Raw genomic sequence first — 70,195 nt, forward strand, 5'->3', positions numbered from 1 at the left:
AGTTTATTTTGAAATCTCACAGACCGGACGTATGTAGTGATTTTTTCCCGCTTGTATTCAGCTCTGCTCGGTCAGCAGCTTTGTTTCAAGCGCCACACATTCGCTCACTCTTGGCGAGGAAGTAAGAAAGCGGCACAAGTTTTGTGAATAGACACGGGGTTTGATTCAGATTACACCAGTCGCTGGTTTTCTTGTCTTATTTCCAGCCTCGTGTTGAGCTGGTTCAGTGACCGGCAGCATCACGGATCATTTTATACCGCCACAGTGTGAGCAGGGTCCGACGGAGCCGCTAAAGTGTCCTTTGGTGTTCGCCCCCCACCCCAAAACAGAAACTGGAATCATTTGGACTCTTCGGGGAAGTTTGCGCCACAGAAGCGGTAAGAAGTGTTTCACGGTGCTGTGTGTGCAGGTTTGAAAGTTTGCCGATCATGTGGAGCAGGTGCAGGTTGCCACAAACTGGTACCCCTGAACTGTCACCCTAAAAAAACCCGATGTGAACCCTCTGTGCGTTAACATGCGGTGCGATGTTTCACTGCATTTCCTTTATACGATTTTGTTTTAAGTGACAGTTTTTGTAACCGAACTAATCCCTTGAGCTAGATCGACAGCCTAATAATGGAGTCATGTTTGCACGAGAGCCATCTGTCTCATGTATTGCCACTGTTTCTAGTCCTTGCCTGTCGCTGCTGCTTTGGGGTGGGCACTTTTAATAAGATTAAGGTCAGATTTAGGTTGATTTAATCTTATCACAGTAAACCTGTATTCATTCATTAAAAGCAGCCGAAGGTCCCTCGGTCTTAACGAGCGGGCTGACAGATTACCACAACCTCAACTTTTGCCTTTAATGTCAAGTGACATGAGGTTATTATTATCATTTCTCAGTTTAGAGAGTTGGATCGTTGCCTCTGTGAATAAAACCTGGATATAAAGTTTTTTGGGAACAAATTGGCAGAAAATGTATCAAATTGAGCTTCAAAATCCAGTCAGAAAAAGGAGCACTCTGACAATACACCCAATTAGGGAAGAGCCCACCAGAGAAGTCACAGCAAGACAGTATTGTAAATTCAGTCCATAGTACACTAAACTCTTGCTCCATTTATATACTCTCTAGAGGCTTCTTGCATCCTATATACCATGTTTGAGTAGGCTGCTATACCAAGTTGTTCACACATAGTAAGTATCCCTTCACTGACTTCCAGTGAAGCTAGGAATCTGTCTTGTTATTAGCATATAAGGCTCCACATGGACAGGTCCCTGCTTATATAGCAGAGCCTTTTAAACTTTATCACTGCAGCCGGTGTCTCTGATCTTCTAACCAGAGTCTCCTAACTATTCCTCGCTCTACTTTTAAAATGAGAGGCGGTCATGCTTTGAGGTTGTGGCACCCAAACTGTGGAACAGCCTTTCTCAGCCTATCAGGTCAGCCGATTCCATTATTAGTTTTAAACAACAGCTGAAAACACATTTTTATTGGTTAGCTTTCTCTTAATCTTTTCCTCTTTATTTTGGGACGTCATTTACAGCTCTTTGTATGTATGGAAATATGCATGTTGGAATGCATGTCTGACCACATGGCTGATTACGTGTCTGTATGTCTGTGTTTGAACATGTATATTTTAAAGTGCGCATTTTATCCAAACTGTGAAGCGCTACGTAACTCTCTGTCTTGAAAAGTGCTATACAAACACACTTATTGTTATGAAGTGATAGTTTTCAGGCGCAACGTTTCTTTGTCGTTCCTAGGAAGCTAAATAAAGGTTCCACTTAGTTTGCCAACTAACAGCACATGATCTGTGGATGGTCTGCATACTGTCTCACTGCTCAGACACACAGCAGAACACACTGTTAACGCTGCGTCTGCCAAGGAAGTTCACACAGCGTTACTGACAGATTGACTCAGGTGTGTCTCTGGTTGTTTTTTTTCTCAAAGAGCTGTTAGTAGTAGGATATTAGCCAAGCCCCCCAATAAGCCAGAATGAGCCTCTTTCTTAAGGACTGCAAAATGTACATTGATTTATTTTGGATAAGAAATATTTCTCCAACTCATAATCAGTCAGCACCCAGACCTCCATGTTGATGTAACACTGGTTACAAATGCTCTGAAAAATCCAGAATAAGTCAAAGGTTGCTTTTATGAATGAGACTCTGAGTATTAAGGACCTTCAAACATCTCTTACTTCACTGGGATTGTACTTACATGAATATATGGTCTGGTGTTTGTTTTAAATTATAAATATTATAATATTATTAAAAAATAAATATAGTAACAGTTTTTCCAGATTTTAAATAAATAAACAAAAATGGGCACTTTTCTTCTTTGTCACTGTGATTTTTATCACTTGTTTGCCTTTGGCATTGCCATTTGTTTGCCTTAACACTGGCACTGTCACAAGAATAACTCTGGTGCCGAGTAAACTTTATTCCATTCTAAAAAATATATAAACTATAAAAACTATAAATATATAAAATAGAGGAGCCACATTAACCTTAAGTCTGTCCTCGAGACCTTCATTTTTGTCTTGCGTTGATTCTGTGAGATAAAACAGAAGAGCAGGAGAAAAGAAAAAAATGTTAAATCCAAATCATGTGTCACCCAGCAGGTTTAACTGAAGTGAACTTCAGCTTATCTGTATTGGCACAAATGAAGCTGATGTACTGAAAGCCTTCAGCTGGTGGGCTGTTTCATATCGTACAGTGTGCAACAATAACAAAAAAAAGAAGGACGAGCACATCCTGTAGGATCTGTGTTGCTGTTTAATACTGTTGTCTAAAAAACAAACAGTGATTCACATCAGTGTGCTGTGACGTCATGGGTGATATCTGACTACTTTACTTGATTGTGACATTTGCTGTTAAAAGCACACAAACTATGGATAAAAAAAAAGCCTATTTAATGTGAATTATTATGCTAATTTTCACCTCAGTATTTTTATTCTTTGAATGAACAGTTTAAAATAATCCTTAATCTTATTTAATTCATTTAGTGTCTGAAACATACAGCTTTAGCTCGCTACTATCTCTTTAGGTTAACTTTTTTTCTGATTGGCTAGCCCCGGCAAGCAAAAGTTATGCACAGCGATTGGGTGTGGCCGTGTTTTTCCTCAGAGCCCAAGCTCTCTATCTGAGATGGTTATAATGAGGATATCAGCCCACTTTGACACCATACAGAACCTAGAGTAGAAAAAAAGCCTGAGTATAAATATGATAGCAGAAAGCCTAAAGCATAATAGGGTACCCTTTAATGGCAAACAGGAAGAGAGTTATTTTTAGTGGGTTACAGTTCGCTGAGCTGTCTCTCCAAAGCATATGTGCTGGTGGTTATTGTGAATCGGGCTGAAGTGTGTATCAGACTCCAACCCAAAAAAACTAATAGTTTGTTTTTATTGGACAAAGAAGATAAAGGTTTGCTGGATTAGATACTCCCCACAGTGCTCTTTGCGCTAAGAAGTTCTTCTTGTTTTACAAATACTACAAAGTGTGCAAATACCAGGCCTTGTGTACTCTGCTCTGGTTTGCTGTCACAGTTTGCAGTATCACTTCAGACTGTCAGATTGGCCGTGGGAGGGATTTACAGTACAGTGCAATCAGTACAAAGTGTCGACATGGATGGTTTTCTTTTCTTTTTTGAAAGATCTGTTTTCCATTCCAACTGTGGGCTATCCCAATGTGAGTCACCTACTGTAAACATCTTAACTGTATGCATGACATTCTTGGCCATGGTTTTGTTGTCTTTCTCTCGTCTATAGAATAATAACAATTATAAATCACTTTAAGAGATGGAATAAGAACTAATCCTTCTTCCACCATGTTCTCCTTCTCATTCTTTCTCTGGATGTGGTCTCGTCTTTCCAGCCGATGGCTGGGATGGAAGAGCTTCTCTCCATTAATGCTTATTTTTAAATGTGGCTGTATCGTCATCTTTATGAGAATCTGTCAACTCCTTATTCTTGTTTGCTCTTGCAAAGCAGCATCCCTTCCCTTTCTGTCAGCACTACAACCGGGAGGTATTCAACTCTGATAAGTGAAGGGAAAGGTTTTTGAAAAAGCAGTCTTAACCCTCTTCAGCCAGTCATGTGACATTTTTCCTCAACTTCTCTCTTTGTCTTCCTCTTCCTCTTTCCTCCCTGTGAAGACGGTTGAATTGAGACTGTGTGTGTCCATATGAGTAATGGTATCTGATCTCTGTTATCTGACAACATGATTTGAGTCTGTAGGAACACAAAGGACTGGTTGCTATGTGTCACTGAAAGGCGCTCGCATTGTAGGAAGTACGTCAGAGAAGGATACAGTGAAGAGAGATGAAAGGCCAGAAGAGATTCTCTCCTTTATTCGTGTTCGTTTTATGCAAGTCCTGATTTGTTCATCGTCAAAAAATCGTGCCAGTGAAGAACGAGGACTTAAAAATGCTGTAGTGATACGACCACCTCTGTAGGACAGGGTTCTGTAAATTCAGTACTCATAATAATATAAAACTGAACCGAGCAGGCAGAATGCTAAATCAAAGTCCCTGCATCTACAAAGGTGATTTCATTTGTTAGTCAAATGAGATCCTGCTTGGAGCTGCTGTGTTTCAAAAAACACCAACTGTAACAGTGTGTGGGTACTAAAGATACTGCATTTAGAGCACAGAAAAGACAGTTTTGAGTACTCTCTGGCGGGCATTTGTCTGTCACACCATGGAGTGTGAGTGATTGCAACAGTGTAAGTTACAGCCATGAAACCTTACAGGTGTGTCCTTGAGATCAGGCAGGCAGTTTGAAGATGGGTGTGGTCTGAAAAGCCACTGGGGTGTAAGATTCTCTAGTTCTCCTTTTTCATACATTTGTACGATATAAGCAGTCATATTTTACCATCAAACTACTAAATCTCTACAAAAGCAGTGTGTTTACAGGGTTATGTCCTTTGAATTTCATTCCTCACCACTTTTTTGCAGGTGCAGTGTCAGACTCACAAAAAAGGTGCACAATACTACCTGAGACTAGAAAACTGTGGTGAGGTTACCTGGGTGTTATTCATGCTTTCCTCATTGGTTACTGCATAAATATTAAAAACTATCATTTAAATCTTGAAAGTTTAGTGAATCACTTTAAGTTGTTATTGAATAGTTGTTGTTTTTTTGTTTTTTTTAATCTAGTCTGTATGCAATCACACCTTTTGATTGCATTTCTAGTCAGGCCTAGGATATCAGGGTATTGATTGATCCCATGGTCAAACAGTGGCTGACAGGAAGTCCTGAATCCTGGACTGACCTTCATTTACAGCGCCACTCAAACATTTTGTTCATAGTGACATTTCCACTGAGACACACATACTCACACAAAAAACTGCTTTAATCCCAAAAAGCAGTTTTTGACTTATGAGGTAATGTTTTGGTTAGCTTACACTGGCACCATGTGCTTCACATGTAAATATAGCAACATACCCTTAAGGACATTTTTGTTTGCGCAGAAATATTTGACATTGCTGATATCTGAAACCTAGAGAAGATGATGCTGGGGAAAAATGAAAGGTTTCACATAATCTCATTTGCAGGAAAAAGAGTAAGGGGTAAGCAAGAGGGAATTAAAGACACATCTGAGACTTGACTGAACCTGTTAGGTAAGCTTCTGACCAGTTAAACACGGCTTAAGAATTAGCATTACCCTTTGTATTCAACAGTGCTTGATCCCTTTGTGCATTTGTTGTGTAATAACACGATTATGTGGGCGTTTTGGTTTTTAGTCAAAACCAATGGCTGCCTGATTTCTGTCACCTTCATGTCATTGTTATTTATTCAGGGATTTAACATGTCGGCCTGCAGTCCCGAGAGATGTTATGGTACCAGTTTTTACACATTTATGTCTGGTTCAGGACACCTCACCCATTTGCCACTGAGGCTCTTACATGTTTGTGAGCATAGCCAAAAAAGAGGTTTTGAAATATGTCTTAGAGCTGATTTAAGTTCAGCTCAATTGGTCCCTTGAGTCAAAAAACACTGATAGGAAGTAGTTTATGGTGGACACAGCGTTTCTTGCGTTTACGCTCTAATTCATGATCACAGCTTGTTTTGCACTCTCTCCTGCTACTAGACTGATGACCACCAAATGTCTGTCAGGATATCTTTGTATATTCCATTATCCAGAACACACACATGCTGCACATAGCAAAACACTGAAAACTGCACAGCTCCAAATCTAAGTGCTTTACGTGGTCTGCTGCTAAAAGTAAGGAAAACCCCTCTAGCTAGGACAAAAGTGAACACTCAGCTGCTAAAAAGTGCTGCAAAAAGCATGTATTGTGAATTGATGTATTGACTGTGGTGTGCTTAACAGCAGACATGCTAATGGTATGGCTAATAGGTTGTGTTGTGTATCCCAATTCTAACTCTCACAGTACTTGAAAACTGCAGTATTAAATCTCCGTCAGGTAGCTGATATTTAGCGAATAGCGCAGTTGGATGTCTTGTTTCGCCAACTTGGTTGTTCAGCGTAGCTTATTTTGATTCACAGTTGTCTCGATCAAAAGGTGGTAGGTTGTTAGAATTTTGTGTGTGTGTGTGTATTTGAATGTAGTAAGAATCAGTTGTTGTCAGTCGGCGTTGGATTAAAGCACTGCTATTCTTTTCCAAGTAGTCGAACATTAAAGGAGGCTCGTCCTCAGTTGGATGTCAGGAAAGAGCTTACTCACCTTGGAACACTGTGAGGTTACACCACATGTGCCAGAAAACTATAAACATATTGTGGTGTCTCCTGTGAGAGTTCCCATGCATTAAAAGTCACATGTGTGAAGTGTAATGCTATTGGGATTCACTCGAATCGACACATTTCTGTTGTTCTCTTGGAGAGTGGTATACGTGTTTTTTCTGTTGTTGCCTATTATCTAAGAGTTGTTAAGGTTAAGTTGGAACAAAGGAAGGGTTAGGCCACTGAGCTGGCCTTGACTCAGTCTTGAAGGAAGATGTTTTTAGCATTACTAAAAGGTTTGGGTGGTGCAGCTCTGGTTTCTTAAAGCAGCTGTTGAATATTTGTGGTCTGTGTTGTAATGTCCATGTTGTTGCATTTTCAAGCCCAGTCAATAGTAACTTATTAACAGACTGCACTGACAAATCAGCTGTTTGTCTTTTTCCAGACTGTCAGGGCTAAGATTGAATAGTTCTTATCTCTGCGTAAGTTGACAAAATCTTTTTGGGGTGTCACAAGTTTTATCTAAAGACTTGCTAACTCAAGTCCTAGGGATCCACACGTAAAGCCTTCCAGACAGCTGATGTAAATGATTTAAAATTTCTGTAATCTCATAGTAAACCCATCTTTACACTTACTGTTATTAACCAAATACAATCAGTGATGAAGATGTGTGTTTGGATGTATTTATCGCAGTCATCTTATATTTGATACAGTGGAACAATTCTTGTACTTTTGCCTCTTAAAAGCAATGAATACACTGACCAGCTCAGTCACACTAAAACACAATGGAAGAGAAGGATAGGAGGGGAAAACGTCAACACAGTGTGAAGTCATGCTGTTTTGCAATGTGATATTGCATCCATACTGGGACACCAAATATCAGTATTTTATTAAAGAAATTAAAATACCAGTAATAAAATGGCCTCTCTCATGCACTACCATCCCGAGATAATGTTAGTTGAGCAAACTTATTAAATGACCTCAACTGAAAAACAATCCAAAACTGGACACACTCAGCTTGACGAAGATACCTGCTAATTCGGAGTAAGCTAATGGTTTAGTCACACGAGTAAAGGTAGGACAGCAACCACCTTGGATATACTAAAATAAATAAATTAATTAATTAATAAAACAACCTGCCTGGTGATTGCACAGGTCACCTGATAGGAGGCTCCTTTCTGCAATCAGACTGACTAGGAGAGACTGCAATTACTCTAAGATTCTCAAAGGTTTGCAAATAATTTAATCTAATTTAAAACATTCCCATTTATAATGTTGCCATAAACATGTTTGCAGCAGTCTGAATCAGTCTCAACACTTTGAGTGGACTCGACTCAACTGACTGCCAGCTGGTTATTTTCATATGGAACAGGAATTGCTGAGCACAAACGTAAATATTAAATGTGAATTTCTGTCTATGTAGTCCTGACTATTTATCACAATTAATTGGTGTGTTATGAGAAACCGATTGCATGTAACTCCCAACGAGAGCAGGGCGATATGACCAAAAATATTTATCATGATATACATTTGAAAATTTGCGATAACGATATAACTGACGATATAACTGACACTAGACAAAATACTTTACAACTCCACAACTTTATTAGTGCAAAAAAACCCCAAACATCAATGTATTTTCACTTAAACAAGCAGGTGTTTTATGTGAATTAAAGTTATATAAAAATTTAACAGTGCAAATGCAAATTCCTTGCTGACAATTGTTGAGACAACGCCGGTCTCTGCGATTCTTTTGGTCCTGGTAGAGACGCTGAGATGTTTCCATGTTTTACACAATCCTTTTATTGCCCATTATTCTTACAGATGCATCTGGAGATCAGCACACTGCAGTCCTATGCAGTCCTATGCTAAAGGCTGATCTCTAGAACTCCACACAACAGTTACAGTTATAACCTCTGGTCTCCTCCCCCCTACAGTAAACACCCCCACAATGGAAATACACTAGTACAGTGGCCAAGGGTGCTGACACCCTGACCCCCATCTCCTTTTATGGTAGTGCCCGTTTGCCCTTTGTCTGCTCCTCACCCTCAGTAACTCTTGCTACTGTCCTGGGGGTAGGGTTTGATTGTCCTCCTGCCCTGTAGCTCAGTTCTTTGTTCCCATTCCAAGCCTATTTTCTATTTTGTATTCTTACACCCATTAACCGCAATATTATAATGTTGCAAGCAATCACAAACTATATTCTCTTTAACTCTGATGTATATTAAGGAATCTATTCTCAACACAGTTTAACCAAAAGGCATTTCCAGTGGAAATTGGCCGACATATCCTCAGCATACCCATGTATAATATCCACAAAACTTAAAAAGAGGTCATACACACACAATAAGGTAATATTATGTTGAAGCACAGTACGTATCACTCCGCCAGGCTCCTGACTACGATAGCAGTAATGCTCCAACAATCCATCAAGCAGTCCGGGTTTGTAGTTTAGCAAAGTCGTACTAAAACATTTGACAGATTTTTGAGCGCCATGTACCACATAAAATTGTTTTGAGGTCAGTAAACACAACCAGAATTCATACATAAGACCCACTGGATTATAAGGGGCACTGTCGATTTTCAGAAAAATCAAAGGATTGATTTTATGTGCGCCATATTTTCCAAAAAAACACGGTAATAACGACGGCCCGCTAGCATGCTCTACCAAAAATAGTGCTTTGTTGTGTATCTAACGGACGAAAGCTAAACCAGTTCCACACCACTGAAGTTGCGTTTCATTCAACGATTTGCTTTCGCCGCCATGCTTTTTCCGACGTGTGCGTATGAAAACAAAGGCACTGCGCGTTTTACCCATATTCTATCGCGATATTTCATTTTTCTATCGTTGCCCAAAATTATACCGGTATTACCGTGAAAGGTATGATATAGCCCAGCCCTACTCCCAACTTGATCCCATTCAATCGCAGACGATGGCAGACTGACTCCGACTTAGGACAGGTTTTAATGACAGCATTGTTATGGATATTACATTATTATATATAATATTATGCATTATGAATCGTGTCCAGGTATTTGTAGTTTTTTGGACCTCCTTAAACCACTGTCTACTACAACTAGAGAACATGCTTAAAACATTCTAACATGTCAACACCCTTGTTATCCACCCATATTTGTTTGTCCATTTACTTTTAAGCATCTGAAAATGGGGGACTACATATAAAAATGACTGTCACTCCGAAACAGTTAATGCAATCATTTCATAAATCCCTTGAATTAAAGCTGAAAGTCTGCCTTTTAATTTCATGTTTGTTTGATTGATTTAAGATCCTATGAGGGGATGTAAAGACACAAAAATACAAAAGCGATGTCGTCCAAAAACTTCTTGACCTTACTGTATTATTGTTGCAAAACCTGTGACATAATGAAAACAATGAAGTTGGTGGAAACTACACCTTGTCCTTGAGCCCTGGCTCCACAGCACGATGATATGTTGTTCCGACCTTGTGGAATTTTGTGGCCATAACATAGTTGATCCTTGTGTTGCTGACCTAGTTATTACTGAAACTTAACTTCAAAGTACAGTAGTGCTCAGTCAGCATTACACTTGTATAGCAATGACACATCCTTCATTCAGGTTGCTAAATGTGACACAGTTCAATTATCTCAAAAGGAAAACACTTGAATGAAACTATTTAATAACAGCGTTGCTTTGTTTTTCTGTTTTTGTTGACTGATATCGGCAAATAGAATGACAGGTGTTTATTTTTTTTGTGCCGCATCAGTGTTGATCTGGTTAGTGGTTCTAGGACAGTGTGACGAGGCATTAAAAGGGGGAAAAAAAACTAAAAATGTTTTGAGTGTTTAGTAAGAACAGAAAAGTGCCATTTAAGTATTGGTCCAGGACATAAAACCGAAAAAAAGAGGAATAAATGGCATCAAAAGCAAAACGAAGATAATAAAAATATCAATATTGGCATCACCTGGTATTAGAATCAGCTGCTAATAATAAAGATGCATGATGTAATCTGCAGTGTTTGCATTGATTTACAACAATTTTAATTTCTTTAGAAGTTGTGATAACTAAATTAAGACTTTTTTTTAAATTCAAACATTAATTAAAACATTTAGGTTTTGACTTGCAGTGCAAACTGTGGCTTGGTGTATGTTTTGCAGAGACTGTTGTCATTAGCAACAATATTTAGGCCTTTTATGATGTACATTTGCCCTTAAATAATGGAAACTCTGTGACCTAAATTCTGCTTCCCACAATGAGATCTTACTCAGTACTTCTGAGAGGAGGCCTTGGTGGAAAAAAAGACAGATGGTGAGAAAGAGAAGCAGGAGTGTGGGGAAATACAGGGGAGGGAAAGGGAGTTTTAAAACCACACCTCCATGTTTTTTTTTTGTTTTTAATTAATGACGATCAGGAGTGAGTGTGTTTTGAATGGCTTAAAGAGAAACGTAGATGAGTTCCTCTTGATTTGGCAGCCTGGAGAGTGATGTGACTTGTGTCCGCCTTTTAGCTTGTTTCCCAGGTTTCCTTTTTTATCATAGATGCTGTGGCTGAATTGTTGTAGTTTAATTAAACAGTGACTTAATGGTAGTTATCCACTGCGTCACATTAGCACATTGGTTTTCCTTATACTGGTATATGTGATTTAGAGGCATTTTTTTGAGGTGATGCTCTGGATGGCGTTGACAGTATATTGAGAAGGTTTTCTAGTATTTCATTTAATACATGTATTTATTTATCTACCCACGAGTCACAACCTGTTAAAGTAAAAATAAAAACCTAATTATAACCTCCTCGGGCATAATTTTAGTTACATGCCAATTTAACTGGTTTACATTAGGTCATAGCGGTATACCCGACCGGCTGATAACACAGGTTAAAGTCATGTCTATGACACTGTCTACACTCGAGCATGTGCACTGCTTCTTAGCCAATCATCCATCGTGCAGAGAAGTGTGATACCATGTCCATAAATACTACTGCTTGCCCTTGTGTGATTGAGAAAAAGAGAGAATCTAAATGTGTTTTCACACAGCAAACTAAATAATATTTAAAAACACACAGTTTTAACTTGAGCTGGTGAGATGTTGTGCTTTGTTTTACATGATTTTGCTTTTTAAACGCTGCAATTTTAACATAAGCGTTGCTAAATGTAATTCTTTGTCCTGTCTTTCAGACATTGTCTCTGCACGCTCACAGGAGTCTGGTTTGGCAGCTGCACCGTCTGTGCCTTGCTGGTGAGACAACCTGACCATTTCCGTCCTCCCCTGTCAAATAAATGCGCTCAGGACACTTCTAATTCAGTTTCTGCTTCGGCGGGTCCAAGTTTGGTCCATGGCCGGTCCTGTTTTTAATCGGTAATCACTCAGCGCCAAGCTGGACCCGAGGGCTCAGACTCCCCCCACCTGTTCCTGCTCCTCCGCCCCGCCCCCTAAACAGCCTTCCGAACACATACACGCATCCCAGCTCCGTAGCCAAGCGCGCCGATTGGCCCGTGAGGAGGAGGAAGAGGAGGAGTATGTCAGTGAGGCTGCACTTCAGAAGTTCACAGCCACCTACACAGATGCTGAGACCATTACTGGTAATTGCTGCATGCATATGTTATAACTGTTGGCAGACAAAACTTACTGGAACCCATTTGGCGCTGTTGTATCAGCACTGTGTGCAGACATGTGTATAATTCATCTGTCAAAAATGATCTCCTTTGGTCCTTTACAAGTCCATTTGGCTGCATTAATGTATTATAGAAGTTAGACAGTACAGCACAATTTAACCCAATTAAAAGTTTACAGTAATGCCAGCCCCCAGTCTCTAATGGTTTTGGAGTAAGGTGTTAGGAACGCTGCAGGCTGATTGAGGTGGTTTGGATGAGAGTGAGGCCTTTGGAGCTGTGAGAAACTGTCCCTTTTCTGTGACCCTTCTCTAATGTAACATCCTGTCAGTGAAGCAGCTCCAGGGGACTTCAGCTGTGTGTGAGCCAGCATGTGAAAGAGAGAAGAGCTCTCAGTGGACTGTTTCTGTCAGTTCTTTTACGTGTCGCCCCTCCTCTTTTTTTTTCCATCACCCTGTTAACCCCCCTCCTCAATAGAGCAGGATGACACTAGTGTCCAAAATGTAGCTGTGCACTGGCCCTTCTCCTTTCTCTTTACAGTCTGGGAAGAACACCCACCAGACACTTTTAATTGAGTTGGTATTACATACAAAATGAATGAGTATTGATTTTTTTTTTCTTTCCTTCTTTTTGCTATGCTAATCATGCAGAAGTCTAGATTAGAGGAGGTTGGGATTCTGCGGATCATTAAGGGAGGGAGAGGGAGCTAAGTAGAACCTGGCTAAAAAGCTACTTCAGCACTTCATAAATGTTGCCAAGCACTTATACAGCACCATACTGTGTAACGTTCATACTCACAGGAGCAACAGGAAAAGACCCTCCCAAAGACATCCTTTTTCCACCCTTGGGCATGATCTCAGTTCCTTGTATTATTTTGAACAGCGAGGTCTCGCTTATTTTTATGTTACCAAAAAGGTCATGTAGGAAAGTCATACTCATATTTAGATTTAGTTACACTTTTAGAGTCAAATCAACTGCCAGCTCACTAGACAGAGTAAGCCAGAGCACCTCTGCTCGTTCAGCATGACCAAATCAAAGGTTTGCGCTTATGGCTTATTGGTGACCAGGTGCACACATCTACTGTAGCTGGTGCAGTGTAGGGTTTCCCCATATATAGAGTTTACGTGGGCAGGCCACCAAAGTAAATTAACATCCACCCAATATAAGTGGCGATTCATATTATCCATCCTAGAGAACAGGGCCATTCTTGGTCTACAGCAGGGATGATAGTTTTTGTTCCTTTAGAGATCCACTACAAACTGAATGAACCGAATGGAAAGTTGTGAATTGTTATGAATTTGATGATATTGGTGTTTAGTGTATTCTGCCCAACAATCATGTTTTTAAGAGAGCTGAGCAAATCCCATGAAAAACATGCAATCATTTTGAAAGTGAAACATAAATGTTGCGAAATCTAAACTTTCATGGAAAACAGGCCTAAGTGCTTAAAGAAGAATTAATGGAAAGAACTGCATGTCTGAAAAGTGTTATATTTACTGTTAGAGCCCGACCGATATCAATGGGGGCCGGTATCAGCCATTTATTGATATATCAGTATCAGCATTTACAATCACCTATAAATTTAAAAAAAAAAAAAAGAGAGAGAGATGGAAGAAACGCCCTTTAACCATGTCATGAGTGTTATGTAGGGCTCTCTACCACTTCCCTGCTGGCAGCTCGTAAGCGTAAACGAGTAATCCCCGACTATATAATTATAATTATATAGTCGGTATATAATTATATAATCCCCGACTGTATAATTAAAGAAAGATTAATTTTAAACTGCACTGTAATGCGATCTTAGTGAGGACTAATAAATTACTTCAAATAATAAAAGTGAAGGATTATGTTTATGCTTTGTGTGTCTAAAGTAGAAAATATCTGCCAATACATCAGATGTTTAAATCACCAATTCCCCTATCGGTGATTCTCTGAAATGGACTTTTAGAAGACTGAAACCCCACAGTGCTGTCTACATTCATATGACAGCTTATTCGCTAAAAATCAGTTGCCAACTTTTGTAGGTAGTCTGTTATACCTTAAAAAGCCCTATAAATCTATAATATTATTGCTCTTTATTAACTTAACTTAATTTTCCTTTAAGACCTTTCCTTTAAGGGCGGCACGGTGGCACGGTGGTTAGCACTGTTGCCGCACAGCAAGAAGGTCCTGAGTTCAATTCCAACATCAGGCCGGGGTCTTTCTGTGTGGAGTTTGCATGTTCTCCCCGTGTTTGCGTGGGTTCTCTCCGGGTTCTCCGGCTTCCTCCCACCGTCCAAAGACATGCAGCTTGTGGGGATAGGTTAATTGGAAAATCCAAATTGCCATTAGGTGTGAATGTGCGAGTGAATGTGAGCGCGAATGGTTGTCTGTCCCTGTGTGTTGGCCCTGCGACAGACTGGCGACCTGTCCAGGGTGTACCCCGCCTCTCACCCTATGACAGCTGGGATAGGCTCCAGCGCCCCCCGCGACCCTGAAAAGGATAAGCGGAAGCGAATGGATGGATGGAATTTTCCTTTAACTGTTGGCTTTAATGCATAATTAATGCATGTTGTTTGAATCAAAGGACGGTGTTTTTCTGTTTTCTTTTTCTTTAACATATACGTGAAACCCAGTTCTTGATTTCAGGTTGACAAGCCCATTCTTTAACAGGTCACTTGTATTTACAAAATCAAAGCTGTGGTAGGATCTACAGCAGCCCAGTTTTTATTGTTTAAAGTCAGCTGAGGTGTTCAGGACAGTGCTGCCATCTGCTGGTTTGTGTTCAAATTTGCAGTTGTTTTGTTTGTGTCCTCATGTTTCCCTCTCTCAGCCTTCCGTCTGTCATTCTGCTTCTCCAGCTCTCTTTTTGAGTCTCTCACAGAAAGAGAGAGCTGGTGTGGGAGTGGGTACGGGCGAGTGAATGAACACAATGAGCTGAATAGAGCAGCTCATTGCCATGCGGCAGTTTCTGGGTGTGAGATTAATTCTCCGTGGTTACCAGCCTCCGATGATGTAAAGAGTTGAGTAACAGTGAAATTATGGGATGTCTGATGTGGAGAGGACGATTGGGAGCAAACAGACACATAGAAAAAAGGCAGAGGACGGATAACTTTGGTAAGCGGCTGGCAAAGTTATGGCAAGTGGAAAAACGGAGTTTGAATCTGATCTGATGGGCATGGTCCCCTGGCTCTCATCCAGTCACGGCACGCAGAAACATCCACTGTGCTGCTATTTTTGTTTTTTATTTTTTCTCAAAGGAGTGCAGGGTTCTTCTTGTGCTTTCACAAAGACGAGTTTGAACCTGTGCTGACCCACAAGAGCCTCAGTAAAGCGCTCAAAACACTGTGTGTGGAGATCAGCCTCTGTGAGCTAGTCAGTCTGACCAGTGCAGTCACTGTTTGAGGGAGTGTAATCATGGAGTGGAAAATTTTGAGGGGGGGGGGGGGGGGGGGGGGGGGGGCTGCTATACACATAAACTGAGGGTTGCTATGGCTACAATGTTTTTGTACATAAAAAAAAAAACTATGAATAATCCAGCAAGAACAACTGGGAGTAAGAACAGTGGCTGACTGCACACTTTACAGAACAAACTGAACCTCATTAGTTTGGATTTTATCAATTCTGTGGACTTGAAAAATATTTAACAGTGGGTTGAATCTGAATTTAACATTTATAAAATATGCACTGTGAGTTTGTGCCAGATGTAGACATATAATCTCATCTGGAAACAAATGGAACACAAATAAGTGATTTCAGATATTTACGTACTGTATCTGATGTTCTGTGAAGCTGATGCCTCTTTACTATTCTGGCTGATGATATTAAGGGTTAGGGTTAAGCGTTTACATATTTTATGTGTTTTAATGTCTAAGTATTCCTTTGCCCTTCATTCCTTGTCTGTTAAAGCTGTCCTTTAAGCTGCGTCCACACTGGAAACGATTGGCTCGTCGTGCATCGCTTTGTAGCCGACGGCTGGTCACTTGTGAACGTTCCAGACTCCTGTTGCCTGCATCTGTATTTGTATAGATATACAAGTTGAAAAAATATCTCCAGTCACAGCTACTTTGTCTCATCAGCGGATATTTTGCCCATAGTCGCTTGACGTCACCGAACGGGATTGACTCTCTGTGGTCTCTGGTTGCCATGTCGCTTGCGGTGTGATGCAGCGTTACCGTGTCATTCCACAGGATGACCAACTAATCAAAATCGCCAGCTCACATTTGTATCCAAGTAAACAGATCTGTATTATGTGGATTCTTACTTTTAAGCGCACTATTACTAAGAACAGATTGGTGTAACGTCAACATTCGTGGATGTTACTTAGACACACATCACCGGCACTCCCCGACAGCTGCTTCCTCCACCAGCTGGAGAGTTCGCAAACAGCTTCAGAAACCAAGAGACCAAAGCGCTGATCCCAATCTGATGTAACATCTTCAGCATGCCCCGGAACAAGCCCCTTCGATAGAGACCACTATCTTTCATCCCACAGGACTCAAATGATCCGGTGCCAGACCCCTAACCAGAACCACAGATCTCGTGCAAACATCCCTCGACCAGTAGGCACGATTGAGCTCTACACAAAGGAAGTTGGTTTTGCTCTGTGATTCAGGTTATCAGAAGTATATTAGGCAACCTCAGAAAATATATACACATGAAAAATATCTCTTTGTACTAACTGCACGAACCAAACGAAGCATTGTTGTGTGGAATTTTGCATGGTTTTTGTCCTGGAAGAGTGGGAGTCCCTTGACCAAATATTTGTGATTTATAATCCACAGTTAAATCCTTCTTTGATGGAAATTGTAATGATTTATTGGGAAATTCAACAACCAATCCCATGTTACGTTTGTCATTCAAGATGTTTACTTTCAATCTGTCAGGTAGGACTTGAGGGATTTTATTTTATTAGTAATAAACTTTTTATTTACAAAAAATAACACCTTGGCAAACACACTAGATGCAGATTCACAGGGTTAGTGACATTTGAAAACCCTGGTTGGCCACCCACGTGTAGATGTGTGAGCTGCCGGTGACATTTGATAACACTGACGTACTACTGCGCTTTATTTCACGAGTGCACCCTCAGCTGCTTGTGCTGCAATCTAAATCTGGATAACACTCTGCTGCAACTCCACGGAGCAGCACTACAACTTAAATGGAGGCAATTTTCTGTGTTAGTGGATTATAGTTTGCATCAAACCACCCACCAACTTCTGTACTTCCTTTTACTTGAAATTACTCATTTCTAAAATGAAACATCTCAAAGATCGGTTACTTTGTGCACCACCCTAATCGCTCACATTACCGTGAAGTTTGGTAACTAGTGATTCTAAACTGATTAGCGCAGCTATTAGTCTGCTTCCAAGACTATTACACATCAGCTTAGGATCACATGTAATCATATCGAGCTTTGTTTGGTGCCAAAAGCTGGGATCTGTGGGATTACAGGGAAAAATCTTGAGTGGTGTTTTGGCAGGTTTTCTGCTGGAGCTTTGCTCCTGTCACGCACACACTGTGATTACAACTTTAACGAGGAGAAACCTTTTCCGCTGATCTGTTTTTGTGGTAGTTTAACACTTGCTCTCTAATATAGCAAAATCTCCTTTATGTTGAGTTTATTATCTTTTGGCTCAGGCTGTGTTTTCACCACACCTCGAAGCACACTCACACTTTTAAAATCTTGAAAGGCCCAATCTCTTGATATTAGTGTTTTAGTAATTGAGCTTGAGCAGCATCAGACCTGGTGGGGCCACAGTTGGTTTATACAGGATAGGGGAAAATAGAGTGTGTGTCTTTCAGCTTGTGTGCAGAGCCCAGCTGGGTTTGTTGGCTGCCAGAGTGTGGAAAAGTGAGAGAGTGGGGCGGTCCATGTGGTCTCTCGTCATTGGCATGTCAAGCATGATGGGACCAGTTTGGTTGGCTCCCGCTGCTCCTCCCTCCCTCTTCTTCTTTTTTTTTTCCGCCTCTCTTTTGGTCTCCTGCACTCTGTACTGTCCTCTAAAACTTTTAGTACTCTACTCTTCCCATTTCCCGCGACCTTGCCCTCTCCAGGATCGCTGGAAAATGTAATTGGAGGGCAAGAGGGGGGCAGTGGTTGTCGTGCTCGGGCACCATGAGTGAGTACGCTGTGTGGAGAATGGTTTTCTAGCAGTTTCAGCTCATCTCTAGTGACAGTTATGAGCAGTCTGACTAACATCTGGACAGATCGCTCGCTGTATCTTCTGGCTATCCCTTTTGTTATCTGTTTGTCGGGGACTGTTGCTTTCTTGTCTTTTTAACCTTGTATATTGAAAGGGGCGTTAAAGAGCTGGCTTTGCAAAGGAAATGTTTTTTATGTTTGAATTCTTTCAATCTGTGAAAAATCAAAAGTGTCACATGTCATAATGTGGGTTCAGAAAATAAGATTTCCAGGTTTAAACGGTTAAAAGCCTGTTAGTGAGTGTGTTTTAGGAAGAATGGGAAAAAACTGGCTTTTCAAGCATTGACCTCAGGGGGCAGAAGTGCATTGTTTTGGTCAACAGGAGGCAGCCATGTTGCATTTCAGATCTATGGTTTCTAGTTAAAGATTTGAAAGTCATGTCTGGGAGATTGAATGGTCTGACACAAACAACTTGTGACTGCTAACATTTCAGCTGATCCTAGTCAGTCAGTAGCTTTCCTTTAATGTGATAAAACCCTCTCTGTGTCTTCGTAGCCTGCTCGCTGTGTTAGGCGATGGGTTTATTGCTCAGACGGACTGTGTGACAGGCCTATTTTTACATTTGAACTTGAACTTTTTTGTTGTGGTGTCCTCGCCGCTTGTGCTCTGTGCCTCCTCTGTCTTTACTTCAAAAGGTTTTACTATCCAATCTCTTATGAAGAGACAGTGCGATACAAAAATATTTTTTTAAAATGGTCCATAGTAAATGTAAAGTTCAGTTGTGCGATATTCTTTCTGTCACATGAAAAAATAATTTCAAAAATATTTTTATATGTATAATTGTTGCATTTCCCAAGAGGTCCAGGGGATCTGCTTTCATTGCTCACTTATTCTAAGAGGGAGCCCCATTTGTTTCAATTTTTACACTGGACGCCCTTCCTGATGCAACCGAAAGGGACTTTTTCTCCTCCCAGGATCAAACCTGGATCTTTCTCTTGTTAGGCGAATGTGTAAACCTCCACACCGTGGAGACACAAAGTAGTCTGAGCCTAAATGCTCAGTAGTATCAAATCACATACAGTTGGTACCTACAGCTGCAGAGAGAGGAGGAGCAATGGCTGTAACATTTATACATTTTCTATATATGTTAATATCAGAAAACACACACACACACACACATTTCATCCTGCCTTTCTTTTTGCCTTTAAACAAAGCTCAAAACCTTGTTGGATGACATTTGCAGTGTTACCATTCTTAAACATCACCCAGTTTACTGTTCATATTTCATATCAGAATCCAAATATTGCAGTACATTTGGGTATATTGAATTCATGCTCATATAATGTCAGATTGTGCTCTGCAGGAGAGCTTTTAATACACTTCAGTTACAAAACTTCAGTGTCAATATAATTTTATTTGCTGCTGTACTTTGCGTAAAACCAAATGATCTGCCAGAGATGTGCTAATCAATCATAATCTTACTCAGAGAACTTTTACACAATTTTTACACAAACCAGAGGCAGCGCAAAGTGGCAAAATCCAGAAAATTGTGAAATGTCACTTGTTCTGATGGAACTGGGTATTCAGCACTTACATCTGTGTTGAAATTTCTCTGGCTGCGCTTGCTAAATGTTTCCCCAGCCTCTGCTGTGAGTGTGTGTTCCCCTTTTCAGCACAGTCAGTCATTCAGTCTGCATTAGAAAAACTGTAAGAGCGCATTGTTGGGGAGACAGACAGACAGACGGGCAGATAGAGAGACAGAACAAAGAAACAAAGAACTTTATTTTTACTGTATGTTAATTCCCATGTTTTGTCTCCTTCTGTCAGTCCAAGAGCTTCTCTGTTCTATATTTGTGGAGGAGGGGAAAAAGAAAAAAGACCAAACTTGATTTGTGTGTAAGCAGAGAGAATGTGTTCTCTAATAGAGCCAAAAATGGATGACGCTTTTAATAGCACACTAAAGTGATGTGTGAACAGAGAGCCGCATAGTTGAAAGCTTAGGTAAGGTTATTTAAGTTTGCACAGCAGAGCACAATTGTGAATCAGTGGTTCACAGAGGAAGGCTGCTGTTGATTTTGTGCAGGGGAAAAAAGAGTGCACAACTGAGTGGCTCGGTGGTTAGGGCTCACGTGCCTCGATCCTTCAGTCCCCTCTTAAATCCCAGCTGACTGGAACTTTTGTGGCGTGTAATGTCATCCATCCATCTCCCTTTACTATCTCTAATCACTGCAGCTGTCATGCAAGGGCTAAAAACACCCAGTAATCATTATTAAAATGATACAGAAAGAGACCATACAGAGAGCAATCCCAATTTGGGATATAACTATGTAAGAGATGTATACATTTCACATCTTTTATTCTTCTTTTTCACAGGAAAATATAGGAAAAAATTAAGATGTTTGATCTCAGGTTACTAGGGAAGCCCTGCAGCTAGTCGACACCTACTTAGATCTGTTTCTTTATTATGTCTGAGCAGGTTAATCTCGTATCAGCTGGCTGCAGAGAGACTGGAGACCTGATTTTGTTTTATCTTGTTTGGTATGCATGGCATCTTTATCTCTTTCGGGGTAATAATGGGCTTAATTATGGCAGAGGAATTATTTATTGTCCTAGATAAGGATGTGGCACAACACTGGATTCAAACTTAATTTAAACTGTTTGGCAAGCCAGTATTTTATAAAAATGATTAGAAATGTTTGACATCCAGCTCATTTCAAGCCTTTACAATCACAAAGCTGCAGTTAATTAGGGATACCAACTCAACTTTTAGCTGGTCTCCTTTTTTGTTTTGTTTTTTTTCCAAATCCTGCAATTAAAACCTAACCAGTTCCTCAGTGGGCCACTAGAGGGCCTCATACACCCTCCGGTTTAGAAGACTGCATGAGTGTACTAAATGAAATATATTGTCCTGATTACTAAATTGAATAACTCAGAAGTTCTGGTGTTTCCTGTGTCCACTAACTTGATGAAAAATGTGAAAGTAAATATTTCCAAAGAAAGCAGCAGTTATTCTTCACTTTGTCTTCTCTCCTTGTGCAGATGTGTGTAACAATACTGATTTGCCGGAGCTCGAGATTATCAGCTTATTGGAAGAACAACTGCCGGTGTACAAGCTGAGGGCTGACACCATCTTCGGTTATGACCAAGATGATTGGCTGCGCACTCCCCTCTTGGGCCCTGACGCTGCCGTTGACCTGACTACTGAACAGATTGAGGAGACCCTCAAATACTTCTGTAAGTTCGTTATGCTGCGTTATTCAAAATATAATAACACGCGTGTGCTGTTGTTGGAGAGTGACAATGAGAGATCTGAGTGTTATGGCAATGTTAATGTTGTGGAAATGAGAGAGGGTGTTGACTCCGTTGATGTCTCCGTTAGTGTGGGCAAACCAAGTGACCGTGGTTGCCAAAACAAAATTAATAACTGCTGTCTATCTCACTCTGGTTAATGTTTTACTTTTTCGTGTACCTAGTGCGCATGTTGTGTGTTTTTTATGCCGTCGTCAGCATTATCTTATCAAACTGTGGCTTTTGATTGCAATCTGTGCCAGCTAGAGCACATACAGACCCACATACACACAATTTGAATTAAACAAACATGCACAGGCTCGTGATAACATGTGCAAACACTGCACATGGCAAACCAAGGGAGTGTAAAGTGGGGGTTTTTTTCTTCACAATTAATTATTAATATCTAACTCATGTCTACTTGGAATAGTGACTCAGGGTAAAAACATGTTCTAAAAATAAACCAAGCATCTTATAAATAGGCTTAATCAAGAGCTGCAAATACACCCCAGTGCCCCATTGCCTGCACCTTCAATTTGGTATTTACATTCATCACAGAGAACCAGCCTATCAGGTGATAGCGAGGGGGCAGAAGAGCCATTATTACAAATCATGAAAATTGTTTTTTGCTGTGCAGTCAATACCATCACTGTGATTTGTCATCATCTGTATCTCCACTTAGATTTTTACTAGCTATCCCCATCTGCTTCAAGGAGATGGCTCTGTATCGGCACCCTAAGCAGGAGCGATACATGAGCTAAGATCTTTTTAAGCATTTATATAATGAAAAGTCCAACCCAACTTGCATCTTAATCAGGAGCGCTGTGGGGGAGGGGGATATACTACTCGCTGTTGCATCATCCGAGTAAACATTGATTTGATCTGGTGCCTGAGAAGGATGAGTGTGAGGAGGTTGTGACATGAGGCAGCTGACCGATCGAAGGCAAATCCATGCTGTGATGACATAAAATGCACATGTACCAAAGACTGTGGACTGTCTGATTGGTAAATTTGTGTCACAGCCTCAGCTGGTGATGGATATGTGTCAGCAGAGTAACAGATAACATGTAGGAGATGTCATTTTTAAAAAGACTGAGCTTTTAATTAGAATAGCTGTATGTTCGGGATTGCGTTGTTTCCTATTATTTTATCTTTTGGTTCAACTGCATGCCTGAAATCAAATAGCAGTGCACAGATACGTATAAATGCAATGATAATACAAGTATTAATGTGCAGGCTCACTTGGCAAGCAGCTCTAACTGATCCTGTAATGGGGTCTTATGCAACCTTACTGCATTACATGAGTAAGCAGTTATATGACTCTACTGGCCATTAGCATAAAACCATGCATGTCACTTAGTTAGCAGCAGTTGCTTTTTTTTCACACTGTGTAAGAAACACTGGCTGTTTGTATGTTGTTAGCCTTGTCTTAGCCCATCCTGTGAGCATGTAGCTGCTTTACGCTGTAGTTTCATAATGTGCTTCTCACTGGTTCCTCTCACGTGCTTTCTGCCTCCCATGCATGCGCTTCATCACTCCCTATATGACAAATCCCAGAATCCCCATTTTGGTTCATTCATTTTGAGTTAGCCACGTCACCCCTGCCAACGCTACACTGCCTTCTCTGCATCTACATGCTGCTCAGCCATGGCTTTGGAGTCTGAGGCTGTTTCCATAACAACCACGCAGAAGGACAAAGTAGAGGAGAGGAGGGAGGGCGAAATGCTGACATGTGAATGGTGGGCGGGAAGAAGCTGGTGAAATTCTCCCCCCCCCCCTCATTGGCTACAGACATCCTTTTAGCCCACCCATCCCACCGTGTCGTCATTCTCATCATTTCTGCTGCAAAACCCGTGACTGCTGCTGCCTCGCTCTCTGTATCTCTGTGTTTATTGAGTCATTGCTGGAGATGCGGTTGTCCATGTGTTGAGCTAAAGAATGTTACAAAAGGGAAGGAAAAGGTCATTTTGCGACCTTAAGAAGAGAACATGGCCAGAGTAACAGCTGACAGCAGCCGAAGGTGGCCTGACATGAAGCTATAAGTGGATGGACCTGATTATTTGCTCTGATTTGTTTTGGAGTGACTTTGGAAATGTGACGACAGAAAATAAGGAAGATGAGGGACATATTTGGCAGAAGATGGAAAATTTGCTGAAAATGGTAAAGACTTCCTGACGGACTAAAATACAAATAAGTGACTCTGTGTTTTTTCCAGCTGACAGCCGATGACGCAAATAATGGTTCTGACTGATGACATCCAAAAATGGCACCAGCAGTGCATTAAATTAAGCATAACACAGCAACGGGCTGGTGTTACTCAGTGTGGAACAGAAAAGAAATCTGATCATGAGAAGCAGATTCTTACCTAAAGTAACCGTGTCCATTCTGGTATCTGCTAAGCATGCTGAGAAAGAAGAATTGAGATGCTGACCTATTGACCACCAGACTCTACTGGAAACCGGTTAAAGTGACAGATGCTTGTTTCTGACCATGCTGGGATGCTACAGTTAAGTATGCTGGGACATTGGCACATCTGTCTGTCAGAGCAGTGAGGATGAAGAGACGAGGCCAGACCAGAGGCCAGAGGTTTGTTAAGGCAGACTACTACGAGCTGGACTGGTACTATGAAGAGTGCACTGATGGTAAGAGAGCACTTTAGTGTGGATTAACATGTACAAGCTGAAAAGCCAGACACTTTCCTGGAGTTGGAAAGAGGCTAATTTCTGTATGTAGCAAGTAAGTAGCTTCTATTGGATAGCTGATTTCAAGTGGAAGACTGTTACTTAGACGGCTGTTGTGGGGATTGTATCCAAGTAAGACATTATTAGTACAGAACAGATGAGACTGTACTAATAAAGAACAACTACAATGGAGAAAGAGAGCTATTTCCTGCACTTTACATACGTCAACATGTCAAATTGTTTGCAATCGATCTAAAAAGGAAACCAATTCAAAGCAGGGGCATGGAGGACTTCCTGGAAAGTTAGCTGGGAATTTTTTGGCTTCAATTTCACACATATTTGAAGTGCTTTGAGGAAGTCGTGCACACTGAATATACATTTACTGTCTTTTAAGTAACTCACTCTTGGGATCCGCTTGAATGTATGCTAGTTTCTTTCCTAATTAAATGATGTGAATGTCACCTTGTGGCTTGGCATTCTCTGCAAAACCATGAAGGTAGGTGTTGTGGAAAGGACAGAGGAGCAGCATTATAAACAGTAGGTGCTGTAATAGGTGGTGTTTGGCAGGTGAGTCAGTGGCTCCTAATATAGAGCCAAGTAGTAGTTGTGGGTGTTGGAAGTGTGACTGGACTTTATGGTGGTTCCTGTGTTTCTGGACAACAACTAGAGATCTTGTTGTGCTAACGCCAGCTCCCTGCTGCTGATGCAGCGGGTAGCTGGCGTTAGCACATAGAGACAAAATGAATAAAGGTTATGTTGTGGAGATGGTGACAAAGTAACAAATTACAATAATCTAGTCTCAATGACATAACTGCAGTAAATGATCTCCATAACAAAGAGCAGGATTTTTTATTTTTTTTGAAGAAACCTGTCATTGCTTAGAAATAAGGTTTCGAGTTTAGATCTGTGCTGTTTAGATCTTTGCTGCGATCTGTGACCTGTCTTAGCTAAGTTTGCATCCATGTATGTGTTTCTGCTCATATGCACAAAAATGAAAGCTTTTATCTGTAGCTTGTCCAGCAGAGCGGCTCCAACTCGGTCGTTATTGTACGGTGAGGTCTCACTGTAGCACATGTAGCAGTGCACTGTGCAGATGGTGCTGTGGAGTCAAGCGGTGTCCTCACTGTAGGTTGCTGACTTGTTTTATTAGAAAATGCTGCTGGAGCGTTAATGAAGAGCTGATATTAGCTGATATCAGCCCCTGTTGGAGACCTAAAAAACAAAACAAGCTTAAACTAATGCAACGTTATAAAATGATCCTTTATGTATTTACAACATCCTGTGGTATTGTCTCAAAGTAGCTTTAGTGTGTGACTTGAAATGATTAAATACCAGATTGAATCTGCAGATTGATCCACGTGGTCATGTGACACGTGTCACTATCAGCAGGGTGCAGTAGTGGCTCGCTTGTTACCTTTTAGTGCTTAAATTTTTTTTTTTTTAGTTCCTACTCTTTCTTCACAATCATGTCCGTCTTTCTACTCTCTTGCCTTGGTCTTTTTTGCTCCCTAATTATGATGCACCTGCTTATGGTCCCTTTATTTAAAGTGGGATGTAACGGATTTCATGCTATACGTATAGTTCTCACCTATAGTAATTGCTTTGCTTTTGGTTGTACGCATGCACATATTTGTGCACTTTTTGTATTTTGACATCATTAAACTGCACACTTAATATGGATGTTGGAGGAGAAATGAATTCATTGTCCTATATTATGCATTCTTACATAACAGTTTGAGATGGATTCCCAGTTCGAGCTGCGCAGCTTAAATGTTATTCACATGTGGCCAGCTGGTATAGCTTTTATTTCCAGTCTTTTTTAGGAACTGATATTGCCTGGTAGACACTGACTGTAGGTTTACTGTGTTAAAATGTTTAAATGCTGGATGAGAAGGGACACACGGCTTCTTTGATAAAGCTTTTCATGGAGTGTCGAGGCAGAAATAGATACGCAGCTGGTTTTATGTTGGGGAGGGATGAGGAAGTAGGTTGGCTTATATTTAGCCCAATGATTTGCATGCTCCTCCAAGCCAGTCTTGTTGATATCAACCTGACAACGACTTTTTGGCACTTCCAGAGGCCTTCAAACAAATGGCTTCATGGACAGAGGACAACCAGGACAGCTGGGCTCAGAGTGGGGCTGGGGCTAAATAAAAGGGCCCTGTTTTTCCATTGGGAATGTAAGACATGGTTCGAACAATATTTCAAGCTCGACAGCAAATCCCAGGAAAATACTTAATATTGGATACCATTTTTGTGTGTGTGTGTGTGTGTGTGTGTGTGTGTGTGTGTGTGTGTGTGTGTGTGTGTGTGTGTGTGTGTGTGTGTGGAGGGGGGGCACAAAAAGAAACAATGCAAACTATAACATCAATGTTTGTTTAATACCTCAGTGTTATTCAAATTGGAGCTTTGACAAATTGCAGGTCCATAAAGTGATATTCAATGTTGTGAACGTCAGCTTCTTCAGAGGGCCTGTGTGCCTGACAGAAAAAGATAAAGCCAATCCAATCTTTAATTGATAACGTGATAAACCCTGCTTCCGGGTCCAAACTACTCTGCGTTTATTAAGGTTGTTGGGTTTTCAACGCGTCTTAATGCTTTGCATCTTGTCCTATTTAATCTGAACAAGCCCCTAAATAAAAATTTTTTTAAAAAAAGGTGGTGATCACTGTTGGCCTCTCTCAATTTTTATTACCACTATTCTACCACTATTTTAAAGCTCAGTTTTTAAAACCTTACGATGTAACTACAGCCCAGCCCATGCATCAGTATATTAATGACTAACCTCGTATGGTAGATGGTAGAAGTTTGGTCCGTTTACAGCATCCTGCTGTGCAGACACATTCGTCCCTAATCATTGGGAACCTTCCATTAACTTTTATCGAGTGGAAAAAAGTTAGTGCTCATCCTCCAGCTTCAGTATGTTTATATTAAGCTAACATGCTAACATAGCTGTGTAGCTAGCCACCACGTAGCACATCATTATATAGAGACTGACAGACCACGTGACTTTTGCGCATTGCATGCCGGGAACTCGTGGCAAAACAATCCAAGTACCGCATCAAATGCAAGCATTTGCAGCACCGCAAAACGTTCATTCTCCGGTTCCAATACCTTCTTGCTTTTTCTTTGTCCCCCAAAAAAGGAATATACAAAACGAAGGAGAACAATGCTGGACCGTACAAATACAGACTTGATGAAAAGTCAAAGAAAAGATACGAGGACAAAATCAAAGGAGTGAAAGGTTTAGACCCTTAAGAGCACACAGAGTGGACAAAAGACGTTAGCATGCTGCCCAACTTTCACAACGCTCATATTTATAATTATACGGTTCTTGGAGTGAGTGCATACACATGAAGTTTAGTAACTTCAGGTCCCTGCAACAAGCCCAGGTACAGTTTACCGACGGATGGGTACAGGACCTTGAAATGCACCGTGTAGAACGAAAGACCATCGTACGTATCATAAGTTTACCAGTCTCACAAATCGTCTTCATAAATACACATTCGTTAACCGTTTATTAATAGGAGCTTTGAGCTCAATGGTAATTAATTAGTAGTGGAAATAATTTTTGGTACGCATTACAGAAATGTAGCAGTGACAATAATATTGTATGCTGTAATCGTACTGGGCAATTAGTGATACAAAAAAAACCTGTTTTATCCTGTGAATAAAAGTATATGTTTTTGTCAATGTACCATGGTAATATCAGAAGCGAAACGCAATATTGTGTCAGGACAATTCACTATTTATGCACAATAGACAAAGGAGCATAGCACAACCATTTCAGTTCAGCGCCAGACTTACTTGTAACCTATATCACCAATTATGTTATGAAAAATGATGTATTAACTACTACAAAACACTGACCTTTGTGGAAATGCTTGGAGCAGACTAACATGTGAGCTGGAGTGTTCTGGGACGTTATATTTGGTCTTTGAATGGCTGCAATCCAGGCCATCCTTCGCCTCTTTGTTACTTCAGAAACATGGCTCGAACAATTTCTCTTCAACGACGTAATCCAATAACAACCGATCTCTTTACCCATCGGCTTCCCGTGGCTGTTGCAGTTAATAATACAACAGCTTCTTGCCATTTTTTGTTTTTCTTTTTATTGCTGTGTAACTGATTTCAATTGAAAGCCTGCGTGCGCTAGTACCTCTTGCCACAAGTTCCCAGAATTCTTTGTGATTTTGCCCCTGAATGACGTCACATTTTCAATCTCTATACCAGCTAGCCCAACTTCAGTAACCATACAAACGTCACTACTGTTTAGTTTTCTATCTTCATTTATGTCAGAAGTGATAGCAGTGCTGCACGTTTAAATTTTTTCCCAAATCCCTCAGTCAGAACATGGTATATCATCTTTAGATGGAAATTTGTTACACCTGGTAGAGCAGCCACACAGATCATTTTATTGAAGGTGAAAGAATTCCGACAGTTTGTAACTCTCAGTGATGCCGCAGTGTTTGTTTGACTTTGGGACCTGAAGCGGAGTTTGGACCCGGACACGGCTAATGACGTCAGACTTAAAGACTGGATATGGAAGTACCTTAAACCTGCATTATGTCTCAAGGCCACCAGGTGGCGATAGCTGTGGTTGCAAAAAGACGTCTTGTGTCTATGTGAAAACAGTGCTCAGTTTTGACCTCATGAACTTTCCTGCTGAGTTCATGAGCTCAGTCAGTCATTTTTGGTCATATTGAATAAAAAATTAAGTCTATTTTGGTAAATGTTGGTGTTTCAAATGGGAGGATTATCCGTGGTACAAAATGGTCAAGCCCGCCCATTCTCATATCACAGTAGCCACGTCCATGTACCTTGTCTACGGTCCCTAGCTGAAATATGTAAGCTGAAAATTTTCAGCTTACATATTTCAGTTTGTTTGAAAGTCTTATGTTTGCTTATTGATGATTATCAATTTCTCGGGAAGCTTTTTCTTAACTTAATTTGATATAAAATGTACATTTGATGCACCATTTAAGTGGATTAACAACAAAAGTCAACATTTTCCGAAACAAAAAGTTTTTGGTTTTTGAATAAAAGACTCAGAGCTTATTGCAAAACAACATATTATGTTTCCATAAGAGCTAAAGTGTGAGAACTATTGGAGCATTAAGAGTCAACACAACCATAAAACAAACGCTGCCTGGAGACACTGAGTGGTGTTTGTCAGAGCTCTTTTGTTGCCTGCTGTGAAGCATCCATAGGAACATTGAGCGGAGTTACTCAGGCATGCGGGGCAGTATTGAGCTGTCATCAGTGTTCTAGACCAATTACTATAATTATAACAGTTGATCGCGGACGAATGACCAGAAGACGGAGCTTCTTTGATGTGTCATTTTTGAAGACTGGCCCATCTCAACAGCTCAGCTCAGACAGACATGTGGCACTGACATAGATCATATATATATATTTAATCTTTTTTGTTAACATGCAATGAATATTATGGTGTCTTATGGTAATATCTTCTTTCAAATGTTTATGTTTATGTTTTTTACCTCACCTCTTCCACCGGAACTATTTAAATGTTGCAATAAAGGTTATAAATTTACCATTAAGCTGATGTCACAAATTTACTGGTTAATTTGTGGTTTAATTTAAGCCATCAAACAGTTTATTGGTCTTTATTAAACTCTTGAAATGTTGTGAAACTTTGCTGGAATCTTTTTTGTTTTGTTTTTGAATGGCTTGTTTCATGTCAGCGGTTGGCTTGTTGCTCAGGAACTTGAGGCATGAGATTTGATGCCAAACTGAAACTCTGTCTGTCCACTCTTTGCAAACTCTTTTGTTGTTGTGTCTTAGTCATCCACTTCCTGTATGTCCCCATTCAATGAAAAGAAATATTTTTGCTTTTGCATCACACACTGGGCTAACAAGCCAGAAGGAGACACAGATGCCTTTGGGGTTGTATCAGGAAAGGGCATCTGGTGTATAAAATCTGCCAAATCAAACCCGCTGTAGCGACCCCTGGGGAATAGGGGAACAACCCAAAGTAACTTTATTATAGCTCACCTTGTAAATGCAGTTCATGCAAGATTAGGGTTCACAGTGCCTTGTGTTTTGTAGGGTCAATTTGTATGGCTGTACAAGTATGTCTCATGAAACGAGTTTATTCTTCAGTCTTTCTTCTGATTGACTTCATGGAAAATCTCTAAGCAGCTCAGCTCAAAGTGCCCTAGCTTATCTCTTGACTCTCTTGATAACACTGTCTGCACGTTAACTATAGTATGCAAAAACATTCACCTGTGAAGGTGTGTGTTTGTGTGTCTGGCCCAGCCCTGGAAACAGGTTGTGTGTTATTTTATGCCCTGCCCTATTGTCACCATAGAGCTGAGCAGGACTGTACCAAGTTATTTTAAGGGTAGGGGGGGCCGATTGTAAAGTGACTGTTTTTTGTTGGGAATTGTTCAAGGAGAATTCTCTTTTGGTTGTCTCTGTTGTTGTTGGTCTGAACCACAGCAACCACACATTAGTAAACCACTGGATGGATAACACAGATGAGAATTAAAGGCATAAATGTTATGCATTTTCAATGCCCTCATCTGCTTGATTAAATCCGTTTTAACCTATTTTTCGTTAAATTGTTTGTTACATTGTTGACCTGAGGGAGTGTGCCAGTTAGACCGATGTTTGTGGCAGAGTGGAGAAGGCCATTCACTGACTGGCCACAGAGAAAAAGGGGAGGAGTTTGGTTGTCTCACTGAGCTGCCATAGAAATGACACACACGCTTAGAAATTCAATTAGAAGCAGGTCCACGCACACAGGCTTTACCAGACATGTACCATGGAGTGCACAGAGAGGCACATGACATTTAGGGAGAAACTCAGTCAGTTGCCTTCGGAACACACACAGCATTGTTTGCATACTTTCACACATACACACACACACAGACTAGGAGATTAAAACACACACAGGTAGAAACCATGGTGTTGTACCTTGTTAGCTGAAGCATCAGGGGAGAGGATGGCACTCTTCTTGTATGGCGATGAGGACAATTTGGATTTGCTGAACGAGGATAAAGAATATGTTTGTTTGCCGAAACATGACAGCACGGAGCAGGAAGAAGAAGAAGAAAAGGAGGAGGAGCAAGAATATACCAGTTTTCCCAGTGATGGAAGGTCCGAAGGGGATGAAGAAATGGATGAAGAGCAGCAAGTTCTGTGTGAAGGTAGCAGTGAGATGTGACTAAATCTCTTGATGTTACTTTTGTTAATCCTTATCACTCAGTGCAGTAAGACACCTGTTTATACGATTTGGAACTATATAACAATAACAGACGCCATTTAACCTTTCTGTAGGCTATCATATCTCCTGTGGCTGTGGTTTCATCCAGCAGGTACTCTCCCTGATGTTGATTATTTGTGTGTTTGGTTTCAACACAGCACGGTTCACCTGCCTGCTGGGCTGACAAGTTCAAATATGGGCTTGGCTTTTCATCTCAGCTGTGACTTTTGTTTTTGATATGAAGAGCCAGCAGGCTGCAGTTTGAACTGCAAACGCACTCGGTCTGTGTTTAATCCTTCTAGGGTTTGTTTCAGGGATCCTTAAAAAGAGATGAGGGAGAAGGATGTACATCATGAGGGATGTGCACGTACACTAATGCCAATTTGTTAAGCAAGTCTTTTCGCATTAATGTTCGATAATGTGTGAAGTGTTTGGTCAGCACGTTTACGTCGGCTGCTGTTACATGGATATGTTTTGCAGTGGCTGTTAAGATAAATACGTGCTGCTCCAGCTAAAGACGTGGTATTTAATGGTCTACACAGGCTGTGCTTGGGGTATTAATGTGAATAACAGGGCTTCCTTTCTGTTTTCTTTTCTTTTCTTCTCTATGAACCTGTGTGCTACAATTTAGGTTATTATAATGTCTGTAACTCCAGACTTCAAGCGCACCCACTACTTCTGCTGCACACACAAAACCGAAGGCCACGAGGGTGTGCTCACGTGAAGGTTTGATTACATTATGGCTCTAAATACAGAGTCACCAACTCTGTAAGATATCTGTGTTTAAGGTGATTGTCTTTAGTCCTGCCTATCTCCAAAACCCACATAGTTTTCACAGCTGCTGAACAGGACCACTTGTCTGATGTCCCCTTTCCTTTGTCATCGTCTTGGAGCAAAATAAATAGAAAGAGATGGTGTGTGCGTGTCTTAAGTTACCCAGACTTTGGATTATATATCAAGAAAACATCCTGCTCACCTTGCAGAATTAGGTTACGCTTCCTCTTTGATAATCCAGGTTACAGTCACCTTCTCTAACCTGTGCTGTTTGTCTTTAATGCCTGTTTCTCACCAGACTGGCTTATTAAAGTCAGTCAGTAATAGACAGACTTTCTGTAGCCAGATCCGCTTTTGTTAGTCAAACCATCCTCACTTTTTTCAGCTTAGCCGTTTGACCTGGGTGGAGTGTTACCATGGAACCAAGTCAGCATGGAGAGTTTGATAGATGGGAGGTAAACAGGCTGCACTCTCACTATCTGCAGCAGAGTCCTCTATTAGGCCAGATATCAAGTAAATAAATGTCTTGTGGGTGTTGTGTCTCTGTGTCTGTGCGTGAGTGCACGTACACAGGTTTCCTCATACCAAATTATCCCAGTACGTTTGTGGTTCAGCAACGCAAACATGAGAAAAGACTGAGCGTGGATGTTTCTCTTTGTGTGTGTGTGTGTGAGACACACTTGTGTCTGACAGATAGTTAGCCTTTTGTGATCAACCTCTTTGAAGTGGGACTGTTTTTTTTTCCATTTATTTTTAGTATTACTATCAAGGTAGCTTGAATATTGGCATGTCAGTACACTTGTGCCATCCATCCATCCTCCACTTATGCAACTCAGCTCACAGCAGGCAAAGCAGGATATTCGACGTTCTTCTCCCTACACTTTCCAGTTCCTCCAGAGAGATCCCAAGTTTCCTCTCAATAGAGATGAGATGCATAATCTCTCCAGCAGGTGCATGATTCCACTTGTGCATGCCTGAAAAACCTCCAAAATGACGATCAAGCCAAGGTGCCCTTATTTAATCAAATAAAATGCCTTCGTAGTGCTTCAACGTTTGCTACCTTTGTTAGCTTACTTAGTTAAGGATTTAATCCATTATTAACTTTTATTTCCATCAAGCATCCTTTTCCTTGTTTCCAGCAGCCATATGAGGTCTGCACCACACAAGGACATGAAAATCTGTTGTTTACATTGGCCGGCTCTCTTTTGCATTCTGCCAGAACGTCACAGAGTTTAACATGTTGATGAAATTACTTTTCTCCCTCTATACCCAAAGTAAATACCTTTTTTAAAAAAAATAAACATTAACAATTTATTATTGGTTACAAATAACATAATTTATCTTAGTGAGCTTACCGACATATTGCAAATCTATCAGTGACAATTTATGGGATTACAACTAAAATAAGCCTGATCAAAAAGAGAGTTGGTACCTTTTTTGGAAATGTGTGTAACTAGTGGAGCTTGATGGCTCCATACTACTATGATTTGCATTTGTATAGCTCACAACATTTACATTTTAAAGGCTCCCCTGGGCCTGAGCAGGGGAGTGAGTGGGGGTGAACTGCCCGTCCTTTCAGGCTGAAACTTGGTGCGAAAGCATTCTTCCCTGCCCCCGAGTTTCTGCCGTTAATGTGCATTTCCACAGGAATTTATAGCAATGTTCATTTATGAAAGTCTCACTTTTCATGCAGTGGAAACTTTAAAAAAAAATCTGCACTCACAAGTGAAGATACTTTCTAAAAAGTTGCTATAATTTTTTTTAAATAAATTTGAATGAAACAAGTTGGTATCAAGAAACAGACAAGCTAGTTTTGTTGTTTTATGCAGGTTATCTGTCTATGAATCATGTTTCCAAATTAAACTATGAAGTCATACAGATGTAAATTTCTGTTTGAGGACTGAGGGAGTTAATAATAAGCAGCATGGCTGAGGCGTGGCCCTTCACTCTGACCTCTGTGTCAGTATTCAATAACTTATCTTTTCTGAGTCACTTGCTAGGAACAAAAACCCTGAGCTATGCGGAGGGGCATTGTTGGCGTATTTATGCTTTCATGACTTTAGTGCTGTCAAGTCCAGTCTGCACTGTGTGCTGCACAGGGCTGTAAAACCGGGCATATGCATGAAGATAAATAAAGCTAATGCACTCCACACCCACAGCCCACACCCGTTATAACTATGAGCTTTATATGGGGGAGAAAAAATGCCTTTTCTTCCAACACATTATTGTACAAATGTCTTAATGCATGCTCAATCATCCAGGTACGTAAATCCCAAAACTGGACATGTTTATAAGTATTTACTTTTATACAGGTCATGTTTGTCAGGTATGAAAATAGAAACTAACTCCTTAAAGCATCCAACCTGACATTTTATCAAAAATGGTAATAATATATTATTTATTTGTATTATATTAAATGTTATATTTAATTTAATTTAATTTAAATCTTTAAAGAGGCAATAAATTGCCCAAAAAGTTGCCCATAGTGCTTTTTTCTGGCTTGAGTGATATGAAAGCATACATGAAATCAGCCTAGATTATGATTTAATAACATGATTTATATTACAGAGTCCAAAAAAAAAAAGAACTGTTAAAGCTTCTTCTGGAAATGTTCAGCACTCAGTTGCTTTCACTGTTTCTGTGTCTGCAGTGTTGTGTGCTGACAGAGTGGGCCAGATGACGAAGACCTACAGCGACATTGACGCTGTCACTCGACTGCTGGAAGAGGTAAAATTCAATAAAGTAGAATAACCAGGAACCCAGGACACTGTCAGAGGGTCTGCAAGGCCGTTCGGTCACATGGTGTTATGTCATAGTCAAAACGCGGGCGGATTTATTAGGGTTGCGACAAAGAAAGCAACGTCATAAAAGCTGTTTCCATCGGCTGATATTCAAATGTAACTTTATCCTCCTCAGCTGACTGCGCTGACCAACAGAATGTAAAGCAGGGAGGAAAACAGGGTGACGTCACTGTTAAAGTATGAACCTGAGCAACCGGACAGCATTGTGAAAGCATGGCTTAGACAAACAGCACCATCACCAAACACATGACTTCCATTACTGCGAACACAATTAATGTCAGATCTGTATATTTCTGAACATGTCAGTTATTTTTATTTCTTGTAGCACATGAAACTATTGCAGTATTTGCTTTGCTAGTAGCTTTATTATTAAATAGTACAATAAATAGTCCTGTTGATGTAGTGATAGAAACAGGAGTGGCTAGTTAACAATAAGCTTTTAATTATTGCCTCATGTTGACTGACGGGAGTTTTCCAGTGTGGCTGATGTACAAAGGTTTCCTTTTGAGGTTCATATTTAGTGATTAGTGGATATTGTGTTGCTTTTGCAACTCTCTTTTGTTTTGTCCTTTTCTTCACTGATGTATTTGAATTTTCCCAACATTTAAAGCTGGTTTTAGCAATTCTGATACACGCTAAGAAAGGTTGTCTGGTGTAAAAACTTTGTGTTAAATCAAATATACAGATCCTTCAAACCCATGTTTCTAATAAAGGAGCAGCTGAAACAAGCATCTATATATTAAACTAGGCTAATGGTTGAGGGGTTTAGTTTACGTAGACCTGAAACAGGGGAAAATGACTAACACTGGTCTTTGCAAATGTTTAAACTATTGAAATTCATTTTGCTAAACGCAGCTTTGTCTCTGCAGAAAGAGCGCGACTTGGAGTTAGCGGCTCGCATCGGACAGTCACTGCTGAAGAAAAACAAGGCCCTCAGTGAGAGGAATGAACTGCTGGAGGAGCAAGTGGAGCACATACGAGAGGAGGTAAACAACAAATATGTGTGCTCGTCAGTACTTCAGTATTTGGTGGTGGGAACTGTGTAATAATGTATGTCTCTGATGAGCCGAACGTCTTGCATGCCACCCCCCCCCCCCCACCCCCCAATCTTCTTCTGATGTTAATTGTCTCCTTATAGGTGTCTCAGCTGCGCCATGACCTGTCCATGAAGGATGAGCTGTTACAGTTCTACACCAATGCAGCCGAAGAAAGCGAAGGCGAGTCGATTACCTCTACACCGTAAGTCTCCTTTTATTACCTCCTTTCCTTGCTGCTCAGTATATTTCCTCATTGTTCCAAAAAAAACAAAACAAAAAATTAATCCTAATAATATCACAATTTAACTTAAAAGTTCTTTGGGTTTTAACAGGTTTTCTTAATGAAAATATATAAAGTCTGTTGAATGACTTAAACTAACAAGCGCAACTCTTTCCTGTGTGTTCACAGTGTCCGTCCCAGTGAACCAAGTGTGTCATCTCCAAACTTTTTCCCCCTGGAATCGTTGCAGAAGAAACTCAAGGATTTGGAGGAAGAAAACAAATCATTGCGATCTGAGGTTTTTTTTTTTTTTTTTTTTTGCCTGATAGTCTAACGCGCATGCACTAGAAAACTACTTTTCTTCTTCTTTTGACTACTCAGTGTGTCCTCCTTCACTATATCCATGAATTTCCACTGTCGTCTTCCTCTTTTCCTCCTGCCTGACGGCTCCGTCTTCAGCATCTTTTGTCCAGTATATCCACTCTCCCTCCTCTGCTCATGTCCAGCCTTGCCTCTTTAACTTTGTCTCCAAAATATTCAACTTGAGCTGAGCTGTCAGTCTGAAGTACTCAGTGAATGAATCAGACCCGCACGGCATTCGGTAACTGTTTAGTCACTTTTATTTATATGTCACACACCCAATGTGTTTAGTTCAGCACTGCTAGTTCAGCCATGGCCAGTTTTCCAGCTGGCTCCACGCTCACACTGCTGGTCCCCGACATCACTAAAAGGGAAAAAAAGAGTTCATCAGCCTAATTCCCTTCACCTGGACCTCAGCCTCCCTGACACTGCCCCTCGAGCCCGCTGAGCCAAAAACCACACCCCTGCCACATACTCATTTCTGACTTTGTCCATTCTGGTCACTTCCATTGAAAATCTTCTAACTGGCCCCCAGTCTTTTTGTCAGTGTCTCCACACCATACATCATAGCAGGTCTCACTACCATCTCATAGATTCCCTTTCAAAAACATTCATATAAGAAAGTCTTATATGAATTATAAGCTTGATCTTATCTTTGCTGTGATGTGAAGTTATTTATTAGGATAATAATGTTATTTCCTGTTGTTATTTTCATTTTCCCTCCAGGCGAGTCATTTGGAGACAGAAACGATCTCCTATGAGGAAAAAGAGCAGCAACTTGTCAATGACTGTGTCAAAGAAATACGTGAGTGGCTTTTTTTGTTTGTTTGTCTCCACACACACACACACACACACACACACACACACACACACACACACACAATCACAGTCACAGTCACTCTTTAGAAGCAGTGTGGCCATGAGCTGTATTTTGCTGAACACCTGTTCTCATTCCCAGGCGATGCCAACCTGCAGATTTCCTCTCTGGCTGAAGAGCTGGCTAGGAAGACTGAGGACGCCTCCAGACAGCAGGAGGAGATCACACACCTCCTCTCCCAGATAGTCGACCTCCAGAAGAAGGCCAAGCTTGTACGAAAGTCCCGATCTCTGTCTTAGATTACATTAAACGCTAAAAATACTTTGAATGCAGTCGGTTTCACACCCGTTGTCCTGTTTTGTCTGCCGTGTTGTCAGTATGCTTTGGAAAATGAGGAGCTGACTCAGCACTTGGGTGCAGCCAAAGACGCCCAGCGACAACTCACTGCTGAGGTAGGGCAGTCCAGGGCCTGGTCACCATGGCAACAGCACTGTGTTTTCTGCATTGCCAGCTGCTGCCAGATGAGGCAAATTTGTAGTATGACAGTTATATATATTCCTGCCAACAGATTTTGTTAGATTTTATGATTTAAAAATGATTACTTTATTATTAGGATCCTAATTATAAAGTAATCATCTTCCACATGCTTCCATCAACACATGTTATTGGTCCAGTAGAGATGTTGCTGATGGCTTCTCCTGTCTTCACATATTATTATATCACCAAATTTAGCACCCACAGTATATTGTCCTTTTTAAAAACATATTTTATACCATAATAAAACAGCATGCAAAGCTCAGTCTCTCCGAGAAGCAAATTGTATGAAAATCAGTCCTTTCACTGTTTAAATGTAACTGAGAGATAAACGGGAAACAAATGACCTCCAGGCTGGAGGTGAAACACTCTGCTTCAATGCGTTTCATTTTCTTCTCTGTAAAGCTCTTCCTCCTTCCTTCACTTTTAGTTGCAGGAGTTGCAAGACAAGTATGCAGAGTGTATGGAGATGCTCCATGAAGCTCAGGAGGAACTGAAGAACCTGAGAAATAAAACTCTCCCGCTCAGCACGGCCAGGCGTTTCCATTCCCTGGGCCTGTTCCCGATGGTGAGTGATGGAGTTAAATTTTTAAGGGTTGTTACAATGCAAATGAAATGTACATAGTTAGATGAGAGACTGTCTGTCTGCATCACAACATCTTCAGTTCCCAAGTAGCAATTTGTTTCTTCTCCAGGACTCACTGGCAGCAGAAATAGAGGGCACCATGAGGAAGGAACTCCAAATGGATGATCCAGACGTAGAAGAGCAGAGGTACATATCCTTTTTTTTCCTCCTCCACAGTATGATCTGATTCAGATGTTAATCATTCGTAATAATCTAAAAGTCATCCTTCAACTCCATGTTTGTGTGTCTGCAGACTGCATCCGAAGCGAGTTTTTCAAACAGTGAAAAACCTCAATCTGATGCGTCAGCAGCGTTCTTCTCTAGCCCCCTCTCCTCTCAACATCCCAGGCTCCAATCAGACTTCATGCTTCACCTCAGGGCGTTCCAGCAGGGTGGGCACGCCACGCTCCAACTCCATTTATGGTAGTGAAACAGGAAGTGGGATCATCCTAGACAACAGGACTAGCAGTATCCTGGAGACGCCTGATGACGGGTACGGACATCGCTCCCGCTACGGACAGTAGATTTGAATGATGAAGCATAATGACCTGATGAAATGTATTTAATTTAGAAGCACCCCAGTTAGGTAATTGAGTGTTCATTTGCAGCTGTTTTGAAATTTGATTAAGGTTCTCATTTCAAAGTTTGGCAAAAACCTTCTAGTTCCAGTTTCACAAATAATTTCCTGTGTTTATTTGTCATATCTGACAGTAAGTTGAAAAACTTAGTTTCTTCTGTGATTCAAATGTTTGGATTATTTTTCCAAATGACCTGTGAGCGTTTTTATACACTTAAGAGTGAAACAACACAATTATTTAAGGTTTCTTCTTATTTTTTCCCCTTTTGATAGTGAATTAAATCAAACTATCATTTTATTATCTCAAAATAGAGATTAACTTTGCAAAAACCTGTACCGCTGTCTGTCTCCCTCTTCAGGTCAGAGGACTCCAACAAGCGCCCCCCTGGTACCCCTGGGACTCCGGGCAGCAGGGACTTGGAGGCAGCATTGCGTCGCCTGTCGCTCCGCCGGGACAACTACCTCTCAGAAAAACGATTCTTCGAGGAGGAGAGGGAGCGAAAGCTGGCTTACCTGGCCAAAGAGGAGGAAAAAGGAGGACCAGGAACCCCAACGGAAAGCTTGTTCTCGCTTTCCTCACATACCTCAGTTGGAAGCATCTGGTCGGGGTACTCATTCACACCCAGGTCCTACCTGCCGGAGAAGCTGCAGATTGTAAAGCCGCTAGAAGGTGATTATTCCTCTCAGAGTCACAAGTCCTCGAATCTTCCACACGATGAAAAAGCAAATCAGAATTTCGGCAGTGAAAAAGCCTTTCGCAATGAAAATGAGATTTTGAAGGAAAAACACAACAAAAATCAGAACCAGGTGCAAAATTCCAGCCTCTCTCCTCCCAGAGCACGCAGCCAGGGCTGTGAAACCCAAAGTCAAGCAACTCAGAATGAGAATCAATACCTGATTTTTCACAAATGCAATCAGTCCAAGATCTTTCTGAGCGCCTCACCAGATCCTAACAAGCTGCGAAGGAGCTCCAGTTTGATGGAGCTGAGCAGTTTCTCAAGCTCACAGTCTCCGCTGGCTGTAGCCACAGGTCTGCTGGAGAGGTTGGTGCAGCAGGATGGTAGTTTAAATCTCCAGCACTCCTTTTATTTTAGACATACGCAGTTGCGCTGCAGCTTTGAAATATAGGTTACCCTGCTGTGTGTGGAGCAGTACACTGGTTCGAAGGCTGCAGTTTAGTTTCAATGAACACGTTCTGCACACAGTACCTTATACAAAGTAGATTTAATGATTTATTTTCCTAATATTTTATTCAAGTGTTGTACTTGGATATTGGAGCGTGTATCAAACTATAAAGGTGTGCACAGCCATAATGTGTTAAAAAGCCTACCTAGCACATAACAACATATGCTCACTGACACATTTGCAGTGAGTGATTTCCTGTATGGTATTTGAAATGCACTTTCTGTATTTTTGAACATATGCTGAACATGTTTCTGATGCCTTGTTCTAATAGAGGAGCTTTATTTATTATTTATTGAATTTTTAGTGTTGGATTGTCGATTCAGAGCAGTTATCACTATATTTATAATAACAGCAAATATTTCTAATGCAGAGGATCTCAGAAACCTGTTTTTGTTAACGTGTACTTGTTGTGACCTCTTCAATCATCCATCCACTCTCATTATTGTCCAGTGGAACTGAAAGCTTACATCTTGTACGATGGCACCACCTAGTGTCCAAACTTGAAGTTGCAACCATTTGCGTCATAGGACAAAAATGTGTTCTCAAAGCACGTGAACTTATGAAAATGTAAAAAACAAAAAGACATGGAAACGTTTCATTTCAAGTCTAACAGTGGTGCAGAAATAAGAAGTAATGTAGAAACAATCTCAGGTGATTATTTCTTAAATGTTCATCTGTCTTCATAAATTTCTGAGCCTTTCATCAGTGTCATGATGCTGTATGTACTGTCCACCTCGTCCACTCGTCATTTGTTGGCCTTTCAGTTCACTTTGGTCTTTGCACTTTACTCTTGTTCTATTCTCCTTGTTTGCTTTCTTTGATGATTTCTTGAATAAAGTCTTCATCATTTTCCACGTTCCTTTTCTCTCATTTCTTCTGCGTTTGTTCTTTTGCACTGGCATCTCTCAAAATGCATCTCTAGTAGAAAACCATGTTTCTAGACTTGAAATTCAAGCAGTTCGGTGTGCGAAGACACTTTGGTCTATAGACATTCCTCCTTTGTCGTGACATCCAGCCTCAGTGCTGTGTGCGAGAGTCTCTGTGTGCTGCATAAAGAAACGCTGTGACAGTGTTATAATCTAAGAATGTGCATTTGTTGTATATGTTGACGTGCATTGTCTGTGTTCCCGTCTCTACTTTGGAGCTTAGTCTAGTTTATATATGTGTGTATATATAACGTACTAACAGTAATTTTCTAGTTTTCAAGCACATTTCAACACATAAACAACACCTCCTGAACATAAGTGACGTCTTCGTGTTCACCTGCAATAATCAGGTGCTTTTAAAGTTTAAACAGATGTAGTTTGTTTAACCTGTGATCACTGAAAACTTGATAAGAACATATCTGTATCTGTAATCGACAATCACAGATTTTGTGGTACTTTTTCTGTATGCGTGTTTAAAGGAGGTCATGAACTTGTTAAAAATAGCTGAAGCTGCTGTTGATTTTCTTGTAACTTGAAGATGTGTTTTTTCCTAGGCTCTGCTACGCTCCATGCATGGCAGCAGCTGGCTCAGCCTCACATGGGTGCTCTGCTGGATCATCGGCCCGGTGTGGTCACGAAGGGCTTCCGCACTTTAGCGCACGAACAGGAACAGGAACAGGAGGACAGCTGGCAGCTGGACCAACCAGAGGAGGATGAAGTATCATGTGACTCATTTAGAGGCGTGCTAGGGGAGAGCCCTGCTCCCACGGATCTGCCTCGCTCTACCTCTACTCCCGCAGTCTGCCGCAACAAAAATGGCAACACTGAAGAAATCAGCCAGTCAGACGCACTGAATGGAACGATCTGCGGGGCGGCAGAAGCAGTTCAGGGAACTGATGGACATGTTGCAAGCATGCCCTTTCCTCTCTCCAACACGTCCCCTTCCTCTCCGCTGCCTTTTTCTCCCGAGATCAACGGGCATGTGGACCCCAAAGAGCGCCAAACCTTACAGCCAAACACTGTGGACCGCATGCCTGGTGAGGGAGCCTCTTAGCTGGGGTTACAGCACTGCATCAAACCACAACACCTTCATGTTTGCCCTGGAGCATAGGGATAAAGGGGACGAGGGTGAACAGGAGGGGTGGCGGGTTTAGGGGCAGGAAAAAGGATTCATTGGACACGTGACATCCCATCCTGCATGATCACGCTCATGTGTACACACCTGCACACGCACCCACCCCCGGAGCTGTCCCCTTGTATGCAGCCAGCGAACGCCAACAAGACAGAGTACATGTTTTTATTTTTGTTCTTTCATTTCCGTCATTTTCCAGCTGCAGCCTTTCTTCTCAGTTCACACTTTCTTTTGCTGCCACTTTTTTTCCTTTATTTTAGCCAATTACGCTTACACTCAAAGTTTTTCATCTTTTGCAAAGTCTTTAGTATCTTTAGGTATATTCTATAAAACATTTTAGACACTATTTAGGAGCAGGAGGGTTTAATATTTCATGCTAAGCTATGCTGTTTTGTAGCACACAGGCATACAGATACAGAAAGAAATTTGGCAGGTCAAGTGCTGTTGGGGCAGCTGTTCGAGTCACATGAACTCATGACACTTGCGGCTGGCTAATATTGGAGCCTACTGAGCAGCTTTGGTGTGGATGACTGCCGTGCCATTGATATTCTCTTGTCCCAGAGTACAAATCTTGTGGGAGTGGGTGGCTTTAACTTTACGGCTACGAGCCAAAAATGAGAGAGAGAATTTAAAACCCAAAGCTTTATTTTTATTAAGTCAACATGGTACCATTTAAAATGGAGAAGAGGCGCAGACTAGAATAAACCTTTGTAAGTGTTCCCAGTACAGGGAAATTAGCAGCGCATATCCTGACCACTGCATGAAGACACAGAGAATAATAAAACAAATTAATGCAAGAAATTCAAGTGAACTTAACCCTAGAAAGGGTGTAAACATTGTAGTGCTATAACTGTAATTAATATGAATGTAAACCCTGAGAGAAGCACAACTTGAGATGCATGGATCTTTATTAACACTAAAAAGTTAAAGTGTTGCAGTGAATCAGCCCCGTGTGGCCTTGGTTGTAACTTTAATACCACTGCAATGAAAAATCTGCCTCATAACTTAACTCTTCTACCTCATTTAAGTGTTTCATAATTTATAAAAGATCAGAGCGGAATAAACGCTTTAGGTATACAAACTGAATATTCAGTCACATCAGATGAGTGTGTGACTGATTCAGCTGCTGTTTCTTGTTGTCGAGGCTCACCCTTAGCAACTACATTTTCACAACCAAGGCTATTAGCTGGGATAGACTTCGAGTTTCTCTAACAGAAACAAGTATACTGGGGGGGCTAATGTTAGCTGGGGCTTTCGCTCGGGTCCTGTACTATGCCCACGGTCTATTTTCTCCACATTGTTGTGAACATTGTTTTTGCCTTGTTGTGTTTGGTCTATTTTGTGTCAACACTAAAAATCTTCCCCTCTCTTCTTTTTTTCCTTCCCTTCCTTTCTCCTCCAGTTCTTTTCCCAGGGAAGTGTATGTCCCACACTAGCTCCACATACACCTTCACCACCTGCAGGATTCTCCACCCCTCTGATCAGCTGACCACTGCATCCCCCAGGTAAAGAATAAATAAACACATCAACACTTAAATACTTAATTGATAAACCTTTGTCTTTAGCCTGATTTGTGTAATGATAAACAACAGCTGGCAATCAGATATATTGTTTTATATCTGTACTAAATGGCAGACCTGAAGTAAGTAATTGAACGAGCCAGGTTTTCTTTGATTTTCATCAAGAGTAGGTTTCCAGATGGGGCTTCTGTGTTGCCGTAGACCTGGTGCATAACGCTCAATGTCTTGATTTGGCTTAACAGGTCATGTGACGAGGAAGAAGAACTGGAGTTGTATCACATGGTTGTTTTGGCCGAAGTAGAGCAGACCCATTGAGTACACCTACTAGTGTGTGCATGGGTGAGGAAATGCATGGTAGTGCATTTCTAAAGATTTGCTGGTGTGTGAAGCAGAATAACTTTGGGGAATTTGCACTGTCTCCCTTTTGTCTTGTCAAACTTAGTGGGCAGCGACTTGTGGGCAGCTGCGTGAGGCAAATTTCTCAAGCACTAAACTGTGAAAAAGCTCTGCAAACACAAACATGTCATTTTTAAAAGCTGTGTCCTCTAGTTAGTCACTGGGCAGTGTGCTTCTTATTTGCCTCATAAGTTTCCCTGTTAAGAAGCCGCTTTGTAACTAACAAACCTGACATCCAGGAATCCAATCACTGATCCAATCTGATTAAATTTAACTGTGTTATACTCGGTGGAAATAAACTAAGCAAAGAGGTCCATTTTTTGGGGGGTGGATTGAACAAAGCGTTCTGAGAATTGGCTGAAAGGAGATCACTCACTTTTAATGCTTAAGGTCAGCTTTCATCTTGGAGTCACTTAGTTTACAGTCTCAGTTTTTCTGGCACTTTTCCTATTAGATAAATGTTACGTGACAGTGTACTCCCTGCAGAGCGGTTAAGGGCTACAAATTGGACTGCTGTGCTTAATGTTTCTTCACCATGTATACGGGGCTTGATTAACTAACTTTCTGTGTGATTAAATTGTTTAATGTGTGAACAATGTGTCAATCAGACTCGATGTTTCTGAGTTTTAAGAGTACAAATCAAAGAATGTCTTTGAGCTTAAACTTGTGTGCACGGCTCAGTCTTCCAGAACAGGATCAGATTTAATAGTCATATTAAAGGCTGGTGGTGTCTGTATAATTTTGGTTATGCTTACTCATCATTTTTCTTTTGTTATGTCCTTCCATTCCTCTCCAGCCCAGCCATGGCTGCGTGTCAGAGCAGTACCTGCCCGGGCACGCCTTCCCTTACGGCCTCCCCTGTACCCTTCTCAGCCCCACACACGCCTTCCTACACACCCTGCTGCACACCTCGCCGCCTTTCCCTCTCCCTCTCCCTCGCTGAGTCCTCCACCAACCTTAGGGACTCCACTAAAACCACCAGCACCTCTCTAGGCCTGGTGCGCCTCCTGCTGGAGAATGGAATTTCTGCCTCAGTGTACAACCCACGCAGCTGGGACCGAGGGCTGGATGCTTCGGCAGTGTTGGGAGGGGTTCAAGCACAGAGGTGCACAGAGAGACCGGAGCAGGGTGGAGTCAAGCAGCTGGGAAAACGTCCAGACACCCTCCTCCTCCTTCAGCCATCCAGCCCACCCAGCTCGCCTCACTCCAAATCGGCTTCCTCGATAGCTACAGGCCCCATGTTTCAGTTCAGCCCTTCCGATGACGACCCGCCGTACTACGACACCTTCCTCGCTTCTAAGCCGGCTCGTACAATTTTGAGGGAAGTGCTGGGGGAGGCAGAAAGGGAGAAGGAGGGCCAGGTGGACGATGACAACCAAACAGAGATGATGAATCTGCGGCTCGTGGACAAACTGAAGAGTTTTCGCACCCTTTCCCCGCATTCTGCTTCAGCTTCATCTGGAAGTACTCTGTTAGGCCCCTTTGGTTCTGCTGGACTGGGGAACAGCGCACTGGGTGGGGGGCTTCCAGGACTGAGGAGGAATCGAAGCTATCCCGCCATGGTGGGGGCCAGCATGGTGATGAAAGACCCAGGAGGCCCCCCCAGCACAGAGATACTCATACCGCATACAATGCAAACCTCACATACACAACAACTCACAGCGCACACACAGGAAACGGGCAAAGTGCAAACAAAAAAGAAGACACTGGTCACAAAAGGCGTGCACGTACCACAGACTCTAAATGCACTGGAAATGGTCACATCGCAGACGATAATACAGAGACACGCCAGGCCAAACGGCGAGGTGGGGGATTCGACCAGACACGACAAACACAACGATGAAGAAACCGGGACATAATGGAAGCATTAAGTGTATTACATCATATTACAACACAGTCTCGCATATTTTACAGAGCAGTACAGTACTTATGACACGACCACATGTGCACACCCACACACACTCATTTACAAAACAAAACAGCAACTACACCGCAGTCATCTCTCCTGGAAGAAAAAGGTTAAAAAACAGATGAGTGACAGAGTCCAACTACAATTATTCATCTTTCTAAACAGTCATGATAAGTGAGGTGGGATGGAAATATTGGCTAAGAACTGTTACACTGTGTTATACTCATATTCTGTCAGGCCAGACTAATGATGTTGCCTTCTTGTCTGTTGTAACTGCCCAATATATTGAACATACAGTATAGTATAGTATAATATTAAAGGCCCAATCTGGTGCACGTGTCCCCCACGTTACCTGTTTTTGCAGAAAAATGTAAAAAATTCTTCTTTTTTTCTTGATTTATGCAGAAACTGGGGTTCTACACTGTACTTTTAAGATTACACATGGCCATACACCAGATGTAATGTGTATGTCCTATGTAAACCTGCTGATACTACAAACAAGATACTCCTCCAGTTTTTGGCTTTGCTTTCTAACTTTTAACTCAATGTACAGCCAAGGAGTGTTTGTCGTGTCCAGTCCAGTGTTGCCAAAGACCGTCAGCCAAAGCGAAATTAGAAGATCTTCAGTTTAGGAACTGTAAGAAAAAAGTTTTGAATGACTGTGATTTCTGCAGTGACGACTGATTAAATGTGATCTGCTCTATATTTAAGTCGCGGTTAGAGACGAAGGCAATCTGACTAAACTAACATACAAACAGTGGTCCTATTAATGTCTTTATTAAAACCTTTCAGATCGTGCTTGTCTCTAATTGTGACGGATTGTAGTCCAGACTGCATTTTATGAATGCTACTCCTGCATTATGTGTGTTTTGCAATGCAGTGGAGTTAGCCGAAAGCTATGCTATGTAGCAGTGGCCATGGCTCTAGAGATCGAGATTATTTTCTGCCAGCAACCCCTCCCCTCTTTGTAATTTATACTTTCAGAAAGAATCCAGATTGGGGCTTTATGTCCTCTTGCTGTGACTGAATTTTCTTATGTGCCTAAAAACGAACATACTGTATGTCTGTGGAATATGGATCTGCGTTTGTTTTAGTTGATTACTTCATATTTTATGTTGCCTTTATTATTATTGTTGTTGTTATTGTACGGTATGCAGTAGAGCGGGTACATAAATGTACCTATGCCAATTTAAGGTGTTTGTGGCTCTCTGTTTTTGTCATTTAAAAAAATTGGGGGGCGTTTGGTGCACACGTAAAGGGGGATGCAGACCAGTCTAGATACACAGACATCTGCTAAAGCACTGTGACTACAGACCTGCAGAGAACACGAGTACTCCCCCCCCCAATTTTGGCTCACCTCTGTTTTTGTATTTGTCTAGTCAGCTGGAGGACGACAATGAATGTTGGGTGATTTGATTGAGATTTCGATGCATGAAGTGGTCGATAACATTTTAAGTCCTGCAAATTCCAAATGGAAGCTGCCACATTACAAAAACCTCTGCAACATGCTAACCACTGAGCTTTCACCGTAAACCAAAGTTATATGCTGGTGAATACTGGGAGGGACCATTGTCGTGCAGGCTTGAAGTTAGCTTCCTTCATTTATTTCTTTTTGCTCATATTGCATGTGCCCCTTGTAGCAGAATAATTTGCATACATGCTGACACCTTTGTTATTTATTCTGTCAAGCATGCGCGGGAGTAAAAAAGGATTAAAGCAATATTAAACAAGACTTGATTTCTGAATGTAACTGTAAAAAAAAAAAAAAAAAAGGATTTTTAAAAAATGGAGCGACTTGAAATATTCACGCTGGTTTTAACAGCTTGTTGTTTCGTCTGCAACAGTTTTCTGCTGATGGTTTGGTGTCACTGAAGCAGGTCCAGTTGCTGCTGTTTGAACTCACACTTTGATGCTCGCTAATGAAGCGGGGGAACATTTTTAAGCACATCAACAGTCATTTTTTCACCGATCCGATTTGTCAAACCGACTTTCTTTTGTTCATTGCCACTCTGACATTTTGTTGTGCACATTGTTTCCATTAGAGTTCGAGTTTGGGCATTGCACCTGGACCAGTAGGTGTTTAGTGGGATGAATGGATGCTGACCTGCTGTGGTTCTTGATGATTAAATGACTAAACAAGCAAAGGTTTTTTTGGTGGTGGGGGGGGGGGGGGGGGGGGGGGGGAGATACTTAGCAATCATTGAAGTACGTGGATTGTAAAAAGTAAGCACATCTGTAATGACAGCTGTTTAAATGAAGGAATTTTGAGGATTTTATTTATTTTGAAATCTCACAAAAGCATTTGGAATCCTTTCATTCATTATATTAATCAGTTAAATGCTAAACCTTTTAGTTTTTTTGGCACTTATAGTAAAATCTTAAAAACATTTCCATTTCTAACAGTGGGTAAAAACCCGACAGTACACTGATGCTGCTCAATGCTTCATGGCAGAGCAAGGTGTTTGTCAAAATCAGACCATTTTCAGTATTTAAAAAAACTAATGATAAGACTGAAGAAACAAGGAGATGGTGTATGTGTGTTTGTGTGTGTGCATGCTTTGCTTTTGTGTGTGTGTGTGTGTGTGTGTGTGTGTGTGTCAATTCATCTGAATGTAATTTATGACAAACAGTAATCTGCTGTAGGGCCATATATTTGTGTACAGTATGTTGATTTAAGTTCTGTTTGTGTTAACCTCATGAAAGGGAACTATTATTGCATTGTAAATGTATGCAACACAGATAGTCATGCTAACTTGAAAAAAATTAGTCATTTGAGTTGTTTATTTTTGGGTAAAGAGAGGAAAACTGATGAGTTCTATTCTACAGAACTTACTGTACTGTCAAATAAATTAATAAATAAATAAAGACTTTGTTTTGCTTCATTCCAAGTACACTTTTTTTATGTGTCGAATCACAATAAGTCTCTTCAAGCTGCTCGACGTTCTAAGGTGAAGAGTAGTGCTGTGTGATCCTGCAAATCCTGCAAATACCAAGTAAATACAGAGCCAATATTACCGATACTAACACTTATTGTTACCTATAAAGGCCGATGGATGCTGTGTAGGGGAGAGTAATGCGTTATCATTTATGAGATCATCATCAATTTGCAAATTCTGAACACATTTTAATGGCCACATTTTACTTAATATAACAAAAATCACCTTTTGTATTTTCATATATTGAGTGTTAGTGGTTTGGGGTTTGAGGACTGGTTGAGGGATGGGAGGCACCAGAAATTACTAATAAATAATGAGTACATGCAGAGCGGTGTGTGTAAACAGCGCATCAGAGCATAACTAAGGGTGGGTTTAGGGTCACCTCATCCAGCCCTAACGACACACTTAGTCAAAAACAAACGTTTTAAGCCTAATCTTAAAAGCAGAGAGGGTGTCTGTCTCCCAAATCCAAACTGGGAGTTGGTTTTAAAAAAAGCTGAGGCCTCTGCCTCCCATTTTACTTTTAAATACCCTAAGAACCATAAGCCAGCAGCCTGGGAGTGAAAAGCTCAATTTGACACATAACTTTACTTAACTTTAGTATAACTACAAAACAAATCGGACACAATCTCACCAAAACCCACTAAATTATGCAGAGTTATTCACCCCCTGCTTGGACTACAACAGTTTTCTGCATCTGCTGCCAGAGCTCAGCAGCTGGTCCAGGCCTCTCTCATGCATCTCTCCACACCTAAGCTGCCAGACCCTTCACTCAAAAAATAACAGCTGCACTCCTTTGACTCTGCTGCCTCGTTTTCTTCTTTATACAAATGAGCGAGCATATTGCCACGAAACGTGTAACACCTTAGAGATCGTCTAGTCAACAGGGTGGAGCCCTTTCATTGTAACTACTTTTTAAGCAATCCACCTGTTTACTAATTTAAGTATTACTGCGGGCATTTCTCCCCATAAATGAACACCAAAGAACAGTAGATGGCACTGAGTTTCTACTGCTTTGGTTCTACTTACAGTTGTATTCCACAGGGAGGCGCTGTCTCTCAGACCCAGAATGGACAGCTGGCATAAACACAAACCACAGCCAAGCCAGTAAGCCTTCAGAAAGAAAGTAAACCAGCAGTCAAAGATTAAGCGAAGGTCTAGTAAACCCACATGTGCTCCTCTTGGCCTCGATAAAGATCAGCAGATCTCTCCCAGGGTTCTTTCTTTAAGGCTGCTTCAGTGATGCTCATATACACCAGCATAATAAGTTACACCCTCAGTTATAAACTAATGTTAGCGCAGCCAAAGGAACATGTTCTGGTGTCCTGCAGTATATATGATGATCCAAACTGAGATGGAAAATGTGACTATGTTAACGTAATGATTTCTTAAAGATCATGGTGGAGGGATCTCAGCCGAGACAGAGCAATCCTGCTCTCTGAATGAAAAGAGAGCACAGATGGATGGGGAGCACCGGTTAGTTGTGAGGTGGGCTTTAATGCTTGGAGAAGCAATGGCCGGTGTGTGTGTGTGTGTGTGTGTGTGCGCGCGCGCTCCCACAGAGGATATGAGAGCATTCTGCAGATCTGAGTCAGCCAGAACATGAGCAGATGGAAAAGGAAAGAAAAGAAAAGCTTGTGTCGTGAATATATTTGAGTTTAGATTAACAATAGTTGGTTACAGTTCATCATCTGTGGAAGAAGATCAAAGTTACTGCAAACTTAATGGAAATGATGGAGAAAGCAAAACACCTCCTAAAAACCCAGGCTTCCCTCCGAGTCTTCAAACTGACTTGGTGAATCAGTCCTGATGTAAAGTAGCTCCACATCTCCAACTCAATCACAGTGTAATTGACAACATCTCGGTAAGAACCTCGACTTCAGCAACAGTTCGTGTGATCTTAGCTTCAAGAGGCGAATCCCGACGGGGTGAATACTTCAATCCTTTCCACTGTGACAGAAAGCAGAGTACTCAGGCCTCTTCCAGAAACCTCAAACAAACACTACAAAATCAGATAAAGCTTTTTTTGTGTGATTTGTGATGAAAATGATACAGGCCACTTACTTAGCTTCATCTGTTCCCCTACCAAATTAAATCTGGAAGAAAATGAATCCAAGAGGTGTTGAGCTACTGACTTTTAGCTCACACTTTCACTGGCTGGGAATTTGTACAAGCATGCACCTTTTCCACAAGTGTAGTGTATGCCCTTGGGGTGCAGAGGCATTGCTGTAATAATATATCATTTAACATAAATGTTTACAGCACATTCAACATCACATTTGTCACAAAAGGCTTAACTGTAACTATATCATATAGGATATGATATACAGTACTGGCCAAAGGTCTTGTGCCACCATTCATTTTATATACAGTTTTTATCTAGGAATGTGGGGAATTATGTTTTTCTATCCAGGTATTGCATGGTGGTATTGTACTATTCTGCTTTCATCATTCCATCAGTTTTGATACGATTCCAAACACCACTGTCTGAAATGCAGCGGAAATCATGACAGTTGCCAGCAAAAATTTCAAATTTGGTTTCATCACTCACTTTATCCCTTTGCTTCCAGCCAACCTCCAACTGAGACAGTTTCTGATGAGGCTTCAGACTCTCAGGTCCTTACTCGCTGTTTTCCTGTTTCTTAAAGAAATGACTGAGACTTTCATCTGCTGTGGATAGCTTTTCAGGCCTTCCCCTTTTTTTCTTGTCCTACACTTTACTCAACTCTTCAAGGAAACCAAGCATGCTGATACGCTTGGTTTCTTTTTACTTACTCTTTTGGAATTATCTTGTTGCTATAAAAATACTCTTTTATTCTTTTTAAACTTTAATTTTTGGTATCTTTTATATGTACAAATAAGAAATTGGAACTAATTATGTATTTTTCTCAAAAGCTGCTAGTAACAAAGTGTCTAAAGATACTTGGTTCTTTGTTAAGTCGTTTGCAGACACAACACTGGTTCATCCCATGAGTTAGGTACACTTTTAATGAGTGATTCATTCATAGGCCACTGTTATATGTTATATAACAAACAAGCAAGCGAAGAAAAAAAAAAGCAACTACTGAAAATGATCAAATACAAGGCCTGGACTGAAAATGTGTGAAAAACAATGTCAAAAGAAAAACTTTGAGAGACCTTCAGAAAGCCTGCAGAACTATTTGAGCAAAAGTTCCTCGTTGAAAGAAAGTAAGTTGGGCTCATCAACATAGCTTCTCGCTGCAAAGCTTAGACAGTAAACTGAGTACCTCAGTCAAAGACCTTCAAACACTCTAAAGAAGACACATATACAAGTTAATCTCTCCATTGCCTGACTAAATGTTTATCACTGACTCTGGGTACTTGGAGCCAGAATCACAGAAAGCAACAACTGACTCTATGACACCAGTCAGCCAAGTTTTCTTTTAAAAACTCTTCTCAAATTCATTTTGTTTCATGCCACATTTTCCACAGTAGTTTCCCCTCATGACTCATGTTAATTAACCTGAGACAAAACTGGTCCCTCATTCATATTCATATCTGCAGAGTGTGGACACAAAAGTGTACTGCTTCTAATTCTGTAAATATGCTGCAGAAATACACTCCTTAAACTAATTTGCTGATTTTCCCCCTCCAGCAACTATTTGCTGTATGATCTTAATGTCTTTCCTGTTACGACTTAGTCTGATCACCACATCTGTACAGGTGCAGGGTTGTATTGTCTGCACTGTAACACAAATTTTACACTCCACATATCCCTTGTTCTAGTTTCTTTCACTTTAAAACTTTGTCTTTCCTGTTTGAAAAATAAGGCGCTCCAGGCACCTGTTAAGTCACCAGCAGCAGGAATGTGACCCACTTCCGTTGACTGTGTTTACATGCAGGCACTTACAGGCTGCTAATTGTCTGGTGCTTTCCTTTGTCTCTCATTAACACAGTGATGAGTTGGAAGCAAGAACTGCAATCAAGCATTTGTGATAACTGGCAACGAGTCTTTCACAGTTACTGGGAAATAAATTTATACACAAATATTTGTGTATGTGTTTGTCTTAAAGTTCCAGATTGAAGCTGAGATAAGTATAACAGCAACTAGACAGAAACAGTGGTAACCTACCTGGTGTGGCAAGTTTTGAAGCTCATTTATGGTTTGTCCCCACTTTGACTACTGTACTGTAGGCAGCATATGTACGCTAAGTACATATGCTAGTAATATAAAAAGTCTCATATTAGGTTACTAATCATTACTCAAAAATACCATTAGATCAGATAATAGTTTGGAACAGCACTGACACAAACAAACAGTGTCAGAATAGGTTAATGTGGTTCCTGCCCATCTGTAATATTACTAGGAAGTGTTAAATTAGCAGAATAACAGATTTTTTGTGTTTGAATGTGTTATGTTTCTCTTAAAGTACTGGACTGAAGCCTACCTTACCAATTCCATAAGATAAGGTAATGTGGCTCCAAGTTTAAAATAGCACAGGACATAAACGGGTCACGGCTTCGACAGCAGTCATGGAGAGAGGTGAGAGAAAGGACCCAAGTGCAGGCACTGACAAAGGACTTATTGCGAGTGAACCCTTATTTACAGTAAGGAAATGAGAAACAAACACAAGCAGAACATGGCAATGACTAGACTAGAGCTAAAACCTAAACTGGGAGAAAATAAAAGGACTCAAAGGAACAAAAACCTGAGATATAGAATACAGAACTTAAAGACAGACAACAAGGAACATAGAGCCTGGAATATGAATGAAACATAGGGGGATAACAAGCAGAAGACAGACAGACAGACCAGCAACAAACAGAAGAAAAGACATGGCTTAAATACACAGGCAGTAACGAGGGAGTGAGAAACAGGAGAGAAACACAGCTGGGACTAATCAGACGTAATGAAAGGAAGCAAAGCAGAACACATTGACAAAAAATACAGACTGTCAAAGTCGAACAGGAAGCATAACACAGAGACGTGGACTTGATAGAGACATAGAGACAAGAACTGTGGGACACGGAAACAGGCACAGACATAACAGGGAACACAGTGAAGGCACATAAGCAGAACCTAAAGACTAGAAATCTGGAGATACTAAAGAACTTAATTTTTTAAATAAAAGCCTCTTAAATTTGTCATTTTCCCCACTGTGGTGTTGAAAAGTATTTTCCTGCATTATCAGTAGTCTGGAATTCTAGTTTCGTGATAACCCCGGTCAAGGTTATGTAGAGTCTTTGTAATAGTAGCTCTGTGCCAACAATACATTGAACCTTTAAAAATAGATTATATGGATTCACTGTGTACATCGTGGACACACAAAGAGGCACAGATACATTCTGTCATAAGAGGAGGAGGTTAAGCTATTGTCTGTGTGGATGTGTTTAGGGTTTTAAGAGAAAGCACCTGACACATGCTGAGACATTAGCTTTATTTATTTAGGTTGATAATGTTATGTATGGAATAACTGCTATATTAATAATCATAACAATCATACTGCTGTATCTTTTCAGAGTATTTCCACACTGTTATGTAATCACTGTAATATTCGTATTGTTTGAGAGAATATGACCACAAAATATCTTCCTTCCATTTGTTCACCAGCAGCATCCTTCATGTGATTAGCAGCTGATCCAGAGGCAACAACAAAATGAGGGTTAATGTCTTCCTCTTCTGTGTGAGGCAGGTCTTCTTCCTTGCTTGCACCAGTTATTACAGTTTCACTGTGACATTTTTAACTTTAACAACATTTAAATTATATTATTAAAATTTGCCAGACAGCAAATTGAATCAAGTCAAATGAAATAGAATTGCATTTCTCTCAGTCTGCTTAGGACACAAACGTTAGCTGACATTTACTCCTGACACCCTTTGAATGCTTGCACAACAAAAATGATTTCACAAAGACTGAATCACAATTAAATAGCGACACAACACCTAAACAAAAGCATGATAGAGTGCCACCGTCCGTGTCATGCTGAAGCCTCTATTCCTGGATGCAATCGGCCTACATTTCTCAGCATTGATAAAAAACAAAAGGCTAAATCTTTAAACATCATTTGCAAAAATCTGACTTTGTCAAACCTACAAAGTCAGAAAGCAAGGGAATAAAGTGGAAATTTACACAAATCTCCAGTGTTAAACTTTTATTTACTCAATCTGAAACTATTTTAGTGACTTAAGTCTTGCTGTCGCCACCTATATATGCTGGACCCTGTTTTGCTGCCAAAACAACCCTGACCCGTTGAGGCATGGGCTCCACTAGACTCCTGGCACCAGGATTTTAGCAAGGGATTCTTTAAGTCTTGCAAGTTGCAACTTAGGGCCTCCATGGATTGGACTTGTTTGTCCAGCACATCCCACAGATCCTTGATTGGATTGAAATTTGGGGAATTTGGAGGCCAAGTCAACAACTCAAACTCTCTGTTGTGCTCCTCAAACCATTACTGATCCATTTCTACTTTGTGTCAGGCGACATTATCCTACTGAAAGAGGCCACGGACATTACAGATACCGTAAGGGTGTGTGTGGTCTGCAACAATCAAATGTGTATTTCACATGTTAAAAATACCCAAGGTGCATTTAACATGTGACCCAAGGTTTCCCAGCTGAACATTGCCCACATGCATCCCCGGCATGCTTTCTTCTCATAGTGCATCCTGTTGTTGATTCCCAGGTAAGCAACATACACACACCCGGCAGCTGAGCAGCTCCTGTAGGTTTAATGTGTGGGTGTCCCAGTACTTCTGTCCAAACAGAGTACGCTTATGTGTCCATAACACATTAAAGAGCCGACTGACACAAGTCTCCAAAGCCGACTGCTTAGGAGACTTTACAGAATAAATAAAAATAATGGCTAGTTATCAGTTATTAATATTTAGGTTTATGCATGTTTAAGTAATGTCCCTAAATGTCTAAAATATCTAACAGTTGCAAAGAGAGAACAGAAGCCAAAATTTTGTTTATTTTGACTCATTTTGATAATTATAAGAGATGTGTCAGAAAAAAAAACTCTTTTAATGTTGATTCAGTGGCAAACAAATGCTCATAAAGATTGCCCATAACTATTTATGTTCAACAAATATTACTCATTATCTGTGACCTTTAATAAATTGCATCAGAAGGTCAGATTTTTTTTTTTTTTTAGCTTTATCACAGCACTGATTCTTCGCTTTACTTGTTAACTGATGTTACATTTCCCTTGAGTCATGATTACCCATGGCTTGTTTGGCATCTGTCATTTACATGCACTCACGTATGCAAACTTTGTATTGCAGGCGTTATTCAGCAACACACCGCGGGTGGCAGTTGTAAGAAACGGAAAGATGATTCATGCTGATGTGAGGATGTAAGTTGATTTCACGAGTTTACTTTGGGCCACCAGGATGTAACTGGTTTATGTTTGAAAACTTGATGAGGTTTTAATCTAGGAATGTGACAGTGGTGACATTTCCAGTGCAAAGCTATATTTAGCAGACCCTGCTCGTATCACCTGCGTCATCAGAAGGATGTAGAACAAGATGACATGACATGAAAAAGGAGATGGCACTGTTATTTATTTGTGTGCATCTCTGTGCGTGAGTGAAGAGGATTATGTTTGTCAGAATGATTTAGACATTTATTACATACAGTACTACTTAAAGTGGGATACAGACGAAAGGTTGAAAAATGAAATTCAGTTTTGGTCTGTTAATGCAAGAAGCTTTTTGCCCGTGCCTAAAAAAAGAAATATGTATTGTGTGGAGGAAGCTGACAGAACAGTTATGAGAAAGGCATCAGTACCAGCATTATATAAACATAAGTGTATTTGCAGCAATATGCAAGCAGTCACATTTAGAGTAAGTGAAACACATTAACTTGTCTTTTCTTTCCTTTTTACACTTGAACACTTGTTAATCATTGCAACGTAGTTTTATGGGTTTATGTGCTTTGCATTTTTTCAAGTACACATGAAGACATAAACTTTTAATATTAAATAGTCTCAGAAGGAGTTTTCCCCCCCTTTGGTAAAAACCATCAAGATTTGTCTCTATGGCTCTCATGCAAATGTCCCACAATAACCCAGCCAAGCTCACACATTAACGTCTGCTGTTACAGTATGATGACAAGACTGCCAGGTCACATTGATGTCCCTTGGCAGCAGCTACACAAGTCTGATATGACAAAAAAGAAAATAAACACAATAGATGCTGCACACAAGTCTGCAGGAATGACTCATATCAGAGTAAAACAAGCAGTGTTGGGGAGTAACGGAATACATGTACCGCCGTTACGTATTTAAAATACAAAATATGAGTAACTGTATTCCGTTACAGTTACCGTTTAAAAAGGTGGTATTTAGAATACAGTTACTTTGTTGAAATAAATGGATTACACAGCGGTATTTCTCTGTTTCATATTGTGGCGGGTCAGGCCTGTTTGGGTTTTGTTTGACAGCTACGTTCTGTTGTTCCAGGCGGCAGCGTTACGGTTGCCATGGTTACAGGGTGATGCTCTCTCTCTGCGTGTTTCCTGGGTGAGAGAGGCCTTTTTGTTGTTGTTGTGCTAAGCTAATAGGCAGAATGCTACAGGCATAGCTCTAAAGAATGTAGCATCATAGGCAGTGTAGTCCGTGCTGCAGGGAGAATGGACTGTCACACCCGTTATGTGTCTGTGAGCGAGGGAGGGAGAAAAAGGAAAAGTATGAGCTGTCATCGAGCAGAAACGGGAGCTGGAAGCATGTAAATATAATAATAACCACTGCAGCCAAGAAGAGTGCCTGACGAGCCCAGTTGTAAGTAAGCTATTAAGACTCGACTGTACACCGTGTTCGTGTTTTCCTCCAAAAACAATAAGTTCCATTGGAGCAGCCTTTCAACGCCTCTCTCTGTCTCTGGCAAGCAAAGTTGACCCAGACAACAAAGTAAAGCTAGTTTTCGGCTACGAGCAGAGGTCCCTTTACTACGGTTCGGAGCCGCGGACCTTCAGTAACAGTAATAAATCACAGCAATAGTACTTTCATGTAGTTGTAAACAGCATGATAATATATTAAGTAATCCAAAGTATTCAGAATACGTTACTCTCATTGAGTAACGTAACGGAATACGTTACAGAATACATTTTGGGACATGTATTCTGTAGTGGAATACATTTTAAAAGTAACCTTCCCAACACTGAAAACAAGTTTCATGCCTTTGAAATTAAACCTCAGGAAGCTATAACTGCTACTGTGAAACTGTTACGTTGGCGTATTTTTGTTACAGTTTTTGCTGTACTTTTTAAAGATTACTTTACGTTACTGTGCGCAAAATAAAGTAGTGGGAACTTACAGGATCAGATATAAAAATGACCATATTCTCCTGTAAGATTGTACATCATCATTTGTTTTTCTGTTTTCACACAGAACGAGACATTACAGAATGTAATGCATTTATACGGAAATCTGTTAAAGTCAGAATATTGATCATTTAAATGAGGGGTGTCAAACATAAGGCTGGGGGGCCAGAATTGACCAGCAAAGACTCCAATCCACCCCACTGAATCGCTTTATGAAGGAGGGCGTAAATTTTAGCCTTTTAACTGCATTTTCTGAAACTTTGCTACAGTCATATTATGCAAATCGATTAAGTAACAGAAACATAATGATATGACAGAAAACGTTTTCAGCAAGAAAAAACTGGTGGGAATTAAGAAAAATTCATTTTATATTTACAGACAATCTGGGCATTGAGCTACCGGCAGCATTCCTGCAATATTTCTTTCAACCTAACCCCACTGAGTAATTCTGACAGATTTCTTTCACTTACTACAGCAGCATTTCTTTATCATGTAGAAAAACTGGGATGTATGTTTGAAATTGATCTTGTATTCCTTATATAAAGAAATCTCAATGTAACTACTACATTTGTAGTTGAGCTTCTTTAGACTGACAGGAAAAGGAGTTTCACTGGGTGTGCCTTGAGCCAACCATTGTGATATGGCGCTATATAAATAAAACTAAACTGAGAGGTCAAAGTCGGCTGTATGTTGCTCAAAACATAAACTCGAAGGTATCCAGTAGTTACTTGATATAGGCAAACCTGCTAGTTTCTGAGCTTTCACAAGCTGTCATTGTTTCCCAGTGCATAATGTTTTCACATTGATCTAAACTGTACATCACAAATGGACTTAACAAGAGCTTAATGGTATTTTTTTTATCCTTTTATCAGCACCAACATGCAACAAACAACAAAGTGTGAAATCAAAACGTGTTTTATAACTTAGATCCTTAAAAATAGCCACCCTTTGCTTTGATTACAGCTGTGCACACTCTTGGCATTCTCTCGATGAGCTTCACAAGGTACCTAAAATGGTTTTCCAACAGTCTTGAAGGAGTTCCCCGAGATGCTGAGCACGTGTTGGTCCTTTTGCCTTCACTCTGTGGTCCACCTCATCCCAAATCATCTTGATAGGATTTAGGTCAGGTGACTGTGGAGGCCAGGCCAACTTGCGCAGCACTCCATCACTTTCCTTCTTGGTCAAATAGTCCTTACAAGCCTGGAGGTGTGTTTGGACTCATTGTCTTGTTGAAAAATAAATGATGGTCCAACTAAATGCAAACTGGATGGGATAGCATGATGCTGTGGTAACCATGCCGGTTCAGTGTGCCTTCAATTCTGAATAAATCTCCAACAGTGTCACCAGCAAAGCACCTCCACACCATCAAACCTCCTCCTCCATGCTTCACGGTGGGAACCATGCATGTAGAAACCATGCATTCATTTTTTCTACATTGTACAAAGACACAGGGAGTGGAACCAAAGATCTCAAATTTGGACTCATCAGACCAAAGCACAGATTTCCACTGGTCTAATGCCCATTCCGTCTGTTTCTTGATCCTAAACAAATCTCTTCTGCTTGTTGCTTTTTCTTAGTAGTTTCTTAGCAGCTATTTGACCACAAAGACCTGATTCACACAGTCTCCTCTGAACAGTTGATGTGGAGATGTGTCTGCTACTGGAACTCTGTGTTGCATTTATCTGGGCTCTAATCTGTGGTATGTTGTTAACTTGTGATTTCTGAGGCTGGTGAATGTATCCTCAGCAGCAGAGGTGACGCTTGGGCTTTTTTTCCTAGGGCCGTCCTCATGTGAGCCAGTTTCATAGTAGTGCTTGATGGTTTTTGCGACTGCACTTGAGGACACATTTAGAGTTTTAGCAATTTTCTGGACTGACTGACCTTCAATTCAAGTAACGATGGACTGTTGTTTGTCTTTATTTAGTTGATTGGTTCTTGCCATGAAATGAATTCTAACAGTTATCCATTAGGACTGTCAGCTGTGTACCTGACCTCTGCACAACATGACTGATGGTCCCAATCCCATCAAGAAGACAAGAAATTCCAGAAACAAACCCTGACCAGGCACACCTGTGAAGTGAAAACCATTTCAGGTGACTACATCATGAAGCTCACTGAGAGAAGGCCAAGGGTTTGCAGCACTGTCTATGAAGCAACAGGTGGCTACTTTGAGGAATCTAAATTATATGACATATTTATTTATCAATTTTTCTTTGCTGCATAATTCCATACATTATGCTTCATATATTTAATGTCTTCAGTGTGTATCTACAATATAGAAAGTAGTAAAAATAGAGAAAAAGTATGAAATGAGAAGGTGTGTCCAACCTTTTGACTGGTAGTGCATATTTATTAAGATTTATCAGAAATCACTCTTAATGGAAAATGTTTTTTTGGCTTGCTGACTAAAGTAAACATAATTACCACACTACTACACGAGCTTTCCTTTTACCTCGCAGCGAGGCCAGAATAGTGCCTAATATAACAAATCAACAATGACAAAGTGATAGTTTTATTATTACTCTATACCGACTCACACAGATTTTCATATCAACCATCTGTATGTCACATTTATGAATGAAGCTTGTTGGCTTTCTTATCTGTTCACCTTTATGGCCAGCTGGATATCAAAAGGGCCCGGCTGATCTGTGTACTTTACACACACTGGGGCCACATCTTACTCATTTGAACTGATGTTTTATGATTCCCACCTTCTGCAGTTGCTGACTAATGTCTTTATGGCCACTTTCAATAGCCAACGCACAGAAAAACAAAAGGAAAGCCTGATGGAAGGAAGACGATGCCTAAAATACACACACACTGCTAATCTATTTTCTATAGTGCTACTTTTTAATTTTACAAATGTTGAATAATGCTGCTTTTAACATTGCACTGATTTTAATGAGCTAATAGCAAAACACAAAAAATTCTTTGTAATCCAAATGCAACCTTTCCATTCATTTTAATAAGAGTCTGTTGACATCTTATATATTGCTACGCCAGAAACACACACTATTCTGCATTTTGTGATGTGAGGCTTAGTTTTTTTGTTTCTTTGAATAAGACAATAGCTCCAAGACCTATATTAATTCTTGGGCTCTGCAGCCCTTGTTGCGGTATTTGCCTGATGCATTGTGGCATTGTGATTTGCATTTTCAGGACACTGGAATCTAATTTAAAGCGACATATCGAATAAAAAACATCCAAAGAGTAACTACTGAGCAGCGGGAGGCATGATCAATTTAAGGCCTCCCCCCTAACCTCATCCTCTTTTAAAGAGATTGTGCAAATATGTGTGTATCCGACCATTAAAAAAAATGTGTCCACTTTCATTTAGTCAGAAATCCTCAAAACTACAAGAACGAAGAAAAAACTCAGGCCCTTATTTAAACGTGTGTCCTGGTCACAGCACGCATGACATCATTTGCTACGCAATTCATAAGGACCAGACGTCAGCACACTCACGCAGGCATAAAAGGATACATTCGTATATACACAGATTAGCAAATTCATACATTTATAAAATAATACACTCATAGAAAAGAAAGTGAGTCACAACAAATACAAACTTCTGTGTGCCTGTGCTGCTTTCACTCTTCAGTACGACCACTTGACTTTGAGTTCATGACAGTGGTTAGTATGCAAAGGCACGCCATTTTGCTAATCAGGACTGCTCGGATCATGAGTGGACTCTTCATCTCCATCTGTCACTGCAAAACAGGGTGGGTCAAAAACCACAGTCTGCATTAGGCTCTCCCATTATGTCTCTGCTACACTGCACGGCTTCACTTTGTGAATTTCTTGTACTTATGCAAATTATGAAGCTGCATAGTTTTCACTCATGGTTTAATCAAACATGTTCATTAGTGTTATTCTTGGAGGAGCTGCCCTTAAATCAGAAGTGTCCAAATACGTCAGATCAGTGAAGAGTGTTTGAATTTTAATATCATTTGGAAATAAATCGTTAAAAGACACACCACTGAAGCGTCAGACTCTAGAGTCAAAACTCACTATATGAATTACAAGCATGACTGTATGAAGTGAAAGAAAATGGAGAGAAACTTTAACATCTGACATGTGATAGAGAGACCTGTTTTCTGGTAGCAAGTTTTCTGGTATATATTTTTTACTCTTTACACCTAAAATTCAAACAAAATACACCCTATAATAAACACAACAGTCACCATGATGTGCGTGCAAAAGCCTTTTTTGAAATCTTGGCACCTCATTTAGTCAAAACAAAGTGGATATCTTTGTCAGATATACAGCTACATGAGCTGAACACTCATGCTGGAGTTGTTTTTTTTTCCTGCACAATTATCGTTAATCTTCAACATCAATAATGTGATCTATGACTCACCTGTGCCACTAATAACCCTACCCCATCATGCAGCTCCCCGATTGATCAGCGGGTTTGTTCTTGTCAGCAGGGCAATGCTTGTGATTATTAATGGGAGCTCATAACCATACGCATCAAAAGGATCAAAGATTAAAGAAAAAAATCGGTTTAGTGAATGATAGTGTGTTCTCTGCTGCAGGCTTTCAGTTATATTTGCTTACCAGCAGATGAGATATCAATCATTAGAGCCCAACCTGTGCTGGAGCTGCTGCTGCAAAACTTTAACTTAATTTATTCTACATAAACCCATCATTTCTGCCAGGGTTGCATTTCAATTCAATGCAATTATATTTAATCCAATTCAATTTTATTTATATAGCACTAATTGCAAAAAGGTTCTTTAGATTTTAAGCTAAAGACCCAACAAGAAAGAAGAGAAAAAAACCCAACAGTCACATGACACAGAGTATGAACAAGCACTTGGTGACAGTGGGAAGGAAAAACTCCCTTTTAACAGGAAGAAATCTCCAGCAGAACCAGGGTCAGGGAAGGGAAGTCATCTGCTGCAACCAGTTGGCCCTGATAGGACAAACAAACTGACCCCCTACTGGGCTTGAGCAGCGGGTTTGTTTTTTTAATGCAAAGGCTGCATCAGTTAAGTTTGCTAGTGGTTTCAGTGGCATCCGCAGCAGAGACTTCTTAAACCTGAGAGCTCTTCTCAGACCAGACAGGCTGAGCACACACAGACATATTGTTTTCATATTTTTGTGGAGACATCTCATTGACATAATGTTTTCTTACCCTTACCCTAACCATCAAAAATGACTGCCTAACCCTAACCCTTAGCCTAAACCTAACCATAACCTAATTGTAACCCTGACACTAAAACTGCATTTTGAGTCTCAAAAATGCCTTCAAACTCGTGGGGACAGGATTTTGTCCCCATATGGGCTGTTGGTCCCCACAAGTATAGTAAACTTCCAAGTTTTTGTCCACACAAATATATAAACATGGTACACACACACACTTACACATCCATACATGTGCACAAACACACACACACTTGACAACAACTGAAAGCACGTGTGCTCCACAGCAACTCGGGGAAGATTGTGCTCCTAATTTGCTGCACAGCCTGTCAGCTGTGAGTCTCAGCGTGTCTGGCGGAGGATGAGGTAGATTAGAAAACTCACAGCAGATGTGCCAATAACTCTACCTGGCCAGAATTGTAACTTTTCTGAGACTGAGAAGTTCGACAACTTTTTTAAAGGACTTCTAGGCAGAGGTGTCCTGATGCATCTCATAACTTATAGATAAAGGCCTTAACAGATACCACTCAGTGTTTGCTCTGTGAAGTAACATCTCCTTGTCTTCCCGAAGGTTAGATTTCATAGAAGTTATACAAATTCATGATGTTTCTGGAGTTTGTCTTTTCTTATGTTTTGATTTTACTTTCTTTATGACCTCTCCGTCCCCACAGAGTTTGGCTCATTCCTCCATTTTTGAAAACAAAATAAAAATCTTGAGGCCACATCAAAGACACAGCTGAACATGCAGAGCAAACCAATACTGGCAGTCATGGTGTCTAAATGTGTCCGAAGCTGCTTGCAAAGGCAGAGGTGTCTGACGGATTAAAGCAGTGGCTCCACTCTCAGGTCAAAGATGTAAGTGAAACAAGTTTCTTTTATGTTGGGCTGAAATTGAAATCTGAGCTGACAGCAGCCAGTAGAAGAACTGAAACTAAAAATGTATCTTTTCACATCAGATCTTCTTTTTCACATTTTAGAAACTTTTCAACTTATCTATGCTTAACAAATGTTTGTTCCAATTCATTATTTCTTCTGCCAGTGAGTTTATGAGTTTACCCAAAGAGTTTTGGGTAATCTTTGGTATAATGCAGCAGAATTTAAGGATCAGTGTTTGTCTCCTTTTGGCTTAAATAAGAAAGATGATTTCATTAGACATGTCCACTGAGGGGAGTGAACACCACTTTTTGGCTGCTTTAACCGGCATCATTTCAGTCTATGTACTTCGTGTTTGATTTTTGGATGTGCTTTATGGGGCTTTGCTAAGACGGAAGCTATAAATGGATGCACAGATGATTAATATAGTAAAAACATGCACAAATGGGTAAACTGATGATGATGACAACTGCCCTAAAGATTAGTTCCACACAGATGGATTAATAGAGTAAATCTATTTAAAGAAACACTGGCAGGACTCTTTACTCACGGGTAATGAGTATTTAGCTTCAGACTTATAACAGCTGAGTAGAAGAAAATAATATTATAAAATATTACAAAAACATCCAAAAATATAAATGTTTTAAATGATTTATATATATATATATATATATATATATATATATATATACAAACACCCAGCACGCCCCTGCGGGCGGTTTATCCTTCAAGCTCGGGTCCTCTACCAGAGGCCTGGGAGCTTGAGGGTCCTGCGCAGTATCTTAGCTATTCCCAGGACTGCGCTCTTCTAGACAGAGATCTCCGATGTTATTCCCGGGATCTGCTGGAGCCACTCGCCTAGCTTGGGAGTCACCGCACCTAGCGCTCCGATTACCACGGGGACCACCGATACCTTCACCCTCCACATCTTCTCGAGCTCTTCTCTGAGCCCTTGGTATTTCTCCAGCTTCTCGTGTTCCTTCTTCCTGATATTGCTGTCATTCGGAACCGCTACATCGATCACTATGGCCGTCTTCTTCTGTTTGTCTACTACCACTATGTCCGGTTGGTTAGCCACCACCATTTTGTCCGTCTGTATCTGGAAGTCCCACAGGATCTTAGCTCGGTCATTCTCCACCACCCTTGGGGGCATTTCCCATTTTGACCTCGGGACTTCCAGGTTATACTCGGCACAGATGTTCCTGTACACTATGCCGGCCACTTGGTTATGGCGTTTCATGTATGCCTTGCCTGCTAGCATCTTGCACCCTGCTGTTATGTGCTGGATTGTCTCTGGGGCATCTTTACACAGCCTGGTGTGATAGACCCCAGCCTCTATGGATCTTGTACATATATATATATATATATATATATGAATTTTATTATACATTACAGAACATTCCTATCAATACTGTTTGAGCCACTCCTATTACAGAGGTTAAGGTTACTTTTGATCTGTGCTGCAGCTTATTTGTGCAAAAATGTTTACAAGTCACAATTTAACTGGAAATGTTTTCCTCTCAGACATTATTTTGACTGATTTCTAAGTGGATGGCCCCCTTTCACAATTTCTCTACGAGCACAACACAAGCAGTCAGTCAAGCTGCTAATGGCAAGTCACAATATGTCACTGGATTTAAAACATGTAAAAACCTAATGGAAGGCTAATTATTTGCAATTTCCTGGTGGATGACAACTGTTTGGTTTCCTTGAGAAAGAAAAGAACACAAATTGTTAAACTAAGAATCATTAAATGATGGATTCTCCTAATTACAGCACAGTTGTGACAAAAAAAAAAATCAATCACAGCACTAACTAAGAAAACTTAAAATATTATTGTCTTCCCCCCCCTATTTAAGAAAGCCTAAAATATTTGCCATATATATGCACCTTACATTTATGTTCTATATATTTTTTTTTAATTAAAATAGCATTGTTATTAATGATATTGTTTGCATTTTTGTAATCTTAATAAAATTAGCCTTTTAAATATTGATCATTCCTTTACCTGTGATACTGGAGATTTTTCAGTTTTCAATTTTTGTATTGTAACAGTGGGTTCCACTAAAACGCTGTTTCCTCGGATTTGCTCTGGGAACTCAAACACATCTGATTTTCTTCCATGTCCTCTTCAGGAGTATGATACTTGTGCATTCATACTTCCCTGAATAGCAGCTGAAATGTATTTCAGAGCCTGGGGGCCACAATCTTTGTAAATCTGTCACACTCAGTGTCTTTGTTCTTTAAGATGGTGGCTGAAGTGTGGACCGCACACAAATTCATCAGTGGCACCTATATCCAAATATTTTTTTCTAATCTTACTGTACTGATGAGAAAAAAACCCTAACGGTCTTCATTTGTTAACCCTAACATTAACATTGTTAAAATTCCTGTGGTGCATTTAAGTTGCTATGATACTGACACGTCTTTTCATTTTGTTTCATTTCATCTCTGCTAGAGCCATCAGTCAAGTCCTCGGTGCACAATGACATTTGCAAAAACTTATAACATGGATTGGCAGTTTGTTTTGTGCCGACAACATCAGATCAAAATATTTTTTTAAATTCTTTTTTAAGATGTGTTCATTCCCTCCCAGATAATTTCCCCTATGACTCTGAACTCTTACTATAAATACAATTTTTTGTATCATATATAATGATTATAATCTTAATAGCCTTAATGATGTAAAAACATAGATAGGCTTTCTACAAAGGAATGTCATGGCCAGAGTAAGAACAAAATACATTATTGTTCATTCTAAGAAAAGAGATTGAACTCAAAATACTATTTGAGTACTCGATTTTTGAGAATAAAGTTACAATGTGAAGACTAAAGCTGCCGCTACAAGTCAAAATCTTCCACGGCTACAACCCAATCTACAGAATGCATTGTATAGATGAGTTCATGAAATCGCACTTCAAAATCGGTTTTAGTAGCAAGGAAATGGTTTCTCTTTTAGCAGATAAACACAGTCAGGTGATTTGTATAAGGATGTTGAAGAGATGGTGCAGAAAGATGCATTTGGTCAGATGGAAAAAACACAAAGTTAAAAGAGTTGGCCAGATTTGTGTAAAATTAATACACCGATGCGAGGATTTTGATGGTAACACCCCCGTGCATCATAGGACAGCTGATCAGGTTGTTTCACTAACTCATCCACACAAGGCTGTCGCAGAGGGTACAGCAGCTGTAGAAGTTGTTGGATTCGAAAGAACAACTGTAATCTACACATTTCAACTTTATTCTCAAAATAGTATTTAGATTTTAATCTCGAAATTTTGACTTTTTTCAAGATGAACATGTTTTTTTTTTTATTACTCCATTGTACTTTTGTACTTTTTTGATTATTTTTGGTCACTTCTGTTGTGTTCTTGACAGTGAGCCTCCTATTTTCCTCATTACACACACCCTTCCTGCTGCTCTGTTTGTATCCACTGAATCAGCTCATCAGTCACGGATTATTTGAATGAAAACGGTATCTGACCCAAAATGTTGAAAACCAAATCTGACAACTTTTACCCCTTCTGGTAGCTCAAGGGTAATTCTCTTACAAACCGCCTAAACAATCCCAGAGATTGTTAGCAAGACTGGAAGACAGACAAGGTCAACACACAACACTCCAACTGAATGTGGCAGCACAGCCATTACACCGGAGAGTGTTTGTCTTATAAATGAGTATCACTGTCAGAGTGTATGTCAGATGAGCATTTCTTTGATCTCGGTGAAACACAAATGACTCTGCAGAGTGCCTCAGACCCAATTAAGCCTCTCACCATCTAACAGTGCCTTTATTCTTCAAGCCTTCCCCAACCAATTGTCTCTCCAATCACGACCTCAGACGTGCGCTTTAACTGCAATTTCCCCTCTTTGACCCTCTTTCACAAATGTGTGAGAAAAACAGAGTATTTTGGCTTATTAAAAACTGCATTAGTGGTTTGATTAGCCTTTGGTTAACTGTGAGAATGAGCAGCATATAGAGTTTGAGGCACATACCAGCTGAGTACCTGATGCCCATCCGTGTCTGGAGATTAAGCATTCCCAGTCGTGACACAAATATGTAAATCTGTTTTGATCAGAGAAAAAGCCAGATGCTGTCAATTTAGCCCACAGCGATCAAGATTCAAAGTCCCAGCTCTTTAATTTTTACCTTTTTTTAAAAGTCTTCTTAATATAAGCTGACGTCAGGAGTCAGCTCCCGAGTGTGGATCGATTACGAAACTATCTGAAACAACAGTTTGCATGATGACAAATGATCCCCCGATGACTGCGTTACCTCCGCCTGCCTATGGAGTTATACAAGTAAATCCAAGTAATTAAATAAATTCAGTAATCTAAATTATTATTTTTTTTAAAAACAGTCCAAATAAGTGAAATATCTTGAGTTCATCTAACATTTTCTTTCATTTGAGTTAGTTCCACTTATTATTTTTGATCAGCTTCAACTGTTTTGCCTATGAAATACCTGCTGCTTAAAAACAGCATTTATTCTTTATTTATTCTTTATTTCAATTATACGGCAGTCATCTTTGGAAGGCTTTGATTCCTGGGGTCCCAAACATAAAAAATATGTCTTTAGTCTCATATAAAAGCTGGACTGATTTAGATTCTGTTAAAAAGTGAACTGTCCTTGTCTTTTATTAGCTCTTTACAGGTTCCTGCACGTTAACATTCACCGAACACCAGAGTTAGCATTATTATACAAAAAAAGTAATGTACACATTACTGTTTAGTTTGCTTAAAGGTTTGCAGTATGTTACTTATAGTAGTAACTTATGGAGAAAGTCACCCACCTTACTTTATCTTTATATGTCTTTACTGTGCATTTACTTAAAGACTGCACGTACCATCTTTTTTGTCACTTCTACCTTACTCCTCTGGCAATTTTAATAATGGTAAAATGTGTAGGAATGCTGTCATTTATACCTAACCTATGATACTTCTAGCAACATTCAATAGATGTACAAATATTATGTAAAATGTAAAAGATTTTAGTTGATGATTGATCAGAAAAAAACCCACGAAATGCCAAAGACATATATAAGACTAATTTATATTCACTATTCAACTCCAAATGGTTACAACTTGTGAAAAAACTCATAAATGAAGTTGCCTAACAAAGTATATTTGCTAAATTGCAATTGCCTGCCACTATAATGCCATCCAGTGTTGCTAAGGACTACAGTAGCAATTTGGTGCCAATTTGTACTTGTGTAGTTGTCCCATAATGAATTAGCTTGTTGCAATTCGTATTGCATTCATAAGTTTTGATCGGCTTCTCTAAATGCATCTACTTTGTTTTGACTTTGCATCTTTGCAACTTTGCTTTTCTGACTTGGAATTTTAAGGAACGCTGGTCGTTTCAGAGTAGAAACAAAAAAGCAATATCAACATTTAGTTCGAGGACCATCAAATTCATATTATGCATGCAGCCATGTGCAACATCCATATTTTTATCTAACCCTTAGTTAGAATGCAAAAGTTCCAAAAATGCCAAACAGACATTTACTTTTATTAAAGCTGATAACCAAGAGTTGTTAAAAATAGATTACTACATTTAAAATCCGCTGCCCA

General features: G+C 40.4%; 1 protein-coding gene across 6 annotated transcripts; it reads left to right on the forward strand.

Annotated features, from left to right (window-relative positions):
- The first annotated feature begins 219 nt into the window (after positions 1-219).
- On the forward strand, positions 220-49,249 carry trak1a (trafficking protein, kinesin binding 1a). Of its 6 annotated transcripts, none has more exons than XM_085177497.1 (16): positions 220-377; positions 21,414-21,608; positions 34,996-35,072; positions 36,016-36,132; positions 36,285-36,385; positions 36,593-36,701; positions 37,490-37,568; positions 37,722-37,852; positions 37,958-38,032; positions 38,545-38,682; positions 38,810-38,886; positions 38,993-39,232; positions 39,676-39,986; positions 41,982-42,464; positions 43,962-44,064; positions 45,272-49,249. In XM_085177497.1, exons 3-16 carry the CDS (start codon positions 35,022-35,024, stop codon positions 46,332-46,334), a joined length of 3,078 nt encoding a protein of 1,025 aa, XP_085033623.1. In that variant the 5' UTR covers positions 220-377; positions 21,414-21,608; positions 34,996-35,021; the 3' UTR covers positions 46,335-49,249. The 6 variants fall into 6 exon arrangements, with proteins under 6 accessions (XP_085033623.1, XP_085033624.1, XP_085033622.1 ...); XM_085177498.1 differs by lacking the exon at positions 220-377 and adding an exon at positions 11,856-11,876; XM_085177496.1 differs by lacking the exon at positions 220-377 and adding an exon at positions 12,008-12,220.
- Positions 49,250-70,195: the final 20,946 nt, after the last annotated feature.

This window comes from Neolamprologus multifasciatus, chromosome 11, assembly GCF_963576455.1.
Source record: "Neolamprologus multifasciatus chromosome 11, fNeoMul1.2, whole genome shotgun sequence".
NCBI classification, from domain to species: Eukaryota; Metazoa; Chordata; class Actinopteri; order Cichliformes; family Cichlidae; genus Neolamprologus; species Neolamprologus multifasciatus.

Coding starts and splice junctions, on each gene's coding strand:
- trak1a (XM_085177492.1), top strand. CDS start 31,311: ATGGCACTCTTCTTGTATGGCGATGAGGACAATTTGGATTTGCTGAAC. Junction 35,073..36,015: donor TCACTCGACTGCTGGAAGAG/GTAAAATTCAAT, acceptor TTGTCTCTGCAG/AAAGAGCGCGACTTGGAGTT. Junction 36,386..36,592: donor GAGTCGATTACCTCTACACC/GTAAGTCTCCTT, acceptor GTGTGTTCACAG/TGTCCGTCCCAGTGAACCAA.